Genomic DNA, 72,089 nt, shown 5'->3' with positions numbered 1-72,089 from the left:
AAAGACTTTGTGTGACCATAATAGTTGATTGACCTCCTGTGATCAAAGAATGATCTGACATTCCCAGGAGCATATGTTGGTGAAAGTATATCATCTATAGCCAGGTCTAGTGATGCGTGGATAAATCGAGCCCTGGAACCTTTATTGCAGGCAATGTAAATTGCCAAGTCTATACTCTCTTCTTTTTTTAGTGTTGCAAGACGACCCGCTAATGGATAGAAATGAACAAGGGTAAGACAAAAAGATTCCTTGATCTTCTGCACAAGCTCTCCAAGTTGGTTCATGTCAAATCCTAGTGGCTTTGCAAAAAGAAGGAACTTCTGCATATATTATGTAAAGACCAATCAAGTCGCATGTTGACAAGAACATTGGTTGTTTTGACCCTTCTAGCGTGTACTTTAGTTTGATAAAACATTCAGATACATATTGGACAGCCGCAGACTCCATTCTTATTACACCTCTTTGGTCCTAAGCTGGAGCAATTGGTTGTTTATTCCCTTTATATGTTTTTAACAACTACGAATGGCCAATCCCTTTGGATAGTGATCTTCTAGACAAGCAAAATAACTGCAGCTAAACGTTGATTGTTCATGAAGCCAATCTTAAGATTAAAGGCAACTTAAGATAAGGCCATGGTTCGTGGAGCATCCAATGAAGATCCCATCTATCAACTCAGTGACTTGAATGGTCAGCAAAGGTTTTGTGTGACCATTGTTGGTGCAATATTTACAACTTATTGGCAACATTTATTTAAAACCAATTAATAACCGGCATCATGGTTGATATTCACCCGGTATTGATTAATCGTAATCGGCTAATAGGAACTTGTCGGTAGCATCTTTTTGAAGTTGATCAGTAATTGGTATGATGGCTGATATTCATACATCTATCGGCATGCACGAAGATATGCTGATATGTGTAAGTAGAAAATGGAGAAAGGAAGCCGATTATGCTAGGGAATCTATGTAGGGTCGACAGGTCATCAATAATCACCGTGGAGACAATCGCCTGTATCACAAGGAGCTCATCAATTGTGGCATATAAAGGTCACATGGAGGCTTGATTGATAACTGGTCTTCAAAAATTAGTAGTTAGGAATGTATTGTTAGCGACACCAGTTCAAGGCTGATAGGTGTGAGTAATAAAGGTTCCATGGGAAATCGCTAACGATGGCCAATATTTACATATTCAACGATGTATGCAAAGGTGTACTGCCAATATTAATTGATAAGGGTGCCAATACAAACGGAGCTGATACAGTAGATCAAGTATAGATAAAAGTAGAGCTGATCGTGGCAATTGGCTGGGAAAAGACGGGTGCATCAGCTCATGTTCCTATAAATTAGAGCTGAGGTAGTTACATGATCCCCAAAATTTGGGAATGGGCAGTTAACACTACCCTTGTTTGGAGACCATTATGGCTGACATGGAGTATAACATGGGCATTAAGGGGGTTAAGTTGCTAAATTTGAGGGAAAAATACACATCTATAAACAGATTGAGACGCGACTTTCACTCCACAAAAATGTCAAATCTGGTGCTTCTTTCACTTTAAAACAGCTTTTCTTAGAAATCATAGGCTAGAATTAGGATTTTCATAGCTTTCTTAGAAGATTTAGGCTAATTTCTAGGATTTCTAAATTTTCATGCAATCAGTTCATTTCTATTCCAAATTTTTATCTGTTTCACGTTTATCTTTGTACAAACAGGCAAGTTTAATTTGAGAATTCTTTCCAATTTCAAGTAATCCTAATGAGTTTTCCAGCACATTTTATGTTTCATAGTTCATCAGCTTTAGTTTTCAGTTCTTGTTTCATTACTCTTTCCTTGTGACCAGTTACTCTTAGCACGAATTTTAAGTCCTTGAGATTGCTCATGGCAGGACGAGCAGCAGTCGTCTTAGAAGTCAGTAAAATCGGTGCATTCTCACTCCTACCAAATCAATTCTTTCATAAGGTATTCCTAGTTTTTCTCGCACAAACTAGGTGGCACGCTAACAACCATCACTTTATCGGCAATTGTTTGTAGATTAGTAAAAATCAGCACAAACAACTATCATAGTTGATTGATCTCTTGTGATCAAACAATGATCTCACAATCCCAAGAACATATGTTGGTGAAAGTACATCATGAATAAATCGAGCCCCGAATCCTTATTGCAGTCAATTTAAATTGCCAAGTCAGTACTTTGTTCTTTTTTTAGTGTTACAAGACGACCTGCTAATGGATAGAAATGAACAAGGGTGAGAGAAAAAGATTCATTGATCTTTTGCACAAGTTCTCAAATTTGGTTCGTGTCAAATCCCGGTGGCTTTGCAAAAAAGGGCCCTTCTGCATATATTGTGCAAAGACCAATATCAATTCATATGGTGGCAAGAACATTGGTTGTTTTGATCCTTCTGTAGTGTACTTGGGTTTGATAAAACATTGAGATACATATTGGACAGCCACAGACTCCATTCCTATTACACCTCTTTGGACCTAAGCTAGCTGATAAGTAATTATTTTACTAGTTTTTATGTAGTCATTTGATTTATTTTTAAGTGTGTTTTTAATTAAAAATGATTAAATTAAGCTCTTTTTAGTTAACATGCATTTAGCATGAGGAATTGAATTGGAAAATGCTTTTGAGCAAAATTAATGCACTTTTTGATAATTTTTGTAGGGAATTGAAGCACGTGAAAATTGCAAAAATTCAAATTGAGATGATTGCAATGAAATTGAATTACAAAGGAAGCAAGTGATTAAAAGTTGGAGAATTTAAAGCTTCAAAATTGCAATGAAAAATTCAACTTTTGCACGTCCGGACATGATTCACTAATCAGAAACGTTAGGCGGTAGCAAAGGAAGTGATCATCTCGCATTTCTCTCTCAGTGGAGACAGGGGAGCCCAATCTGCAAGGCAATCTGCGGGTTGTGACTTACGGATCCCTGATAAAGACAGGCCCACTTGCAGTTCGATTTCCAACTTTTTTTCAACTCAATTTATTAGAGAATAGCTGTATGATTAAGACTTGAAGAATCAAAAAATAGCTTTATGTCTTTTCATTTGTGACTTTTTCTCCCAAAAATCTTCTATAAATACTCCATGTATTCCATTCATTTTGAGGAGAGGAGAGTAGGGTAGATATATTAAAAATCATAGATGATAAATAGAGTAGAGAAACTAGTTAAGTTAGCTTTAGCATCAAGCGAGAAGTTCTCTTTTGAGAAAATATTGATGTGAACTTGTAATTGAACTACAAAGTTGTGAAGAGAAGATTAAGGAACTTGTTTCATCATTTGAAGAAGTCTTCTTAATCCCTTACTCTTTATTTCTTTAAGTTCCTTCATGTCTTACAATACAAGTTTCGTGTGTAACACATATGAGTAATTAAACTCTTTCTTCTTAGAGAGAAAGATGAACTTATAGCTTCTTAGCTTGTGTTCACTTGAGTTGATTCAAGGGTGATTTGTGAACTTGTTAGTTCATATATTTGAATCTCACATTTATGGTTATTGATCACTAATTATAAATCATCCAAGCATGTGTTTGTGTTTGAAATTGCCTTGCATGTGTAGTTCATGATATATGAACCTTAGTTTGCATTTTCATGTCAGTAGGAGACGCGTCTAAGTGAATTCAAGCTTGCAATTTCTTTGAGTTTCATGAACTTGTGCTAAATTAATTCATCATGTCAATAGGTGAAGATTTAGTATAAGTATCTTTGTTTATTTGTGAAAGCAATATACATACAATTCCGGAAATTACTTCCTTAACAAGCCGCAAATCAATAATCCTAATCATCCAAGTTAAGTACTTGCTTTGAGTTATAAGGGATTCTAATCTTTAGCATTTCTCTTTATTTGAATCTTAAGCTACCTTAATCTAACTTGTTCTTTGCTTTTGATTTAATTCTTGTTATCTACCGCCTACATGGTTGGTTGTACCACCCTACGGCCAGTATTATATTATGTTCTATGGCCGATTGTACTGCCTAATCCTTTATATTTCTTGTTTATTTACTTAATCGGTGTTTAGACAACAAAATAAGTTAAAAATCAATAGTACTTAATCAAGCCCTTGTGGGATCGACCCCTAATTATCACTATACTCAATACACGATCTGTATACTTGCAAAAAATTGGGGTATAAAGGCAAAAATTGATTGATAATTGGGAGAATTTAACTTTAAAGCGTAGACCACGTCAAGTTTTGGGTGCCGTTGCCAAGGATTTTAGATAATATTAGGACAAAAACAAGCTTTATTAATCTAAACTTTTTTCAATTTTAATTTTCCTTGTGTAAACGTGCCAATTTACTAGTTTATATTAAGTAGTAGAATTTGTACTAATTCTTTTTTTTTTTTTTTTTCCGAAACGATATTAGTCATATATTAAACTTCAACTAAACTTTACACTTGGAGCAAAGGCCCCTAATTCTATACAAAAGTGCTCAATAGCACAGAGGATTGATCCATTCCTCATCATGTAAGATGCCTAAGGCATACTCCCCAACTGTAGTACTAACATGATTATCATTTTTAGATAAAACACCAAAAGAGCACATTTGAAACAAAACTCTCAAGCTAAGAATATCCTCAACTAGAGTATGCAGCTTGATATTTGATGCACTCCCTGCACTAATTTGCTGATGTAGGTGTTTGTTGCAGCTCTGGATGTTGACTCTCCTCCAGCCTTTGACAGCCAATTTACTCATAGCTATCTTGATAGCCTCGGCCTCGTCCAATTGTGGACAATTGTAGCTTCTTTCATGAATCGCCCAAGCTGCAACAATAACATTTCCTTCAGTCATAGCAGTCACACCTATGCCAACCTTTTTGCTGTTTAGTTCGCTCAGTGCAGCAACCTTAACCTGGATCACCTCTGCATTCTCTGCTTCTATCCTTTGCATTTGGTAAGTAGCTGTTTCTGCTGTGCTCGCTTGCTCCTGCTGTTTGTAGGCTTCGCTGAACTCCATCCATTCCTCTTGAGCTTTCTGAATAGTTGCCATTGCATGCCTTTGTTTGTTGTTGAATTCCCATTCATTTCTGCTTTTCCATACTTGCCACAAAATGTTAACTGTTAGAGCAAGGTGTTCTTCACCATCCTGCCTCGATTTGGCTCCTGTAATTTCAGTCCACCAGGCCTTAAAACAGCCTTGTTTGTCCTTCGCACCCCCCCATTGTATTGGAGCAATCTGCCAAACCTGCTTAGCCTGTCTGCAGTTCAGCAGCACATGTTCCACCGTCTCTTCCCCTTCACCACATGCTTTACAGATGGGATCTCCTTTCTTAGACCTACTAAAGATTACTTCCTTGACTGGGAGTGCATTATTGATGCATTTCCACATGAAGGTCTTTAGTTTCTGTTTGATGTTTAGTTTCCATAGGCAGGACCACATCTGTTTTGCTGCATTCTGTGTACTAGGACCAACACCCTTATAGCCGATCCTTTCTTGTGTCACCTTCTCTTTCATGAGTACCTTGTAACCTGTGCTCACTGTGTACTGTCCCGTAGGAGAGTGCATCCAGAAATTACGGTCCTCATTTCCTGCTAAGCTTATAGGAATATTTAGGATTCTTTCAGCATCCTCACTATTAAAAGTTCTGAACACTTCCACTCTATTCCACCTCTTCTGAATGATTAAGTCTTGAACTCTCTGCACTTTGCATTCTGGAGGTTTGGGTGTTGAGGGCCTTCCTTCCTTGTTCCCAACAATCCACTTGTCCTCCCAAACATCTGTACTACAACCATTTCCAACTTTCCTCCAGGTGCCATCCTCTACCAACTGTTTAGCTCCCATTAGGCTCTGCCAGATCCATGAAGCATTCTGTGGGCACTTGCAATTGAAGATGGATCCTGTAGGGTAGTATTTCGCTTTCATAACCTTGGAGATAAGCAAGTTTGGATTTACAAGCAACCTCCAAATCTGCTTACCAAGCAATGCTCTGTTAAAATTGACCAGGTCTTTGAACCCAAGTCCTCCCTGGTTCTTGTTTTGGGACATTCTCTTCCAGGAGCAAAGATGCATCTTATCCTTTCCATTAGTATCTCCCCACCAGTAGCTTGCCATTAGTGCACTGATCTCTTTACACAGTTTCAGAGGTAGTTTAAAGCATGACATAGCATAAGTTGGCATTGCTAGAGTCACTGCTTTTAACAAGATCTCCTTCCCTGCTTGATTCAGCAATTTCTGTTTCCAGCTTCCAAACTTCTTTTGAATGTTATCTCTGATGAAACCAAAGATTTGGTCCTTAGTCCTCGTTATCACCATAGGCAGCCCCAGGTATTTGCCTTGGCTGACCATCTGGATATTCCCCAGCTTGCAGCATATTTCCAGCTTTTTGTCCTGCTCCATATTTTTACTGAAGAAAATAGAGGACTTCTCCATATTGATCGACTGTCCAGAGCTTGTTTCATATGTCACCAGTATCCTCTTCAGCTCCTCAGCTTGGTTGGTGTCTGCTTTACAGAAAATTAATGAGTCATCTGCAAAAAATAAGTGAGTTAGTCTAGGTCCATTTCTGCTGATTTTGAGTCCAGAAATCTTCATTTCCTCTTCAGCTCTTGTCAGCAGATTTGAGAAGCCTTCTGAGCACATTAGGAAGAGATAGGGTTAGAGGGGGTCACCCTGTCTGATTCTTCTCTCAGGTACAATGTATTCCTTCACCTCACCATTAATATTGAAAGAATAAGAGACAGTTTCAACACATTTCATAATCCAGTTAATCCACCTGCTACAAAAATCCATTTTTTGCATCATTGCTCTCAAAAAATGCCATTTCACTCTATCGTAAGCTTTAGACATATCTAGCTTAACAGCCATGTACCCCTTTTCCCCTTGCCTTTTATTTTTCAGGAAGTGCATGTATTCATGAGCAAGGATAACATTGTCTAGAGTCTGTCTACCAGGAATGAAGGCAGATTGGATTTTACTAATACAGATATTTAACATAGCTTTGAGCCTACTAGCCAGAATTTTAGAAATCACTTTATAAAGCACATTACACAAGCTAATAGGCCTATAATGCTTCAGATTGACAGGATCTATAATTTTAGGAATGAGGGAGATTAGGGTGTGATTCAAGGCTCTTGGCATGGAATTGGAATGAAAAAAGCTCTGGACAGCCTGGACTATCTCATTTTTAATAATAAACCAGAATTTCTGGAAAAAAATGGGGGTCATACCATCCATCCCAGGAGCTGTATCAGGAGACATAGAGAAAATAGTTGTTCTGATTTCTTCTTTATCAACACCTCTAGCCAGTTGCTCATTCATGCTAGCCGTGATGGTGGATGGAATACCTCTAAGGATCTCCTCTGAGCTGCCATTCCAACTACTAGTAAAAAGCTGCCTGTAGTAATCTGCCACTTCTTTCCCTACCTCATGCTCATTCTCAGTCCAAGATCCATCTTCCTTTTGCAGATTCAACATTCTGTTTCTCCACCTCCTTCCCTTGACTTGAGCATGGAAGAAATTAGTATTCTTATCCTCCTCCTTTATCCAGTTTATTCGAGCTTTTTGGTGCCAGTACAGTTCCTCCTCCTTGTAGGCCTCCTTCAATTGCTCTTTTAGAAACACTGTCTCTTTTTTGTTGCCCGACTGAGTGCTAGACTGAAGCTTCTCCAGCTGACTTTTGATCTGAATGATCTTCTTTTTAGCATTGCAGTTGGAGTTATTCTTCCATTTTAATATCTCAACTCTGCAGTTTCTGATTTTGCATTTGACCCTAAACATTCTGGACCCCTCATAATCTTTTTCCCATGCTTTTCTAATCACATCCTGGATCCCTTCTTTCTTGAGCCATCTTTTGTCAAAATGAAACCTTTTTTTCCTCTTCCTAGTATCCGGATTAGTGTCTATCATTAACATGCTGTGGTCAGAAGCAAAAGTGTCAACATGTTCGCACTTGGCTTTATCAAAAGCAAGTGACCAATTTAAGCTACACAGGCCCCTGTCGAGTCTTTCTCTGACTTCCCCTTCATCCTCCCAATTGTTACTCCATGTCCAGGGGTTCCCCTCAAATCCAATGTCAATCAAATGGTTATCATTTATAAAGTTGTTAAAATCTGTGAAACTCTTCTCTTCTCTCCATCTGCCTCCCCACTTCTCCTCATTTGATAGAATGTCATTGAAGTCCCCAGCTATTATCCATTTTTCTCCCCACAGTTTTTTTCTTGCTTCCACTACCTTCCACTGACTCTTCCTGATCAGGTTGTCACAGCTTGCATATATTCCAACGAACCACCATGTAGTCTTTGCCTCCCTGTCTTCCACATGAGCTTCTATAGTAAAGGCCGTTTTGATTATCTCTTTTATTTTTACTTCCTCTTTCCACATCAGGGCCAAGCCCCCAGATCTATTCATAGATTCCACCACACAGCTACTGTCGAAATTCAGCTTTTGTCTCACTCGGTCCATATAATTACTCCTATTTTTAGTTTCACTAAAAAACAGCATACTTGGGGAGAGAAAGTTGGAAACCTCCCTCAGATGGGGAATTGTCAAGGTGCTCCCAACACCTTGGCAATTCCACACCAGAACCTTCATTGAAGTTTGGGGGCCCAGAGTAGGCTGGTCCCCTCCCCCTCTTGAACCTGAACATCATAGTAACCTTCAGGACACCCTTTGTTTCTTTTACCCCCTATCTCTCTGTCATCTGCCTCTTCCATTTCCTCATCACGTAATTGAAACTTCCTTTTACCTTGCACTCCTGATTCTTTGGAATTGATGCAAATTTCCTTCAGGGGTGTTCTCTTGGTAGGAGTTCTCAGCTGCTTCTTTATCCTCCTATTCTGTCTTGTTACAGCTACCTTTTTTTTTTCCTCGACCATTAAGTCCATTATAGTAACCTCACCTGACATGTTCTCAGTTATGCCTCCTTCCTCTTGATTTGCTGTTACTTTAGTCAACTCCTGCTCACTCATTTGTACATCTGCCTGAATCGCATCTTGGTAGGATTCCCCCATAACCACGCTGGTGGGGGCCTCTTCCCTGACAGAGAGCATCCTCGCTGCCCTTCCTTCTGCCTTCTCAGATTCCATGTTCAATTTGTCAAGAGAAGCTACAATGGTGGCTTCCTTACTCTGTCTATCAGCCATAGCTTTCGGGCCTGATTTTGGATTGTTATTCGTAGCACTTTCCCCTTTATCTTTTCCGATATCCTGATTCTGTAGCTCTACTGCATTGCTTAATGCATCCCCTTGATTTGTACCTGGAACGCTGCTACCCTGGCCAGGGTCCATCTGTTTATTTTTTACCACTTCCACCCAATTTCCATTATGTAACCTCCAATGATGCTTATCACTGGGAGTTCTCCTGACCAGAGGTTCTTTTTGAGGAGAGTTTCTACCATTACCATTGCCAGCTCTCATCCACGTTCCATACTGGTTTTCTAAATGCCCTCTATCTACCAGGACCAGTCTCTTGCAGTTTCTCTCACTGTGCCCGACAATTCCACAATTGTAGCAGAAGTCTGGGCACCTCTCGTATTTGAAACTCACCCATTTTGTAGCCCCTTCACTATTGATCCCCTTAGCAAGGGTTGGGATATATCAGCTACCACCAAGAGCTTAATATGCCTTCCTTCTTTGCTACCCGTCTGGGGGATAATAACCTCCTTCACCCCGTTGAACACTACTCCAATTTTTCTCCCAACCTCCTTGGACATCCAATGTACTGGAAGATTCCAGACTTGAGCCCATAGGAGGGCCTCATTAAAAGCACTTTCATCCTCTTCTATACCTTCAAACCACCTGTTCAAGACAAGAATCTGATTATCCATAATCCATGGTCCTCCCTCCACGATCCTTTCCCTTTCCTGCTCCCCACGAATGAAGAACTGAAAGAAATTGGGGCCTAGTTCAACTACTTTCATGTCTTTTGGATAACTCCACGCTGATGAAACAAAGCTCTTCACACCAGTGTAGTTCACTATTTTTTCTCCTTTAAACTTCCCTATCAAGCTCGACTGACATTCTTTAACCCCTAAGTTAATTTCAGTTCTGTCCAAATCAGCCCCTCCTAGTTCCTTACTGGAGAGCGCAAACCTCCCTAAAATTTCCGCTAAGTCCTCTGCCATGAGTTCACCCAGAGATCCTTAAGTACTCCACCAACCAAAACCTGACTGTCACAAAGTCACTGGCTGGAGCTGTAAACGACAGCAGAAAACACAAGACTACCAGAGCCTAACAGTTAAATGAAACAGAAACAAAAGAAAGATACAAGAAGGAAAAGAAAAGGCCGAAAGTTTAATGCACATGAAAATTAAAAAGCAGGGAATGACAGATCCATCCTGTTAAGGCCAATAAAACTAAAGCTTACACCACTCATCAGAGGCTACTAGCACATCTGCCCCCCTCTTGCGGTCATTAACTTCTTTTGAGCCAGCAGCAACACTGGGGACCCAGGAGTATCCTCCCTGTCGTAGAATTGCGTTCTTGCCTACGCCTTTTCGCTGCGTATTGATCCGGAACATGAGTTTGGATCAGATTAGTGCTTTGTTTCTTACATTAAAGGTTAGCATTTTGAAGTTTTGGAAATTGAAGTTTGAAAGTTTGAAAAAGTTCTCACTTTTAGACGCTCCCACCAAAAGGGAGGGCAGCTCTCAATGAAGAGAGAGAAAGGCTCTCAATGAAGAGAGATGACCTACTAATTCTTCTTAACTTTGGTGTTTTGTAGTGCATGCACCAATCTCTCTGTAACATACTACCATTTGATCCAGAAATTGAGAAAACGGCAAATTAGGAGAGAGCGTTTAGCTTGACAACAAGCTCAACAACAAGAAGTGGAAAGTGAAGGTGAAATTGTCATTGAATTGCCTCATTTAGAAGAAATGACGGAGGAATGTGCAAATCACAATCAACAAGTCTTGAGAGATTTTGCTTTGCCATCTACGAAAGGATCTCAAACAAATATAGCACGATCAGCAGTCAATGCAAATAACTTTGAGATTAAGCCGACATTGATTCAAATTCTCCAACAAGAACAATTTGGAGGTAATATAACGGAGGATCCTAATGCTCATTTAGCTAATATTTTGGAGTAGGTGATGATACTATAAAGGTTCAATTGTTTTCTTTCTCTTTAAGAGATAAGGCTAAGGTAAGGCTTAATTCACATGCACAAAACACTTTCACTACTTGGGCCCATTAATCTAAGGCTTTCTTGAATAAGTACTTTCCACCTGAAAAAACTGCTAAACTATGCATGGAAATAACAAGTTTTGCTCTGTAGGATGGTGAATCATTATATGAGGCTTGGGAGAGATACAAAGAGTTACAACGGAGATGTCCACAAAATGGACTTCTCCAGTGGCTAATTGGTTAGATCTTCTACAATGGTTTAATAGATCCTATGAAAACTTATATTGATGTAGCTGCAAGTGGAGTACTTATGGAAAAGTCGGCCGATGAGGTTCAACAATTAATTGAAGAAATGGTGGACAATAACTACCAATGGGTTAATGAGAGAGGTAACAGTAAAAACCATGCACATATGAATGAATTGGACACTTTAAACATGTTAAGTGCAAAAATGGACAATGTGGTGAAAATGCAAAATAGACAAGGTAAGGTTGGTCCAACTTCTAATAGTAATGTAGCACGTTGTACTCTTTGTGGAGAAAATCATGAAAGTACTAATTGTGTTACTATTGCACAGGAACAATATGTGAACAATTTCAACTGGCTAAATCAAAAGAATCCTTATTCTAACACTTACAATCAACAGTGGAGGAATCATCCAAATTTCGGGAGGAGAGACCAAGGAAATCAACAAAGATCAATCAATCCACCAGATTTTCAATCAAAACAAGCACTCATTGAATCCAAACTCTCATGAGAGATGGCCATTGAAAAATTAGCTAACACTACCAATAGCAATATGGATAGATTTGCTAAAGCAACCCTGGAGAGATTTGAAAGACTAGAGGGAAGAATGGATTAATTAACCTCAATGTATAGAAATGTAGAAGTCCAATTTGGTCAAATTGCCAATGCCGTAAACCCTAGAATACCAAGCAAAACCAAAGTCAATCCAAGGGAGCATCACATGACAATTACTTTTCGGAGTGGTAGACAATATGATGGTTCTTCTAATGTTGGGCTTAAGAGATAAAAAAAAAAAGGAAGAACAAGAGGAAAATATTTCGAATAATACCCTATCCAAAAATACTTTTAAATTTTTTACTCTTTTGGCTATAAAAAAATGTACCAACTCATTCTAAACTGTAATGAATAATTAAGAAAAAACTATGCAAAAGATGTCACTAACCTATGCCTCATTAAAAGAATATAAAAATTTTGGTATGCTACATTAAGGGAAATATTTTCTTTGCTATTTTGATAATAATTTAGGTAAAAACAATTGGAAAAGAAAATATAAAAATTCATTTAAAAAAAGCTATTGTAACAACTATTTTTTCACATAAGCACCTCTCTCCCTTAATTTTTTTTTTTTTTTTGGTTTTATGTTACCCCGGGTATTTTAACAATTATTTATCCACAAGAATTGGGAAAATAAAAAGTTGAAATAAAAAATGATTATTCTAGTAAGAGTTAATCCTATATACTTGAACAGTTTATATATTATCATGATTAAATGCATGATACATATGCATAGTTGGTATTACTATTAAAAGTTAAGATTTACTAACTAACTTGAAAAGTAAAATAATTAGATTTACATATTAGCTTGTATATATGCCCATTGTTTAAAACAAATATGTACTTACATAGTTGTGTTATTAAATTTCTACATTAAGGAAAATATTTGCTAGGTGTTATGAGATGATAGATAAAATGAGATATTGGCAGTGGTTGTTATTTGGCTTGATGATACAGATCCAGTATAACAAAAAATCCTTATTTGCCTTGATTATCGTATTTGTTTAATGAATGCTTTCTTATTCGTACTACGTATGTTACTCTATCTAAATGATTCGTTTCTTCCTAGCATCATGTATTTTTCTTTAACGAAATACCCTTTCTTGTATCAAACAAGTATTCACGTATAATCATGTGCCTCTGCATTGTTTTGATATAGCCAATGTAGTACTATTATCAAATTTTATATTTCATTTGCCACAATGTTTTCTACAAAACTATTGACAAAGTGATTTCAACCTTCGTGTGACTTTTTTATTTTCTATTCCTCATTATTTTTTCATCTTTCATACCAAATATCGTATTATTGATTCTCTTAATCGCGAAACGATACTTAAAGAAATAATGTTAACGACCATGCACTATCACAATGCTACTTACATCTTCATTATGTACCTTATATACATAATTTAGAAAATTTTGTATTTATTCCATAAAAACAAGAAATTATTTCCATAACTACGTGAGATCTTTTAGCCACAAGCGAGTTAATTATAAATTAACCACATTTCATTTTCATCTGTAAAGCATATGTGTTCAACTTCTAACCGATTACTTAAACTTAATTTCACTTCTATACTTTCACACAGGCCATTCCTATCATAAAAGACTGTCACACTCATTCAGAGGAGTCCTCCAAAATGCAAGTTGTTTTCGTAATTTGTCAGCCTGCATTAGAACTAGTTAAGGGGCCAAATTGTATAAGTGTCACTTTGTGTGGTAAATTATGACTATCCCCAACTTCGTGTCCATCAAATTATCAGGTGTGGCCCAAGAGGTTTTTTTATTTTTTATTTTTATTTTTTTATATCAATTACTTCCATAGAGCTTGATAGTTCTTTGATGGAGACTTGGAAGCATGTTCTTAATTCAAGCAAAAAATAGTTAGATTTTGGTGATTTTGAGGTCATTCATGTTTTTCTTTTAAAAAATTAGATGCATCGGCAACTTCACCTGCATCGGCCATGCATCTCCTCCACAGTATTGCTTTGGTGCTTGTCGGGAAAGAAAGAAGAATGGGCATCATGTGCGTGGTCTTAGCTGATACTCTTTGTTAGTTGTCGGGTGCCTTCCGGAATTCAAATACGTGTCTCATAATTTTATATATGGTTGAAACTATAATAAACTATGTCATAATAAATGCTCAGTTAGTCTAATTTATTATAGAATAATTAATTCTTATCAGAATTAAAGTATTAACAACCTAAATTTAATTAGTAATCCACCAAATTTCAGGTATAAAATTTTATCTTTGTAATTATCTAGTTTATTTATGAATTTTAAGTGCAAAAGTTTATTAAGAACGATATTTATCTTTAAAATGAATTGTGTAATATATTATTTTTTAAGTCCATTTCATAACTTATAGAGTTTGGGGAATAATAAAATGTTATTAAAAGATTCTAAATAAATTTTGTTTTGGAGAAATAAAATAAGAATAAAAATATAATATATAATATAAGAAGAACAAAACTACTAACAAATGAATTGTTGGCCCAGTGGTGATTGCTCTCTACTTCTATGCATAAAGTTCCATGTTTGAACATTCATTGAATCATCTACACAAAATTTTTCCTATAACAACATATGAACCGGATTCCTTGAAAAATCGGCGAGTTCATTGGGTTTATTGGTTGAACCGTCGGTCCATTGACAAGTCAATGATCTAATTGCTTGAACAGTCCAATGAATGACCCAGCTCGACTTAGTTACTGGTTCATCTAGTTGATCGGTTGAACCGTTGGATCGAATCAAGTTTAATAACACTGGGGTATGTAAGTTGCCTATCATGTTTCTATTTAATTTCTCCATTTAGTCATTTACTCCTCAGACACTTCGTAAAAGTGCAATGGCTCACAGACTATTATCAAGGAAACAAAACAATAACTTTTGTAGCATGTAACAGTTACCCAGAAACTAAAACAACAATAATCTAAGATTTGGTAAAATTTTGAAAACTATTGATAAAACTTTCAAATATCTAAAGATTTTGAACAAAACCCCGGATTGAACAAGTATCATGGCCCCACAATGCTTTATGTGCAGGTACAACACTTAGCTTTTCACGAAATAAGAAATGACACATCAAGTTTCAAATTCTATTCGCTGTAAATAAAAATTACAATTCGTGAAGTGCGACAAACTTTACCGGATGGAAAGAGTAATACTTACTGCACATATATATGCAGTAAATATAAATTTATATATATTGTTTCTTGAAACTGCAACAATATATATATATATATATATACGTATATATTGTTTCTTGGCTTGATTTGTACTCATAAATAAAATCATTGCATTGATTTAGTGAAGAAAAACAATTAGTCCAAGCTCAAACTGCAGCTAGTATAAAATCTTCAACCATTAGAGAAGAGGAAAGCAACTAAAAAGGAAAAAGGACAACGCTCTCCGTAGTTTCAAGAAAGACGCCAGCTAAAATGTTGTTTATTAGGCACTTACAATATTACAATGTACTACAAGCCAAAGTAGTAAGCAAACTAATTAATTTTGCAACCAACAGTAAATTACTACATCACAAATACGCTTCTGAAAGGTAAATTCACTGGAGAACTGCCCTGCTGAAAATCTATTTGTTCTTGGAAATCTCAATAGGCAATCCCTTGGGGAATTGGATACCAGTAGGTGTCCGGATTCTCTCAGCTCCAGGAAGAACTCTCCAGCTGAAATTTCAAATTATACAAGCTTTTTTTGATGAGTTATCATTTTCTTCTTGCAATCATGCATATTAAAAAACGGAAGAAGTTATGTTGACATCAATTTATAATATATTAGAATTAGCTTCTATATGTATTTAAGCGAAGATGAAGGGAATTGTGATTTAGAAATCCTTACGTGTATTGTGTGACCAAGTAATGCAGAAAAAGTGACATCTGCACCTTTGCATAGTCAGCACCAACACAAAGCCTCGTACCACCAGCAAATGCCATGAAACTTTTTGATCCCACGTGTAATTCTTTGCCCTTTTGATTGAAATGAAAGCAGAAAAAACCTGAATTATTTTTACTTGATTTTGTTTAACTTTTGTTCCGTAAGTTTATCCTTCTTGTGTGTAAATTACTCGAATCTGCCGATGATCAAATTACCTCCCATCGCCATGGGTTAAATTCAAGGGGGTTTTCATATAGATTAGGATCCAAATGAACAGCTGGTGCACAAACCATTATCGTCCAGCCAGCAGGAATTGTATACCCTGCAAATCATTCGCACTTATTAGTCGGAACTGTAAGTTATAATGGAGGAAAGGAAGAACAATGGAAACAAATCATTTATTTCCTATATTTTTACTCCCATGAAAAAATGCCCAACCCAAGTAGTTATCAAAGAGAATTTTTCTTTCTCTTTTTTCTGCAGGAGAAAGGAACCATGGGTCTAAAACAAGGAAAGTGCGACAAATGATTTTCAAGAAGATGCCAAATGACAGATTGAAGTATACCTTTTACATCAACTTCCTTGACAACTTTGCGCAAAATCCCAGGGGCAATATTTGCAAGTCTAACCGTTTCATTGATAACCTACAGTAGACAACAAAACTTAAGATGTAGATGGTGTAGCTCGCTCACTATATGATTCAAATGATGGATACAATGAAATGTCTGGTTAATTGAAACATACCATATGTGTGAAAGTCATAGATTTGTACTCTTTCCATGAAACACCGGAATCTTTTGCTTCTCGCTTTTCAAGAATATTTTCGTGCTCTCTCTACAAAAATGATTGGCTATTTAAGTATGGAACATTCTTACATACTCTGTTAGTGTAAACATCCAATCATAACAATGTACACTATCAGTCAGTATATATAAATATATATATATATAAAAGTTGACCTTTGACCAAAAAAAAAATCTATCAATATATATAGAATATTAATCCTTTTAAGTATTGAACCTGGACAAGAATTGGAGAATTGAAGGGTAAATACAGATAACAACGGGAGAAATTGTTTCGGAAAGTCATGGACCTTTAGTTCAGCCATAACTCGTGGATGGGTATTTAGATACCTCAAGGCCACAGTCAAAGATGTTGAAGTCGTTTCATGGGCAGCAAATAAAAACAAAAATACCAAGTCCCTCGCAATTTCTTCATTCAAAAAAGTGTCTTCTTTCTTTATTTCCTCGAGTAAATGGTCCGCAAAGTCATAGTCATTCGTAGCGCCATTATTGCCTGAGCGCTTCTTCTCAAAGATGTCGTGGATGACCTTCATTGCTTTCTTACGTCCCTGGAAAATGAAAATCATATAGTTCGTTCAAGCTGATACAGCATATATGAAAGCATAAATATTTTACTTAGTCAAATATTTATAATGAATATCTTTTTGTTTTTTTTAGGTATAATGAACATCGATCTTTCAATATAAAAAGAATTCCAAATGACGAACAACGACAACAACAATTGATTACTTGTAAGCAAGCATGGAACGGTGTTCCCGGGATGTTGAGGGGAAATGAGATCAAGCCATCCATGAATGCCTTATAACTGTCTCTCAATTTTTGCCGATCCCTGCTTTCGTCATAGCCAAGCATCTTCTTGGCAGCATATTTAAATACCAACTGTAGAAAATGAGATTGTTCATTACTACTTTTCATGCAACGCTCTGTACGTATTGTCCGAATTCATCCTGATTAATATAATCAACTAGTAGGATGCTAATTAATTTACCTCTGCAGTTCCATCTCTAGCATCTAATTTTCCAAGTTTACTCCAAGAACTTAGAGATTCTTGAGTGCTGTCATCCATTTCATATATTAGCCTCTCTCTTAAGGCTTCGGGGCTAACAAACTTGAACGTTAAGCTCTTGAGGTACTTGTGGAAGTCTCCATGATGGGCAACTACACTTTGTTTCCCAATTATCTGGAAGAGACTCTCAGTATACCAAATTTGGAAAGCATTACCTTCTTGCTGGAAGACACGGTAGTTAACATCAGCATCAGTTGATACAACGATTGGCTGCCCAACTATACTCGTGCGAAAAATTGGCCCGTACCTGAAAATTCCCAAAGGAAAAAAAAAAAAAGAAACAAAGAAAAGGCAAAACAATGCACAAATAAAATGTGAAAGAATACTAGAGTTGACAAAAATGGTAACATAATATAGCTTACAGCTGAAGATATTATGTTACAAATGACATGATAATATGTTACAAAGACAAACATCATCTCTTAATTTATAACTATTACTGCTGTAATATTGTTAAAATATATATGTGATAGCCAGTTAAGAAATGGTTAGATGACCACTGGAGTACTGAGGTTGGCCAAATAACTAGGAGAGAGTGTTAGAGTTTTCTCTACTGTCTAGTTCAAGATTTGAATTCTGGATCGGATAGTTGGGGGAAAAAAGGGTATGAAGAAAAACAGGCGACGAAAGAAAAAGAGGGATTAGATATACCTGGCCACTCTTTTTTGTACGAACGGTGGAACATCATCTGATGCATAAGGGGTGAAGTACTGAATTGTTTCTCCTATAATTGGTAATCCCATCGAACCTGGTGGTAATACCCCGTTACACTTGGGGTTTCTCCACCTATATACCCAGTGGCTGAAAAGTATAACAATAAGAGCAATGATAGCACAAGCAAACAACATGGTCCGTGGTTGTTGCACCAGAAATGCAAGGAAAGAAAGGAAAAGAGAGTAGCTAAATTGTTACTGTTTGCTGTATAAGGAATTTGGGAAGTTGGAGCTGCTTAAATAGATGGAGAGCGCAAGCTTTGGTAACGACGCGCTGTAAGACTATTGGCGATAGACATATTACCTGATGATCCAAATTTCACAGGAAATTGATGGATCCGAGGCCTCACAATTTGTGTTTCGTATAATTTCGTATAAGTTGACCTCTTTTGTAAATTAGTAGCATTTGGTGCAAATCAAAACCAGTTTGATATAAATCAGGTGCAGTTTAGTATATGTTAACTTGTTATTAATTGGTGTAAATCAGATACACTTTGGTATAAGTTGATTATTATCATTTAATATAAGTTGATTATTGTCATTCAGTATAAGCTGAAGGCAATTTGGTGTAGATTGAGAATAAATTGTTATTATACACTTGTGCGAAATGGAACTTGTGAGGCTCCATTTCTGAAATTGATAAAGAGGCAAAGGAAAAATCGGCTATAGTGGAAAGTCAATGTGAAGACCAACAGTGCTTGGTCACAGCGGATAGAGAGGGATCCGAGCCTTACAATTTGTGTTTCGTACAAATTGACCTCCGGTGTAAATAAATAGGATTTCAGTGTGAATCAAATCCAGTTTGATGTGAATTGACAGGTGCTCAGATGCCTGTATAATAATAAAAATAAACCTAATTGTCAGTTAAAGTAGCCAAAACTCGATTCCAAGTACTGGAGCAGGGACTCTAGGTGTGCAATGGGTTACTTGATTCATCATGTTTCCGAAGAGTTTGCTTGATCCGATATACCCGAATGGGATGGTTTTTTCACAAATAATTATGAATTTATAGACAGGGTAAGTAGGGTCGTATTCTCAGGGATTGGAAATATTTGTCTCTTAAGAAGTCCAAAGTAACACAGGGGGTGATTTTGTAGAAACGATGACAATCAAAGAAATTCAAATAAAAAAATAAAAATAAATAACTAACTAGAAATTAAATAGCAATTCACTAAACTTAAAGTAACAATAATTAAAGGTCCAAAACAATTAAAAATAAAATAAAATAGGTAACTAAAAATCAAATGGCAATTCCCTAAAATCAAGGTAATAAAATTAAAGATTTAGCCAAGAAATAACTTCAACAATGGTTCACCTAATTGATCATCGATGCACAAGCAATTCCAATTATTTATTAATAAATAGGTTATAACTGCCAAACAAGTGATGATAGTCAACCCCTCCTTACTGTGTCGGTGATTAAGGTACGCTCGTTAATCACTGCTCTAATTGAGAAATAATCCTAGGTACGCTCATAAGATTTAATTCCCCAATTGCCTTACGTATTAGAGGAGCCCTATTCTAACCAAATAACGCACTATTAGGATTATTTCAGATTAGCCCACATATCCCCCTGACACAAACCTAATCGTGCCAGTTGTCACTATTTCAAAACAATTAAACAATTACGGATTTAAATGCCCTAATTGACAATAGATTACCAAATTAACTAATTATCCAGATCCAAAACAATCAATTAATTAAATAACCATAAGTATAGTAATCAAGAAATATGCGAATACCAATAAATAAAAGAAAAAAATTAAATTAAATTGATCTTACAATTTTTAGGTGACCCAGAGCCCCCGTTGTCTCTTGACTAGAGGGAAAAACTTAGTTCATATTTGATGAACAAAACTCACTGGAAATTGAAGCAAGAGCTGCGGCCATCAATTGGAAAATTGGCCGAATTAAATTCGTTCTATTCAATAAGGAAAGAAAGCTACTGGAGGCAATTCATTGTTTTTGCTTCCTCTGGCATACGGAGGAAAAGATACTACTCAAAGCTGAAAAAGCGTAGTCAAGTCCCCAAGCTACGCTACAAGACGAAAAACTAAAGAAGACAAGAAGATAGTGCTCATCCCAATCTCAATTCCTAATCTATCCAAGAAGATAGTGCTCATCCCAAGAAGATAGTTCTCATCCCAATCTCAATTCCTATTCTATCCACTAACTGATGCCTCTTTCCGTGCGGCGGCTCCCATTTTTTTAAGAGGAAGACTTCGGCCAAATGACCAAAAAGGGCTTGTATCTCTTTGTTCCAAAAATGCCCTGCATGCCTTCTATTTGAATTCTTTTTCGATGACTGTCAAATTGGCATTAGTTGTGGTATTTTCGATCTACTCTTTGAAATAAATGCAAATTATGAAAAGTGAGTAGAATCTAATAATTAATCCACATCAGGTCATGTAATAATGGAAATTAATAACAAAATAACTGATAAAATTGCAACCTATCATGAATCAGATCCAGTTTAGTATATGTTAATTTGTTATTATTTGGTGCAAATCAGATACACTTTGGTATGAGTTGATTATTACTCCCTCTGTCTTGAAATATTTGTCGCACTTTGGGTCTCACACTTATTTTCAACAGTGCCAAGATTTCAAATGTTTTGGTCTACGATTCCGGCAATACCTTTATTTAGTTTCTATGCATTATAACTTGTCAAATGGTAGAAAGATAATGGAATGGTGACAAGACGCGTGGGATCCATGCCTCAAGAATGTCTCTTGCCGTTTTGGGAAAGTATCTTGCACGACCCTTGTTTGCACTTGCTCTGGGCCTCACACCCATCAAGTGCACTTCTTTGTAGTTTTCTGGGGTCCATTGAAAGATTAAAAGAATCTGATATATTTAAGGGCATAAAATGGAAATGAGGGAAAGTTTTCATTGCCAATTGTGATAAGTGACATTAATTTTAGAACAGACGAAAAAGGAAAATATGACACTTTTAATATGACGGAGAGAGTATCATTTAGTGTAAATTGAGGGTAATTTGGTTTAGATTGAGAATAAATTATTAATTTACACCAACTTGTACGAAATGGAACTTGTGAGGCCCTATGTTTGAGAGGGAGAGGCAGCAAAAAATCTATCTTGGATGGGGTCAAAGCCGGTTGCAAATTCAAGCTACTCAATTCTTTATTCATTTCTCATAATACACATCTGTATACATGACATGTGTCAAATTTAAAATGATCATGTCCCTTCTTAGTAAATGAAGATACATGCCATTCATTCAAATGTGTATTGTAAAAAATGGAGAGAGAATTCATTGGAGAAAAACCAAATCCTTCCATGTTGCCTAAACATCCCGTGCCCCCGCACCTACTCCGTCCCGCCCACCCATGGGGGAAAAGTTTATAGTGAATAAAAAATATATATAATTAGTAAAAAAATATAAGTAATAATTTAGTATAAATATTTAATTAGTAAAAGGTATATAATTAATAAAAAGTGTATAATAGAATAAATGTATAATTAATAAAAATTGTAATTGCTAATTTAGTATAAATGTATTAATATAACTAATCAATAATTTATATTAGTATAAATATATAATTATTAGTATGACTGATAAAATTAATTATATTACATCTACATAATTTCATATCTATAACTAATAATATAATTATGATAATTAGCAATATTAAATATATTATACATGTAATTATAATATATTCTTATGGTTTTTTCTTAATGCTTCATTTTCTTTTCTTTTTTTCCTCTTTTGTGGGATGGAAAGAAACAACATTTGTTGGGTTTGGAGAAAAAGTTTGATTTTAGTTTACTTAGAAAATGATAATGTGCGTTAAATCTTTAAATAGTGATGATTGGCCTCTTATTCGTAGACATTCTTCAACGCCTTTTTTTTTTAAGTTGGTTGTTTTTAATTTCCATTTCTAGAAATAGTTTAAATGACAAAGATGATGCCTTATGGTGAACTTTGTCCAAGATATAGTGGTATTCATATGCTGCTATTCACGATGATGACGATGGCAACTTCTTATGGTCAAGTTTCTTGTAGTTTTGCCTGCACCTAATAATGAAGTCGATGATAGGTGTGAAGAATTGGGAGCTGCTTGGACATTCTAAACCTCTTTTTATTTTTTATTTTTTTTGTTACAAGGGAGGACCAATGGCCCTTAGCATAAAAGTTAAACATGGGGCAGTATCCCTCATATTATCTACACCAGCAGTCTTTAAACCCGTTCGAGGACTCTCTCAGAAAATTCTAAATATACTTTTCTACACTTTATGTGAGCTTTTGAATTTTTCTTTTTTGTTTTGGATATATTAAAATCATTGAATCGAGATTAAATTGCATAAACCAGTTGAATCACGACCTTGGACACTTGATTGATTCACTTGCTGATTTGAATTTAAAAATATTGTCACAAACATTTCAAATAAATCTTAAAAAGTAATTGAAAAATAACTGAAAAAGATTTAAAGTCTAAAACACTCTAAAATACATTATTGTATAGTAAAGCTTTTAAAATACAATATTACAATGGATTTGTTTCGATTACAAGGTTTTAAAAAAAAAATTTAAATTTTGTTTTGCTTGCATCATACACACAATTTTCAACCATTTTTTTATCTTACATATATCACATCACAAAAAGTACTACAGTAATTATTTCAAATAAATATTTTAAATAACCTCCTATCCAAACAAACCCAATTTTTTTTTGAAAGGCACCTTGAGGAATATTTAATCCACGGAACCCATTTTTCTGTACTCCTCAATGTCCTCCTCCATCCTTCAACATCATGATGGATGATGGCTCAAAACATCAAATCCACGTACATGAGAGGCATGACAATGGAGACAAGTTACCTGAGTAATTTAACAAAAGACCGAACGCATTAAGAAAGACTGATCCCAAAATTCGGTAGGTGGACAATAATTTAGCATGGAGCGGTTCTCAAATTCTGCGAAAGGACAAGAGTGGTCACATTCGCGGTGTACGATATGTTAGTGTCAATCAATTTCAATATTAAAAGAAAGAAAGAAGAAAGCGATCTGGCGTGAAAAAAATAGGCATTGGACAAGGGGCCCAACGGTTATTAGAAAAACCGTTCGGAGGAATTTTGTACAAAATACACGTGATGTAATTCTGTCTATATATGGCGGCTAATTGCTTAAAATATATGTAAAAAAAAGAAATATCGCACAAATGTATCTCTGACACATATCATTTCTCATTTTATACCTGTCGTGCTGACTGGGCACGGCCGCAGAACGAATTCTCAGAAACTCTATAAAAATGTCAGTGGATAGCGGCCCACAATTTTTTTTTAATTAGCCTGTCCCCAGCCGTGCTGGACAGGCGGCGGCAAAAAAAAAAGGGCCAGCAAATGGGATGTATTTGGGGACATGAATTTTGTAGCAAAAGTGAAACGAAAGGCCATACAAATTCACTCCACTAGCTGCCCTCTTTCTTTCTTTCACTCTTTTCTTTGCTCTTTATTTCTTGGAAGAGATATCTAAACGATTTTATTGCACTAATCCTAATCAAAGATTTTGGTTTTATAACTTAAAGATTTTGCTGTGGAGTCTTATAACACTTAAGTTAGGAAGATCAAATTTTCAAAGTGGAAATGGAAGATTATTATATTTTTCAAACTGCAAATTAGTATAATTCTATGTACAATGAAAATTCAATGCTTGCTCAAATTTTTTGACGAACAACATGTGTAAGCTAATATATGAATATTTATATGTAAATTAAATGAAGTTTATACGCGACAAAATTCATGAATAAGAATCCATATATGTAAAATTAATATACATTTTTAAAATTTTTGCTAGTAATTAGATACATTTGTGACTAACTCGTATTCAAAGCTACATTTTAATCACTGATTTTGTCATTTATCGGATACATTAAGTACATGTTTGACATTCATATACGTACAAAAATATCTAAAGAATAAAATCGTTAAAATGGATTTTAGTTTAAAAAAAAAAAAGAGTTTCCATCTAAAAATTAATTGAAATATATGAGGATCCAAGATCTTATATGTAAAGTAGGCATAGTCTGTCTACCTATACGTAAACCTTGAGATTTTCCCCCTTCCCTCCTTCCTTCTCTCCCTCTCCTTCAACCTTTTTCCCCTGTCCTCCATCCTAAAATCGTTAAAATGGATTTTAGTTTAAAAAAAAAAAAGAGTTTCCATCTAAAAATTAATTGAAATATATGAGGATCCAAGATCTTATATGTAAAGTAGGCATAGTCTGTCTACCTATACGTAAACCTTGAGATTTTCCCCCTTCCCTCCTTCCTTCTCTCCCTCTCCCCCTCCCCCCCCCCCACCCCTGCTCCTCCTCCTTCTTATGACTAGGTTTGTGCTTGAGGTGCCTGATCAGGCTGGGCAGGAGTGGGGTTGGGGGGTAAAGAGGGGAGGAGGAGGCAGTGTAGGGAAAGAGGACGCAGTGATGGATGATGGCTAATAAGCTCAAATCCACGTAGGACAAATGATTTTTTTTATTATTTTTTTTGAAAAAGACAAATGATGATTGGATATCATAAATAGGAGGCATAACAATGGAAAACAAGCAGAGGAAATAAAAACCTGAGTAATAATTCAAAACATAGAACGCATAGGAAGGACTGGCCCCAAAAATCTGTCACTTTCAGGCTGTATGAGGTGTTAGCGTCAATCCACGTCAATATTAAAATCTGTATTTACATGTTCCACCCTGCTGGCACAAAAATATTATATTAGTAAGCAAAATGAAAATTTTTTTAAGCATTTAATAAGTTATCGCCACGTCAAACTTTTTATCATTAATCAAGGCTCTACCTATTCAATCATCAAATCTCCACCTAATTTCTCTATTTTGATGACGAGAGTAATTCAATCATCTATTCGCTTGTCAATTATTGGACTTCATAAATTGTAATCAATTCAGGTTTAATAGTAAACTTACTTTTGTTTAACTAATTATTTAATCCGTAGGGGACTCCAGTTTCTTCCAAACCTCGGAATCCTCATCCATCTTGCGGTGGAAATTAAAACCTGAGTAATTTACGCACATGAAGGGCTGGTCCCAAACTTCCGTGGAAGAACAATTTGGGTGATGACTAATAAGTTGAGTAAATTAATAGGTGGAAGGACAATAATTCAATTGATGGATGATGACTAATAAGCTGAGTAAATTAAAACTGAATAATTTACGCACAGGAAGGACGGGTCCCAAAATTCTCTGCAAGGACAATAATTCACACTCAATTGTCTCTTTGGACAATTTTTACGCACAGTTGATGGATGATGGCTCCCGATTTTGAGGAGCCCAGCCCTTAAGCAGGCCTCGTTCTAGAAGGAGCCCAGTCGTTGAGCGACACTCTCTATTAGAGATGTACGCGAGCTGAGTCATAATCGAGTAACTCGCGAGTAACTCGATCAACGGCTTGGCTCGAACTCGGTCAAACTGAGTTCGAACCGAATCTCAAGCTACTCTATTGTCATTCGAGTCGAGTTTCGAGCCAATATTTCGAGGCTCGAGACTTGTTGAGCTACTCGTCGAGGCGGGGGTATTTAAATAATATATTTATAATTTAAATAATATATATGTATTATAAGTATAAAATGACCATTATGGGTATAAGTTTTACGGATTTTACAATAAACTCTTCTTTATAATAAAATTTCATAATGGCAAAAAAGTAATAACATTATTGTAAAAAGACCTAAAAAGAAAAAATGTCTAAAAAAGGGAAGAAAAGACAAAAGTGTATCAAAAAGCTTGATTAGACTCGACTTGATAAGGCTTGACTAAAGGTCGAGCCTTATCGAGTCGAGTCGAGTCGAGTCTCGAGTTTAAAGTTAGTTCCTCGAGTCAAGTTTCAAGTATCGATTTTTTGTATTCGGTCGAGCTCGAACCTAAGTATATATGAGTCGAGTCGAGCTCAAGTTTAACAATACTCGAGCTTGACTTGATTCGATTACATCCCTACTCTCTATTACGACATGCAGGAGTTAAATCAAAGTTTCATGTTATTTACTAGTTTCCTAAATTGTTTGGCAACAATCTTTATGGTGAGTTGGTGATTAGTGGTTTAAATTCGAATTGTATTCGATTTCCTTTACCAACTTGGTTGGAACTCGTGTCTAGCTATTTAGGAAACTAGCTAGTCTATAAATACTGATGATTTGTGCGTGTCAAGAATTGGAAAAATAAAGAATTAGAGAATTTGGCTCCCGAAGCTTTCCCTTGCTTCATTTCTTTCTTCCTTGTGCCGTTCCGATTGTTTATATTTTCCGCTGCCAAGACTATTGATTGTTTGATTCGTTTGTATTAGTTATCCTGTGGGTAAATTTCCTACAAAGTGGTACTGAGAAATTGAAATATGCATTCAAATTATTTACAAAATTGTCCCGTTTTTATCTTTGATGGTAAAAATTATTTTGAGATGTGGAGGCCAATGATGGAGATTTTTTTTTTCAAAGTTATTGGAATTTGGGATATTGTCGAAACAGGATAGACAGAACCGGTTGTAGGTACGAAATCATCAAGCGATGCAGTTAAAGAATTAGAGAGGAGTAGGCGGTTGAAACTCTTCTAAGAATTGGTGGAATTATAATTTAAACGGGCTCCTAAGAATGTCAATTACCGGCACTACTAAAACTTTTCTATTATTTAGACAATCAACAAATTAAAAAAAAAACAAAACTAAGTTAAATTTTATATAAAAAAAAAGCAAATGAAAACTACTTAGGTCATGGTATCCCTCATTACTCATGCAAGTGTAATTTTTAAATAATTGAGTACTGCTATCTTGACTAGTTATAGCGTAATTTCCTTACACATATAAAACCTACTCTCATAGTGAATCAACTATATTTATAACTAACCACACCTACTCTCATGGTTGTGAAATTAGTTACAAGTTAATTACCTCTATCAAATTACATGAAATGAATCACTAAAATCACAAAGGTGCACCTTTACTTTCGTGAGTGTACTCTCTAGATTTAGCACTTTTTGAACAAGTGTAAAATTTCGATTTTTATTGAAAAAACAACACCTTTAGATAATCGCAATTAATGGTACCAAGTTAATCATGATTTAGAGGAACAAAAGTGTTAAATAACTTATCAAAATAATTTCATCAAATAACCAAGAAATCAACATAATACAACATAGAAAATTGAATCAAAATCCAAGGCATAAACCTTAGAAACACATATGGAAATACAAATCCAAAACTTGCATTTTAACCATATTTAAGAATCCAATACAAAAGATAAAGAGTTGGAGAAGAGATAATCCTTGTCACATGAGGTTCAACCCCTCAAACAAGCTCTCCAAAGACCCTATTTATAGAGGAATTAAAGATCGAGATGAGTTGTTTCTAGTTGGCAAAGTTGCCTCTTGAATATCCAAAGGTTGTTTCTACAAGTTTCTATACTTGCTTGCTCATATCTAGTTGGAATTCTTGCAGAAAAATGGATCAAAAAACTTGTATGAACAAAGCACAAGTTGCAGACTAAGTAGCAACCGCAATTGAAGAAAATGCAGGCTCATTTTTGCAGGTTTTCTCATTTCTGGTCAGTCTTTAATTTTGCTTTGTTTTTGTACCAACTTTAACTGATATTTTCTTGATGATAGAGGCTGAACTAGTTCTTGTATAAAACATAAAGGTTGTAGAGCTTTGTGTTAGCCTTCCAATGACTACAAATCATCTAATTTGGAGCTCTGTAGACTGCTAAATGACCAATATACCCTTAACTAGTCAATCTTCTGTTTTAGCTTTTAACAACAGAAATGACCGACTATATTTCTACATTTTGACTAGGAGATCTTATGAACTAGATTTCGATATCTTATAAGAAATATATAGTTATGTATTAGTTTCAAAATGGCTTAAGAATCACCTAAATCTAATGTATGTAACTCATGATATAGTTGAAATACGAATAAGTGTCAAACCTGTCAAACTCCCTTTTATTTATATTTAATTGCATTGCGTCTCTTGAATATTTTGCACTTCATATTCTTTTTAAATTATTTCAAATCATCAACAATCATCCAATTATCTTTTCAAGTTACTCCATTTGATGATTGAATCATTAAACATACAAAAATATAAAGTTTTAACCAATAAAATCCATATAAATGCAATTTTTTACACTAAAACTACAAAATATCAATTTTCACTAGAAACCTAGTTAATTAGCTACAAAAATAAGTAAAACACACCAAAACTAAATAATAAAAACACAAAATATGCACTTATCACTGCCCGCACATATAATAAAACAATCATGAAACAACATTATTATATTACTTCTGCTATAGAAATTGCATCCCACCCGATTAATTATTTTAATGAAACAACATTAAAAGTGAAAGTACTCACTGCTAAATAGAGTTTATAATGACCATTGCCATGAAGGATGGCTACTTTATCTTGACCATGGGAGAGAAATATTTGAGCAAAACATCATAAAAGAATTACAAAAGTACTGTAAGTACTTAGTATTGAAAAATTTTTATATTGGCCGTCCATATATTGGACGATGACTAATTTATCTTTTGGCTAATCTAGTTTCACAATGGATTGCAGTCAAGTAATTTAGGTTGGGTAACTTAGTCAAATGTTCAAGTCTTGGTTGCTAGTCACAAACAAACCCTCCCATTGCAAGAGTAGTTGTTTTGGGTCTTTTGAAATTAGTAAGGGATTATTCTGTGGAAAGATTGTAATAATGGCATCTCATTACTCTCCTATTAGACTTTCTAGCACTTAAAGATGATATGCTTTGAGAGTGAAAATTACTCAATATTATCGTAATAGATAACAAATTTAGGAAGAAATTAGGCTTAGGGGACAATTTCTCAATCAAAACAACGACTAAAGCTGCTAGACATTATGTATCCTAAGCATATCCAATTCAAACTTGATGTTGGAAAACTTAAGCAATTTAAATGTTAGTAATAGGTTATAAGATAGGTGTCCCTTTGGCGATGGTTTGACAATAATTAACATACCACAAAGAACGTCCTCAGTACGATGGTGTTAAAAGATTTACAATTCTTATGCCTCAATAAATTTTTGACTTAGTACCAGTCCGTCCGTCCTTCCACAGAATTTTGGTACCAGTCCGTCCTATGCGTTCCATGTTTTACAGAATTTTAGGACCAGTCCGTCCCAAAATATGTAACTAACTTGCAAGCATATGCTGAAAGTGTGTATATAGTATGCGAATTTATATTTACTAATTACTAATTTTGTTTAAGCATAAACAACTAAAACAATGTATATGAATTGCATCTCGACATATTACCGTATTATCTTTTATCATTGAAAGCAATCAAGTCATTTGGAGAATTTGGATCTTGGTCCAATAACTAGGAAAAGCCTTTTTAAGCTCTCTTGTGCACTAGATTAAAGATTCAAACCCCACCTAATACATTACAAGGAAGTGTGTAGCTTCCTTGTTTTTTTTTAAAAAAAAAATCAGAGAGTACAGTAGTGAGCTTATCTAATCTAGTGATTCATCCCACACCTCTGATATGTTTCTTTAGACTTTTCTTCTCCCATAATCTAGGTTGATGTAGAAGTAGATTAGAAGTTGCTTCTAATGACATAAAAAAAGAAAAAGAAAAAAAAAGACATTTGGAGGAGGGGGAAGGTATGGGTCAGGACGATTCGGGAAGAGAGAGTGCAAGTTTGGTCTGGTGATAATTTATATTAAATAGTTAAAATAATTTTCACTTTGCTTGATATTTTTGTGCCAACGGGTTGGAACACGTGAATCAAAATTGACGATAAGTAGGTCCGAATAAACCATCTCTCTTCATTTAAGGTTATCTCATACTTGAACATCCTAGTGTGAACTTTGGAAATGGGGCAGGGACGGTCAGCAGTTAATGACCATGATTTGATCAAAAAATTTTGTACGATCTAGATAACAAATTGTGTATCGATTTTCACATCGTGTGTGGAGCAGATAAAATTTTATACTAAAGTTACATGTTATGCAAACAAAGTTACGCCGTGTATAACTAAAGTTACGCGCTGTTGAAAATGATCAAAATCGTTGGGGATAGTTGCACCTGCAACCGTTCGTGTCCCTTGTCCGTGAACTTTTCTTAGGCTACAAAAAATGGTTTATGCAAATTTGATGAATAAAAAAGAGTTCACTTGTACATCCTTGGGGATGCACAATTTTGGAGTAAATATATTGAGCCCCACAGATCTTTGTACGTTTCCATCACGGGTGCGTGAAGATTGCATTCTTTTTCTTGTTTTATTAGTGTCGTTGAGTGACACTTGCACTCTGATGCGACAATTCTTGTCCTTTTATCACCTGATCTCTTTGTCACATCTGCATGGGTACAGGGAACTATTCATTCTTCTCATTTTGAGTTCCGGCTTTGATAGCAATGGAAATTTTTGTTACTCTAGTATAGGGCTGCAAACGAGCCGAGCCGAGTCGAGTTTTGAGCTAATCGAGCCGAGCCTCGACTAAATTTTACCAAGCTCGAGCTCGAGCTCGAGCTCGACGAGCCGGCAAATTTCGAGCTCGAGCTCGAGCTCGAGCTCGAGCTCGAGTTCGAAAAAAAATAAAAAATAATTATTTTATTTTTAAAAAAATAAATAAAATAATATTTTTTTCTTAATAAATAATAAAATATTAAGGATATATACGTAATTTTACTATGAAAATAAAAAATAAAAAATATATATATATAATATACGTAATTTTATTATTAAATAAAAAAAAAATATATATATATACCCAAGCTCGCGAGCTAACGAGCTTAATATTCTGAGCTCGAGCTCTAGTTCGAGTTTGACTCGAGCCGGCTCGAGCTCGACTCGAGCTTGACTCGAGCCGCTCGCGAGCGGCTCGATTCGTTTGCAGCCCTACTCTAGTATATCTACGAATTGAAGGTGAGAAGAGAAGTTGGCTCCGTTTGGATTAGGTGATTTTAGGAATCTTTTTAAAAAAATTTATTATAACAGAGTTTTTAGAGTATATTTTGAAATATTTTTAAAAAATATTTTGAAATATTTAAAAGTAGTAGAGTTTTTAAAATATAATTTGAAAATTTTTTGAATATTAAAAAAAAATTAGGCTGTGAAGTTGTATTAGTACTATAATTTTTTTGGCCATGCCAATGCCCAATGGGTTGTGTCAAAAAAATAGAAAAGTTTCTTGTTACTTTCATTTTTATATATAGTTACAATTTTATCTAGGTTGTCTAAAGTCTGTAATTCAAGATACCTAAATTGCAAAGGGGCAATAAAAGTTCATGTCTAGAGGAATATAATGCTCTTGGATGATTCTTAAACACAAATATGTACTATATTCTCTTTCCTAAGTATTTTTGGCATCAAGAAATAAAATATGCAGCTAATTGAGACAACAAACTTGACAAACTGCAATCTCAAGGATAGTGTATCACATTACTTTAGAATGTAGCGGTGCACCATGTTTTTGCACACATTTTTTGGTGTTGAATTCTTGTACTTGATGGAATATACATCCAATGAAAGTCCTCAGCTTGATGTACATCGTTTCTAGCTTTTGTTGAAGCTTTAGTCTGCCTTTCCTCTTTTCAGGTTCCATTTTTTTCCCTTGTTTATTTACCATGAAACAAAGGTCAACACTCGTAATAACATAGCCGGCCAGTTGAGTAACATTATAGATTCATGTAAAACATTCACTTAATACAGAATCAGCAGTCTTCATCAGCTCATTTGGACCCGTATCTTTGCTAATATATTGCATAGAGGCCATTTGGACACCTTGTTGGAACCGATGAGCTGATATAATAGATGTGAATCCACTTCTGCGCAGACCCTTTGTTCTCCTCCGTCAATACACAGCTGCAAACCCGTTGCCAAAGCATTTGCTTCTGCCTCTTATACTTCAATGTCACCAAACTTCATTTAAGAAGCTGCTTCCTTGGCTGTTGTTTACCTCGGAAGAATGAAGCTAGAAGCGAGTCTTCATCCCCCTCCATCCAGGAGCGATTTTTTGACAACAGTCGCAGCTCCAAATAAAGCAAGGAACCTGTTAATTCTGAAGATTACTTTGGCTAGAACCATGGGACACGCTTGAAACCTGTGCTCATTCCTTGCGCGCCATAGACACCACACAATAATGAGTCCCATAAAACAAAACCCACTGCATTATAATTGAAGATAAACAAGTATGAGTAGCTAAAGAAATTGCAAAGGCACGAGCATAATGCAGCCATACATGATGGTCCACTTGCACCTCAAAAAACAAGTGCCTGTTGCTTTCCTAGGACTGGCAGGCGACATTTCTGGAGCAACACATCCACCGGCAGCAAACCATTCATCACCCTCCATCCCAGGAATGACATTTTCAGTGGCAAGGAAGAATTCCATATTACACGGACACATCAGAAGTATTCCGCCGCTTTCTCACCAATTCATAAGCTGATTTAGTCATGAAACAGCCATTAGCGGAAGCATTCCACACCATGATATCGTTCATATCAGGTTGTACAACCAAATGCAAGATGAAAGGTATCAGGAATCTATAAAATCTATAAAATTTTCAGGTGTAAAGAAAACCAGTGAGGCAATTAATCTGTTAATTAAAGCAAACCTGCAAACAGCAAATTAAGCAATTCTGACAAATCTAATGCAACAAATAAAAAATTGCTTAGGAAAAGATGGACAACAACACTGATATTCCTGGTGCATACGCTCCAAATGAGCCAAAAAAATTCATGCCAAACACAGAGAATATTAATTCTACAAGAATCACTAACAGTCATCTATACAAGCAGGCATAAAATTTATGTCTGATAAATCCACAAAAATTCTAACCACTGATTAGAGACAAAAATAGGAATAGGATGCAGGGTAGAAAACCCCGTTCGTCCTACACCATTTGAGACTCAAATTCTCAATCCATTTCTCGCATATGAATCAAAATTTTGTTTTCCTCACTTGATGCTCCTTGGGAGATTGCTCAATGAATATAAAAGCCATAATGGCGAAGTCCCAAGAGGTAAAAGTATGGTGTCAAGTTGCAGCCCAGTCAATACCAGGAGGAAAGAGCAATGCCATGGCTACCACCTGGTTGTATACAAGTGAAGGAAAATCGTTAAATTTGTTACCCCAACAGCTGCCATCCAGGTTGCCCTGCCAAGGTATGGGTCCGCAGCTCCATCCCGAATTCAGTCCAATTGTGGAACATACAACAACTGAAGTCAAAGTACACAAACAAATCACTGGACACCGAGAAAAAATTTACATTTAGATTATCAAAATCACTGGACACCCACAATTAGCGACTAAAATACAGAGTCATTTGTTCACAAACAAACACAGAAATTAAACATTTGAACTAAAGTAAAAGTAAAAGAACCAATAACTGAAAAAGCATGACTAACAAGGAAGTGGAAAACTGGAATGTTGATCATGAACATGCAATCACAAAGGACAGCAATGTGGTTATCAAAATATGAGGACGAAGCACAACAAAACTAGTCACAAAAATCTGCGTATATAGTGAAGGAATAAAAGGAACCGATCTCCATTTCAAGCAAATTGTTCAGTGCCCTTATGAACCCTAAGAAAAGCCATAAAAAAAGTTTTCAATGAAAGTAATACCCAGAAGGAAATTACCAATTGGGCCAAAAGTATACAAATTATCCAATTTGTCTACTACTGATAGGAAAAAAATTAGACTTAAAAAAAAGAGGAGTTATTAGTCTTACCAGGAAAGACTGCAGAGAAAAAGATAGAAAGACCGCAGAACTCGTTGTCGATGCTATCTCCTTGCAATGGAAGAACTCAGACTGTGAGACCCAAAAAGTAGATTTTATGGGCTGATGGACGGTTCTTTTTCGCCTTTGATTTCCCATTTCCCTTCTCTTGAAAATGGTTAACCCGTTATCATTACCATTTTCAAATTTTTTTAATAAGAAACATACAAAATGTTACTACTAAATTTGTTGGAAATCATTCAACACAAATTGTTTTACAAAGTTTGGAGATAATTTCCAAATGGAATCAATTAAAGAGCCCGATTTAGCAGTGTGCTAAAGTGTCTGCATCTTTATTACAATACCTCGGAGCCCAATTGAGATCAATAATCTGAGTGTCTAGCACTGCCTCCTTAACATCATCTATTATAGGACCTACCTCTAGCAAACCATTTCTGAATTTAATTTGGAAGTGAAATGAAATTGGTTACCCCCGATTCGAAATTGAAATCGCCAAATAGGTTTAAAGATTTACCAATCAAATAACCGAATTTAACAAATTCATTGCACCGAATTTACCAAATTTGCACCATTGCTCGCCCTACTGTCTACCTTTCCATATGAAATTTTACAACTTATTATGCGCTGCCAATTACTCAACCACGAACCAAACAATCCATTTACACTCATTGTCCTGTGTCCGCCTATTTCCTAATCGATGTGCTCCGATCGGTTGATCATTACGGATTTCTCATTTTATTTTTACTTCTTAAAAATTATTTCATTCTAGCACAATACTAGAGGAAACATGTTGTGCAATGCACAGCCTTGGCCCTCCCAAAAATATAGTCATTGGATAAGCATGTACAACAATTCTAGTTGGAAAAACAGGTACACAATGGCTATAAAGATAGCCTAATAACACCCTAACTATCATTCATATGTAGCTGTCAAGCTATTTTAGTTGCAATTACACATCTTCCAGCAGAATTAGGTCCCAAGTAGAGATACATTGGCATGCTAATTGTCTAATTTAAAGTTTATTTTAATTACTTAATATCATATATTAGGATCCATTAACTTCTAGTGATGGAGAGAATGTTAATGAATTCTAATATGATGACAAAAAATAGCAACCAAGAATTTCAAGAATATATATGATGAACAAAAGAGGATATGAAGTTGTATAGTTTGCTTCACATGGTTTCTTGAGGAAGTCATATGAGCAGATTTTGGAGAGGCTGGTTTGTTGTATTTAGCGCGGTTTTTTCGCAGCAATCAAGGAACAACTCGCAACGGATCTTCTGTCACACACTCTGTGCCACTTTTTATTATATTGCTATTTCTCTTCTATAAACATCATGTTTTAGTTCTTTTTTGTTTCCTTAAGATCCAATAACTATTAATTAAGTAATACACAAAATTTAACAAACTCAAAAAATCAAAATGCATAAAAAATGAGATTTTTTATGAATTTCCTGCTATATTTTTTAATTTTCTATTATATATTGGTTTTTTGAAGCTACTGTATTTATTTTTTACTCAATTAATAGTTATTGGATCTTAAGAAAATAAAAAAGAACTAAAACATGATGTTTATGTAGGAGAAATAGCAATACAATAAAAAGTGGGACAGAGAGTAGCAACGGGTGTGGGACAGAAGATCCGTTGCGGGAACAACCTTAGTCCAAATGATGGACAAAGTACAGGACTGGACGGTTATTAATTGCACAACTTCAGGAAAAAAAAGTCAATACCCTATATTTTGCAAATAAACTACTTAATTGTAATTCTATGAACTACATATATCTGACATATTGTAAAGTTTGAGAAATGTCATCATGTTTTATATTATGTAAAGGTCCCTGTTGATGGTAATAAAGCATATTTTTCTGATTTTGGTTAACTGGTTAAATGGTTTCATTATAGGCTGAATTAAAGGGTCACTATGTGAAATACAACTGATAAAAATAAGAGTGCATCGTCAAACAGTACATGATTGTAGAACACATTTGCTAATCTCTAATTTTTATCAAGTATGAATTTCCATCCAAAATGCTTTTGTGCAGGTGGATTTAGATATATTAAATAAAACTCTAGCAAAGAAACATAAGGAGCAACATGAACAAATTTAAAAACTAAAAGCAGTTTTCTATTTCACGTGAGAATAGTATTTTCCTTGGATTTGGTTCCTTGCTAAATATCAACAAGTAAACAAAGTTGCACTCTCTTGCTATGTCCAGGTAACATAAAAACTTTATTGGTTGGAGGTGAACCATGAAAAAATGTGATTGTATTGGCTAAAAGTTATGTAAAGCATGTCATGTCAGCATACACTTTCTCCTTAAGAAAATGTTCATAAAAGATTTTTCTCATTACACAGTATAAATGTGCAAGATAATCTGACAAATACTACAGGTAAATTACAGATGTTACTTGTCATTTTTTACTTAAAAAAGTTGATATTGATTCATACCAAAAGTTGAAGCAATGAACCATCTATCATATTACAAGTGGCGAAGGAGATGCAATACCAGGAGGCAAAGTTTCTAGGCTATGAGGCTTATTGCTCTATCTAATCATTTTTTTTTCTATCTAAGAACTGCATCTTTTGTACAATCGTTTTTCCTCATGATTTGACCCAGATCAAATTGAGGAATCACAGTAGGAATACTATTAGAATTTTCTTTGATCACATAATCCATGGCAAAAACAGAAGACTATTATCCAAAGGTTTCTAGATAACCAACATTCATGCTTATCATATCAAGGCTTTTACTTTTCTAACAGAAAGAAAACTATCAATTACATCATGTAGCTCTATTCTACTATTTATACACTTTTTTGTTAGGTGCTATATTTTTTTTTTCTTTTCTTATCAGCAATAGAGAAATAGACTAAATAATCATGCAAAAAGCAAATACATGGCAATTAAGATGATCAATGCTTGAAACTTTTTAAAGTGAGACATGGATCTTGTAGTATAATCGACAACAGAACAAAATCAAAATCCTTGTGACAAAAAAAAGGGCAACACAGAATTCGGTTTCTTAGACAAACTTAAGAATAGAAGATACCAACTTCTTGGAGCAAAAGATACACACCAAACAGAGAAGCCAGCTTCAATTGAAGAAACAGGTTGACGTTTTGTAAGCACATGCAAAAGAAATGGAAAATAGTATATGAAAAGGTAAAAAAAAGCTGTACAATAAAAAGGAAAAACTGAAGAATGAGAGTAGCAGTGCCAAACATAGGCCCCATTTGGAAGGTGAGTTTTGTGGGTTTTTGTCTAAAACTTTACTGTAACTTGCTGTAGAAGTTTTTTAAAAAAAATTTTGAAGTGTGTTTTTTTTTTTGAATATTTTGAAATGTATAGTTTAAAAATTTTGAAAAGTTTTTTGAAATTACTGTAGCTAAAGTTTTTAAAAAACTTGTAACAAACAAACTTGGCAAAAAACTTGGCAAAATCCATAAAACTTATTATTTAATTATCATCTAGAAGTATAAAGATACCCTTCAAGTAAAGTAAGTACATTGTGAGATCAATGATAAGTGACTAATTTACGTAATAATTGTATGACATTTTATATTATTTTTAGTCACTTTGGTTATATTATTGGAAGAATATGAATCATTTTGGCTATAATTGGTGAATAAATGTTTTTAAGTGATTAAATGAGGTTTTTATCACTTTTTACTTGGATTTTGTGTATTTTGACAGTTTTGACACATTTTCGTATTTCGGCTATAACTTGAGTTACAATGATCGGATTGGGATGATTCTTGAACCCATTTGAAGATAAGAGATAGATCTACAACTTTGGTGAAGACATCTAAATCCAGTTTGAAGGTTTTCCAGGTCAAAATGCCGAATTACAATAGCAAATTTCTACTGGTCGAAGCTGGAACAGGGCAATGAGCAGGCAAGGGTATTTCAGTCATATCTCAGCCTACACAGATCCAAATGAGGTGATTCTTGATGCATTAGAAAGATAACTCAAAAGGCTACAACTTTCGTGTTTTAGACATGAGCTGGTTCAGCCTCTAACATCAAGAAAAGATTGGTTGAAGTTGGGCCAAAAACAGAGCAAGTGATCCACACTCGGATCCACTATTCATCCGAACCCTCGGTTGTTTCTGGGTTAGTGGAACCGAGCTCGGATCCATACGGATCCGAGGTACTGTAGCAGCTCGGATCGCTGGCCGGATTGTGGTCAGAAAAGGCTGCTCTGTACGCGTAAAACTCAATTTCACCTCCACCAACTCACATTGGATGCTAGACATGTGAGAAACATTCCCAGCTGTAAAAGGGGGATGTAATCCTCATTTCTTGACCACCTTTCATCATTAAAGAGCCAAATTCATTGCAAGAAGAAGAAGATTGGGAGTTCATAGCAGAAAAATAGAGAGTGAGCTACGGGAGAGCTTGAAACTGCAGAAATGTAGCTCTTTCATCTCCCTAGTGTTAGTTTAGCTTAGTATAGAGTAGGATAGTTCATCCATTCTTGTTATTAGCTAGATGAAGAAGAAGATGGAGGATGAAGAAGGCAAGGAAGAAAGCTCATGTGACAAGGGTTGTATTCCTTCCAAATCTTTATCTTTTGTATTTGATTCCAATTTTAGTTAATATACAAGTTCTGGATTTTGTGTTTAATATGTATTTCTAAAGTTTATTGATAGGTTGCAATTTATTCATTTATTTTATTATTAATTCCTCCTATTACCTGACTTGATGCGGACTTATTTGCTGGATTCTACTCACTTTTAGTATTTGACGTTTATTTCAGGGAGTAGAATATAAATATGATGACAGGTGCCAAATTGGCAGGAAAAGAATTGAGATGATTAAGCTTGTTCCAGGGGTATTTTTGGAAAAGAAGATGATGCCCATTTTTGTAATTTCCGCAAGAAAGGACGGACGGGGGGCTTGTCCCTCCGGGTGAGCCGCCGCAATAAAAAGGAAGAAAAAGGGATCAAAAGGGGAGAGCTGAGTGGGGAAGTTTTTCGGTCTGGAGCTTAAGGAGAATTGTTGACTTTTCTTTGAAGTTTCTACTTTTTGCTTTTGGGACTCCTGCGCATGGCAGGGGAGCTTAGCTCCAATTCTTGACTTTTCCTTGTTAGTTTATTGTAGTCTTGCATTGGCTTGTCTCCACGCATGTCAGGAGCAAGGAATTAAGGCCCACTTTCTTTGACTTTTCCTTATTGTACTTCTGGAGTGAATTTGCTTTACGAATGCTAGGAACAATTAGAAAGCTTCAGTTGTTACCCGTGCCTTACATTCGCCTTCTAAGTGCTTGACGAATTGCGGCTCTTGAAATACACACAATGTCCGTGACTTTTGCTGAAATTTCCCACGGGCTTAGTTCATCCAATATGAGCTAATCCCCTCGTTCTAGTCAAGAAACGACGGATGCTTTGGGGCACCTGAAAATTGTGAGATCGATTTAATTTAATCTTTCCCTTTTATTTATTGGTATTCGTGTATTCCCTGATTGTTATGCTTATAGTTATTTAATTAATTGATTGTCTTGGATCCGGATAATTAGTTGATTTGGTAATCTATTGTCAATTGGGGTATTAAATCCGTAATTGTTTAATTACCTCAAAATAGTGACAACTGGCACCATTAGATTCGTGTCAGGGGGATACGCGGGCTAATCTAAAATAACCCTGGTAGTGTGTTATTTGGTTAGAATAGGGCTCCTCTAATACGTAAGGCAATTGGGGAATTAAATTCTACGGGCGTACCTAGGATTATTTCTCAATTAGAGCAGTGATTAACGGGCGTACCTTGATCACCGACACAGTAAGGAGGGGTTGACTGCCATCGCTTGTTTGGTAGTTATAACCTATTTATTGGTAAATAATTGGGATTGCCTTTGCTTCGATGATCAATTAGGTGAACCATTGCTGAAGTTATTTCTTGGCTAGATTCTTTAATTAACATTACTTTGGTTTTAGTGAATTGCCATTTGATTTTTAGTTGCCTACTGGATTTTATTCTTAATTGTTTAAATTGTCACCCCTGAGAAAAGAACATCCCCCTTTGTCACTGTGAATTTAGAAAAGAAACAATTACTCCCAGTCCCTGTGGATTCGACCCTGCTTACCGCTATCTACAGAAATCACTTTTAGTTTGAGCAGGTTTTATTATTGCACAGGCTGACGACCTGTCAATTTTTGGCGCCGTTGCCCGGGACTGGCGTTATTATTTGTTTTTTTTTTAAATTCATATTTGTTTTTGTCCTAATTTGCTGGTTTTCTTCTAGTGTATGCCTCGATCTTCTCGCACAGGTGATCTGATTTTTGACCCTGAGGTAGAGAAGACCGCGCGTAGAACGAGAAAGGAAACTAGACAGCTCAGAGAAGAGCACTCTAGTGCTACATCTCAAAGACCCGAGTCAGAAGTTGAACCAACAGATTCGTTTGGTAACACTTCGAGTGACTCTGACCAGGAGGAGTTCACCATGGCTAATGCACAAACATTAAGGGAGTTGGCTGCTCCTGATTTGACTCAGCAGCCTTTGTGCATTATTTTCCCCGCTTTAAATGACAATATTCTATTTGAACTAAAATCTGGTCTGATTCAGCTTTTACCCTCTTTTCATGGTTTACCAGGTGAAGAGCCGTATAAGCATCTGCAGGAGTTTGATGTCGTTTGCAACAGTATGAAACCCCCGGGAATCACAGAAGAGCAGATAAAAATGAGGGCATTCCCCTTCTCCTTGAAAGATTCTGCGAAGGACTGGTTGTACTACCTGTCACCAGGTAGCATCACCACGTGGGGTCAATTGAAGAAAAAATTTCTGGATAAATATTTTCCTGCGTCCAGGGCTGCGAGTCTAAGGAAAGAAATTTGTGGGATCAAGCAGCATCCTGGGGAGTCACTTTACGAGTATTGGGAACGGTATAAGAGCTTGTTGCGCAGGTGCCCCCATCACCAAATAAGTGAGCAGTTGATCATACAATATTTCTATGAGGGGCTCATTTTTAGAGACAGGAGCATCATTGATGCTGCAAGTGGAGGGGCACTGGTGAACAAAACCCCTCAGGAAGCACGGGAGTTAATAGAGGGGATGGCAGAGAATTCACAGCAATTCAGTACAAGAGAGGATGTCCCAATACGTAGGGTGAATGAGATAGAGACACCCTCTGTGCAGCAGCAGCTAAATGAGTTGACTGCGTTCGTTAGGCAACAGGCTGTGAGAAATGCATCACAAGCCAGGGTATGCGGGATTTGCACTGGTATAGGTCACTCTGCAGACATGTGCCCAATGATTCAGGAAGAAACTGCGGAACAGGTGAACATGGCTGACCACGCGCCCGCGCCAAGGAAGCAGTATGACCCTTACTCAAGCACCTACAACCCCGGGTGGAGAGATCATCCCAACCTCAGTTATGGTGGGAATAGGCAATCCAACTTCACGCCGAACAGGCAGTCTAACTTTGTGCCGAATAAGCCACCAGGGTACCAGCAGCAATACCAACCCCGACCACCTCCGCCCCCTCAATCTGGTTCATCTACGGATGAGATGCTGAAACAAATGATGACAACCATGGCGCAGAATCAGCAAAGGACGGAGGCAGCTATTATGCAAAATCAGCAGAAGATGGACTCCGAGATGCAGGACATAAGGAATCAGATAGGTCAATTGGCCACCAGAATGAACCGTTTGGAGTCCCAGAACCAAGGGAAGCTGCCATCTCAACCGGAGTTGAATCCGAAGAACGTGAGCGCAATGATCCTAAGGAGTGGGAAAGAAATTCAGGGGCCTGAACCTATGATTCCCAAGGACAAGGATGAGGAGAAGATCGAAAATGAGCTCGAAAGGGAGGACAGCAATGGTGCAGATCCAAAGGTACTTCCTGACCCAATAATTACAGTTAAAACTAACCCGCCTCCTTTTCCTAGCAGGTTGGAAAAATCAAAGAAACAGGATAAGGAGAAGGAGATTTTGGAGGTTTTTCGCAAGGTTGAGATAAATATCCCCCTCTTAGACGCCATCAAACAAGTACCAAAATATGCCAAGTTCCTAAGGGACTTGTGTGTCAACCGAAGGCGATTGAGGGGAGATGAACGGGTCATAGTTGGGGAAAATGTGTCTGCGGTCCTGCAGAGAAAGCTCCCACCAAAGTGCGGGGACCCAGGTATGTTTACTATTCCTTGTAAGATAGGTAATACTGTGATCAGAAGGGCCATGTTGGATCTGGGAGCATCAATAAATGTCATGCCTAAGTCTATCTATGCTTCTCTAAAATTAGGTCCATTAAAAGAAACTGAAATAATCATTCAATTAGCTGACCGAACTAATGCGTATCCTGATGGGTTGGTTGAAGATGTGTTGGTAAAAGTTAATGATTTGGTGTTTCCAGCTGATTTTTATGTACTTGATATGGATGATGATCACTCCCCTGATCCCTCACCTCTGTTATTGGGTAGACCTTTTATGAGCACAGCACAGACGAAAATTGATGTTAATAAGGGTATTCTGTCCATGGAGTTTGATGGGGAAATTGTGCATTTTAATATTTTTGATACTATGAAATAACCCTCGAACTCCAACTTTAGCTCAGTTTTTTCTGTGAGTGCTATTGACCCTGTAGTGCAGGAAGTGTTTGAAACTGATGGCAGGGATGAGCTGGAGGTGGCTTTAACCAAACACCTCGAGTTGGAGACAACTCATCAGGTGGAGTGGAGTGAGGATTTAAAATGCACAATAGGTGCATTACACTCGTTGCAGACCACCACGAAAAGGTATGAAATTTTACCTATTTTTACTCCCGAGCCTCACCAGAGGGTATTGCCATCTGTGGTGCAGGCACCTGTACTGGAGTTGAAACCTCTACCAGAGCACCTGAAATATGCATATCTAGGTGATAATGAGACGCTCCCGGTGATTATCTCATCGGCACTGTCAAAAATCCAGGAGGAGAAATTGATCCGGGTCCTTCGGGAGCATAAAGAGGCGATAGGCTGGACAATCGCAGACATTAGGGGGATCAACCCGACCATCTGTATGCACCGGATTAGGTTAGAAGACGATGCCAAACCTGTTAGGCAGGCTCAAAGAAAGCTCAATCCCCTCATGATGGAAGATGTAAAGAAAGAAATTCTAAAATTGCTAGATGTAGGGATCATCTTTGCAATATCTGATAGCCCTTGGGTGAGTCCGGTCCAGGTAGTCCCAAAGAAGGCAGGAGTGACGGTGGAGGCCAACCAGACGGGTGAACTCGTGCCAGTGCGAAAACCCACTGGATGGAGGCAATGTATAGACTACCGTAGGCTAAACGCCGTCACAAAAAAGGACCATTTCCCTCTCCCTTTCATTGACCAAATGGTGGAACGTTTAGCTGGTAGAGCTTATTATTGCTTTTTGGATGGATTTTCAGGATACTTTCAGATAGCAATTGCTCCGGAGGATCAAGAGAAGACAACCTTCACGTGCCCGTTCGGGACCTTTGCCTACAGACGAATGCCATTTGGGTTATGCAATGCACCTGCGACTTTCCAAAGATGTATGGTAAGCATCTTTTCTGAGTATGTTGAGAAAATTATTGAAGTTTTCATGGATGATTTCAGTGTGTATGGTGATAGCTTTGATACGTGTTTAGATAACCTGAAATTGATTCTGATAAGGTGTATAGAGACTAATCTTGTGCTTAATTGGGAAAAATGTCATTTTATGGTTGAGCACGGGATAGTCCTGGGTCATATTGTATCGTCTAAGGGCATAGAAGTTGACAAGGCTAAAGTAGACATTATTTCTGCATTACCTTACCCCGCGAGTGTGCGGGAGGTGCGCTCTTTTCTTGGACATGGAGGTTTTTATCGAAGGTTCATCAAGGATTTTTCAAAAATTGGGGCCCCGCTGTTCCAACTTCTACAAAAGGATGTGACCTTCGAATTCGATGACAAGTGTGAGAGAGCCTTTGACAAGCTGAAGGAATTGTTGACTTCACCCCCAATCATACAGCCCCCTGATTGGAGTCTACCATTTGAGATTATGTGCGATGCCAGTGATCATGCTGTAGGGGCTGTGTTGGGGCAAAGAGTAGGGAAGGCAGCTCACGTCATCTATTATGCATCCCGAGCATTGAATGGAGCCCAGTTGAATTATTCCACCACTGAGAAGGAGCTTCTTGCGGTTATTTTTGCTTTGGAAAAATTTAGGTCATACCTTGGGTTTATACCTTGGGTTTGGTTGAACTTTCTATAATTGTTAGTGTTTATTATTTGGTTATTTGACTGCTATGATTTGAGAAAGTTATTTAGCACTTTGGCTCTTTAAATCATGATTAATCTGGTACCATTAATTGTGATTATCTAAGGTGTTGTTTCTGCAATGAAAATTGAGATTTAACACTAGTTCAAGAAGTGCTAAACATAGGGAGTACACTTACGAAAGTAGAGGTGCATCTATGTGGTTTTTAGTGATTCATTTCATGTAATTTCATTGAAGAAATGAACTTGTAGCTAATTTCATAACCATGAGAATAGGTATGGATTAGTTATAAGTATAATTGATTCACTACGAAAGTAGGATTCAAATGCATAAGGAAATTACACCATAACTAGCCTAGATGTAGTAATTCATGATCCAAATATAGCACTTGCATGAGTAGTTACGGATACCACAACCTAAGGAGCTTTCATTTGCTATTTTCTTGCATAATTTCAGTAGGTTTTAATTTGTTATAATTCATTGATAGTCTAAATAATAGAGAAGCTTTAGTAATACCGGTAATTGTTCACTCTTCCCTGTGGGATCGACCCGATATATACCCTAAACTACTAGTTGATCTGTATACTTACAGTGAACGGGTGTAATTCGGTATTTTTTAGCTTGCACGTATGTAAAATACCCGTCAATCAAAATCAACCAAATTAATAGATGATGGTCTTATAAACCTCATTATGCTGAAGTTGAATTTTATTTCGATAATGTCCATTTGAGAGTTGAATTAAGTAATTATCAACCAGTTGTAACCTTCCATTCACAAAAAGTAAAAAAAAAAAGAAAAAAAGACACTATATCGGAAAGAAAAACCAAAGACAATCGTGACAAGTAAGATGAGTAGAATGACTTAATTCTAAAGCTGAGAAGCTACTTCAGAAGTAATTATCTTGTTTATCTTTCAGATTCATGAATGAAATCCATTGTTTATACTAATGTCAGTACTTACGTATTACCCATGATGTCAAGGATGTTTTCTCTGCTCCTTCATTTTCACCAATTTTAATTCTTTACTAAGTTGGAGTAAACACAGAAAGCAACAACCCAGAACAAAGGTTTCAAAGATATTGGTTCTAATGAAGAACTTCCGGTCACAAATATTGCGGATCTAGACATAATTCACAATTAGCTCTTCCATTACTGCAGGGCCATTCATAACCAAAATGATACTTAGCCAAATCTAGAAATCTCTTATCTGATTTTCTTTCCTATATCAGGAACCAATTGTTATGAAGCATATCTGTGCATTGAACAATGCCAATCAGCCAAAACAGATAAAGAAGAAAATCTGAGACATTTTTTATGCATATTTATCTGAACATTGATACCAAGTGTTAACTCTTTATTTCCCCAAATTTTCTTGCTTCGATTAGATGCAATCGTTTTGCACCACATGGAACTTAAAAATCTTCTTTGTCAATGTAATACATAATGTCTTTCACGTGGGATAATTGGTAAAGTATCGTCACTTACTCCATAATAATAATTTTTCACATGGGACAATTTAACTTGAAAGTCTAGACCACATCAAGTTTTTGGCGCGATTGCCTTGGATTTCGGATAATATTAGGGCAAAAACAAGCTTATTAATCTAAACTTGTTTTAGTTTTTTAATTTTCCTTGTATGATAGGTGCCAATTTACTAGTTTATATTAAGTAGTCGAAATTGTACTAACTCTTCTTAAATTTGGTGTTTTGTAGTGCATGCACCAATCTCTCCATAACATACTACCGTTTGATCCTGAAATCGAGAAAATGACAAATAGGAGAAGGCATTTAGCATGACAGCAAGCTCAACAAGAAGAAGTGGAGAGTGAAAGTGGAATTGTCATTGAATTGCCTCATTTAGAAGAAATGGCGGAGGAACGTGCAAATCGCAATCAACAAGTCTTGAGAGATTTTGCTTTGCCATCTACGGAAGGATCTCAAACAAGTATTGCTTGACTGGCAGTCAATGCAAATAACTTTGAGATTAAGCCGGCATTGATTCAAATGCTCTCACAAGAACAATTTGAAGGTAATACAACAAAGGATCCAAATGCTTATTTAGCTAATTTCTTGGAGATTTGTAACACAATCAAGTTTAATGGAGTAAGTGACGATACTATAAAGTTTTGATTGTTTCCTTTCTCTTTAAGAGATAAGGCTAAGGTATGGCTTAATTCACATGCACCAAACATTTTCATTACTTGAACTGATTTATCTAAGGCTTTCTTGAATAAGTACTTTCCACTTGGAAAAACTGTTAAACTACGCCTGGAAATAACAAGTTTTGCTCAATAGGACAGTAAATCATTATATGAGACTTGGGAGAGGTACAAAGAATTGCAATGGAGATGTCCACACCTTAGACTTCTTGAGTGGCTAACTGTACAAACCTTCTATAATGGTTTAACATATGCTATAAAAACTCATGTTGATGCAGTTGCAAGTGGAGCACTTATGGGGAAGTCAGCCAATAAGACTTAACAATTAATTGAAAAAATTGTAGCTAATAACTACCAATGAGCTAACGAGAGAGGTAATATTAAAGACATGCAAGTATGTATGAACTAGATGCTTTCAACATGTTAAGTGCAAAAATGGACAATGTGATAACAGTGCTAAATAGACATGGTGAGGTCGGTCCAACTTCTAAGGGTAATGTAGCATGTTGTACTCTTTGTGGAGGAAATCATGAAAGTACTAATTGTGCTACTATTGAACAGGTACAATATGTGAACAATTTCAACTGGCCAAATCAAAACAATCCTTATTCCAACACTTACAATCAAGGGTGGAAGAATCATCCAAACTTTGGGTGGAGAGACCAAGAAAATCAACAAAGACCAACCAATCCACGGGCTTTTCAATCAAAACAAGCACCAATTGAATCCAAACCCTCATGGGAGATGGCCATTGAAAAATTAGCCAATACTACCAATAGTAATATGGATAGATTAGCTAAAACAACCTTGGAGAGATTTGAATGACTAGAGGGAAGAATGGATCAATTAACCTCAATGTATAGAAATGTAGGAGTCCAACTCGATCAAATTGCCAATGCCGTGAACCATAGAAACTAAGGGGAGTTACCAAGCAAAACCGAAATCAATCCATGGGAGCATTGTAAGGCAATTACTCTCCGGAGTGGTAGACAATGTGATGGTCCTTTTAATGTTGGGCTTAAGAGAGAAGAAAAAAAAGGAAGAATAAGAGAGTTTGATTAATGACAAGAGAGAAATATTTCAAATAATACCCTATCCAAAAACATTCTTTAATTTTTTTACTCTTTTGGCTATAAAAAATATGTATCAGCTCATTCTAAACTGTAATGAATAATTAAGAAAAAACTATGTAGATGATGTCACTAACCTATGCCTCATTAAAGAATATAAAAATTTTGGTATGCTACATTAAGGGAAATATTTTCTTTGCTGTTTTGATAATAATTTAGGTAAAAACAATTGGAAGAGAAAGTATAAAAATTCATAAAAAAGACTATTATTACAACTATTTTTTCACTTGAGCACTCCTCTCTCTTAACCTTATTTAGTTTTATGTTACCCTAGGTATTTTAGCAATTATTTATGCACAAGAATTTGGAAAATAAAAAAGTTGAAATAAAAAATGATTATTCTAATAAGAGTTAATCTTATATACTTGAACAATATATATATTATCATGATTAGATGCATGACACATACACATAATTGGTATTACTATTAAAAGTTAAGATTTACTTAAAAACTTGAAAAGTAAAATAATTAGATTTAGATATTAGCTTGTATGCCCATTGTTTAAAACAAACATGTACTTACATATTTATAATATTAAATTTCTACATTAAGGAAAGTACTTTGTTAGGTGTTATGAGAAGATAGATAAAATGAGATATTGATAGTGGTTGTTATTTGCCTTGATTATATAGATCCACTATTATAAAAAAAAAAAAATCCTTATTTACCTTGATTATCGTATTTGTTTAATGAATGCTTTCTTATTCGTACTACGCATATTACTCTATCTAAATGGTTCGTTTCTTACTGGTATCATGTATTTTTCTCTAACGAAATACCCTTTCTTGCGTCAAACAAGTATTCACGTATAATCATGTGCCTCTGCATTGTTTTGATATAACCACCGTAGTACTATTACCAAATTTTATATTTCATTTGCCACTATGTTTTCTACAAAACTATTGACAAAGTGATTTCAACCTTTGTGTGACTTTTTTCTCTTCTATTCCTCATTTATTTTTTCTTCTTTCATACCAAATGTCGTCTGATTGATTCTCTTAATTGCGGAACGACACTTAAAGAAATAAATTGACATCGGCGACTGCTACTTACATCTTCATTATGTACCTTATATACATAGTTTAGAAAAATTTGTGTTTATTCCATAAAAACATGAATTTATTTCCATAAACTATGTGAGATCTTTTAACCACAAGTGAGTTATAAATTAACCACATTTAATTTCACTTCTATACTTTCACACAAGCCATTCCTATCATAAAAGACTGTCACACTCATTCAGAGGAGTCCTCCAAAATGCAAGTTGTTTTCGTAATTTGTCAGCCTGCATTAGAACTACGAAAGGGGCCAAATTGTATAAGTTTCAACTTGTGTGGTAAATTATAACTATCCCCAACTTCGTGTCCATCAAATTATGAGGTGTGGCCGAAGAGGTTTTTTATTTTTTATTTTTATTTTTTTATATCAATTACTTCTATAGAGCTTGATAGTTCTTTGATGGAGACTTGGAAGCATGTTCTTAATTCAAGCCAAAAATAGTTAGATTTTGGTGATTTTGAGGTCATTGATGTTTTTCTTTTAAAAAATTAGATGCATCCGCAACTTCACCTGCATCGGCAATGCATCAACTTGCCGAAGACCTCCTACACGATATTGCTTTGGTGTTTGTGGGGAAAGAGAGAAGAAAAAATAATGTCAGAGTTTTGGGGGCAATATGTGCGTGGTCTTAGGTGATGCTCTGTGTTAGTCGTGGAGTGCCTTCCAGAATTCAACTACGTGTCGTGCTTAAATGCCATTAGATTGACGTTTTATGGTGGGAAAGTCCATTCCATTCCTACTATATCCAGTTACAGCTATGTTTTTAGATTCGGATCAAGAATCGACTCAGCCGAATTCAAAGGTTAGGGTCAATGGATTCAATCAGAATCAATAAGAGGTCGAATCAAATGACGTCATAAACACGTCTTATATATATTAATAATATATAAAAATACTAATGTATAAAATTTATCCATAAATTGGTGGTTTACAACTTCATTTACATATTTGATAAGTTTAGATTTAGTTCAAAAAGATTTAATTTAAAAAAATTTAAAAATTATAGATAAAAATGTAACTTGGAAAATAGATTAGATTATCCTACACTTTGTTAAAATAATGAAGGGCCAAAATGCAATTAACATAAATTTTTAGGGTATTCATCAATGCTAACAAATATCAAATCTAATCCATCTTCCTTATTCTTTCTTTGCCAATTCCTCCTCTCTCTCTCTCTCTCTCTCTCTCTCTCTCATTTTCTTCTTCTTTCTCTATATCAGAACTCTACTTTTTTTCTTTCATCACACACAATAAATAAACATGAAAGCTTTCTATTTTCTTCATTCTTTTCTTTTCCCCTCCTCTCTCTTCTCTTTTCTTTTTTCTATTTTTCCTATTTAATATGAAATCTTTCGAGAACTTAAAGAATTTAGAGAATGGAATTTTTCTCTTGAGTTGGGTTCTTAATGAAACATTTCAGATTCAATAAAAAGAACAATTACCTAAGCCATGAATTAATCTCAGATTCAAGCAAAGAAGAGGCATAAATGACAGTAGAGTTGAAGAAAATTATACGTGTCTATGGCATAAATCATGCTACAATCTCCAAGTGAATTAGTTGACATTCACCATTTTATTTGGATTTTTTAGTTGTTGGAAAGTTGCAAAGATATGAAACTCTCTACATGGTCAAAGAGTCAAAGGAAAAAAAACCATCAAGATAGAAAAATGGAAAAACCAGGTTCTAGCCGGTTTTTGGTCAAACTCGAGTTTTTACTGGGTTTGGCTGAGCTTTTGACAACTGGCTTTTGAGGAAGACTTGGACCAAACACTTGGCCGATTTGCGGTTTGACCAATCGGTCTGATCTAAATTTGAAAACATGGATTCCAGGATAAAGAGAGTCAGGCCACAGAGAAATTCCCTCTATGCCATTGATATTGTCATACTTTCTTAGTTTGACTGTTCCAAATTATTTGTCACCTCTGTAAATTGGCTAACATATTTGTATTTAATTTCTTCATTTAGTCATTTACTCCTTAGACACTCCGTAAATGTTCAATGCATGTGCCATTTTATGGGCCTACAGATTATTATCAAGGAAACTAAAACAACTTTTGTAGTATGTAACAGTTACCCAGAAACTAAAACCACAATGATCTAAGATTTGGTAAAATTTTGAAAACTATTGGTAAAACTTTCAATATCTAGGGTTTGAATAAAATATCTAGGGTTTGAATAAAACACGGGATTGAACAAGTATCATGCCCCACAATTCTTTACGTGCTAGTACAGCACTTAGCTTTTCATGAAACGAGAAATGGCACATCAAGTTTCAAATTCTATTCTCTGTTAATACAAATTGCAATTCATGAAGTGCGACAAACTTTACAAGATGGAAAGAGTAATACTTACTACATATTTTTTTTGTTCTTGGCTTGATTTATCCTCATAAATAAAATCATTGTATTGATTTAGTGAAGAAAAACAATTACTCCAAGCTCAAACTGCAACTATTATACAATCTTCAACAATTAGATAAGTGGAAAGCAACTAAAAAAGAGAAAGGACAACACTCTCTATAGTTTCAAGAAAGAAACCAGCTAGAATGTTGTTTATTAGGCACTTACAACATTACAATGTAATACAGCCCAAAGTAGTAAGCAAACTAATTAATTTTGCAAAACACAGTATATTATTACATCACAAATACGCTTCTGAAAGGTAAATTCACTGGAGAACTGCCCTGCTGACAATCTATTCGTTCTCCGAAATCTCAATACGCAATCCCTTGCGGAAACGAACACCAATAGGTATCCGGATTTTGTCTCCTTCATCGATAACTCTCCAGCTGAAAATTCAAATTATACAAGCTTTTTGATCAGTTATCATTTTCTTCTTGCAATCGTACATATTAAAAAACCGAAGAAGTTAAGTTGACATCAATTTATAATATATTAGAATTAGCTTCTATATATATTTAAGCAAAGATGGCGGGAATTGTGATTTAGAAACCCTTACGTATATTTTGTGGCCATGTAATGCAGAAAAATTGACATCTGCAACTTTGCAAAGTCAGCACCAACACAAAGCCTCACACCTCCACCAAATGCCATGAAATTTTTTGATCCCGTATGCAATTCTTGGCCCTTTTGATTGAAATAACAGCAGGGAAAACCTAAATTATTTTTGCTTGATTTTGTATAACTTTTGTTCTGCAATTTTATATTTCTTGTGTGTAAATTACTTGAATCTGTCAATAATTAAATTACCTCCCATCGCCATGGGTTAAATTCATAGGGGTTGTCGTATCGATTAGGATCCAAATGAATTAATGCTGGACAAACCATTATCTTCCAACCAGCAGGAATTGTATACCCTACAAATCATTCGTACTTATTAGTCAAAACTATAAGTTATAATGGAGGAAAGGAAGAACAAAGGAAACAAATTGTTTATTTTCTATAGTTTTACTACCATGAAAAAGATGCCCAACCCAAGTTACTAAAGAGAGTTTTTATTTTCTTTTTCTTTTTCTTTTTTCTTTTTTTCTGTAGGAGAAAGGCATCATGGGTTCAAAATAAAGAAAGTGTGATAAATGATTTTCAAGAAGATGCCAAATGACAGATTGAAGTATACCTTTTATTTCAACATCCTTGAGAACTTTGCGAAAAATCCCAGGGGCAACATTTATAACCCTAACTACTTCATTTATAACCTACAGCAGACAACAAAACTTAATATGTAAATGGTGTAGCTCACTATATGATTCAAATGCTAGATACAATGAAATGTCTGGTTAATTGAAACATACCATGTGCGTGAAAGCCATAGACTTGTACTCTTTCCATGAAACACGAGAATCTTTAGTTTCTCGCATTTTAAGAATTTTTTCATGCTCTCTCTGCAAAAATGATTAGCTATTTAAGTGTGAAGTAATCTTATATACTCTGTTAACGTAAACATCCAATGATAGTAATGTATACTGTCAATGTATAGAGAATATTAATCCTTTAAGTATTGAACTTGGACAAGAATTGGAGAATTAGAGGGTTGATACAGATAACAACGGGAGTAATTGTTTTGGAAAGTCATGGACCTTTAGTTCAGCCATAACATTTGGATGGTCATTTAGAAGCCTCAGGGTCAAAGTCATAACTGTTGCAGTTGTTTCATGGGCAGCAAACAGAAACAAGAATATTAAGTCCATCGCAATTTCTTCATTCAAAAAGGTGTCTTCTTTCTCTATTTGCTCAAGTAAATGATCCACAAGGACCCTCTTAGTGTGATTGCCTGAGCGCCTCATCTCAAAGATGTCCTTGATGACCTTCATTGCTTTCTTACGTCCCTGGAAAATGAAAATCATATGGTTCGTTCAATCTGATACAGCATATATGAAAGCATTTATATTTTACATATATTTATAATGAAAATCTTTTTTTTTTTAGGAATAATGGACATCGATCTTTCAATATAAAAAGAATTCCAAATGACGAACAACCACTACAATTGATTACTTGTAAGCAAGCATAGAATGCTGTTCCAGGGAAGTTGAGAGGAATTGAGATCATGCCATCCATGAATGTCGAATAACATTCTCTCAATTTTTTCCGAGCCTTGCTTTCTTCATAGCCAAGCATCTTCTCGGCAGCAAGTTTAAATAACATCTGTACAAAATGAGAATGTTAATTACTACTTTTCATGCAATGCTCTGTACGTATAGTCCAAATTCATCCTGATTAATATAATCAAATAGTAGGATGCAAATTAATTTACCTCATCAGTTCCATCTTTAGCATCTACTTTTCCAAGTTTACTCCAAGAACTTAGATGCTCTCGAGTGTTGTCAACCATGTCGTTTATCAGCTTCTCTCTTAAGGCTTCAGGGCTAACAAGCTTCAACATTAAGCTCCTGAGGTACTTGTGGAAGTCTCCATGATAGCCAGCTAAACCTTGTTTCCCAGTTACCCGGGTGAAACTCTCACTATAGCAGAGCTCGAAACCATTATTTTCTTGCTGGAAGACACGGTAGTTGACTTCAGCATCAGTTGATATAACGACCGACTGCCCAAGTATATTCGTGCGAAAAATTGGCCCGTACCTGAAAATTCTCAAAGAAACAAAGAAAAGGCAAGACAAAAGCACAAATAAAATGCAAAAGAATATTAGAGGAGTCGACAAAAAGGGTAATACAATATATCTTACTGCTGATGATGTTATGTTACAAATGACATGATGATATGTTACAAAGGCAAATATCTGGGTTTGTTTGGATAGTAAATTTATCCTAAATAATATTTCGCTTGCATCATAAACACATTTTCTAATTTATCTTTTTATATTTCCAACCACCTTTTTATCTCACATACATCAAATTACAAAAAATGCTACAGTAATTATTCCAAATAATATTTCAAATAATATTCTATCCAAATAAACCCGTCTCTTAATTTATTACTACTACTGCTGTAATATTGTTAAAATATATATGTGATAGCTAGTCAAGAAGTGGTTAGATAACTAGGAGTATTGAGATTGGTCCAATAGTTAGAAGAGGGCTATTAGAATTTTTTTCATTGTCTAATTCAAGATTTGAATTCTGTATCTGATAGATTGGAATGAGAAGGGTGTAGAGAGGGGGTAGGAGGTAAAAAAAAAAGGGTTACGTATACCTTGAGATTCTTTTTTGTAGGAATGGTGGGGGATCATCTGTTGCATAAGGGGTCAAGTACTCAATTGTTTCTCCTATAATTGGTAGCCCCATCGAACCTGGTGGTAATACCCCGTTACACTTGGGGTTTCTCCACCTATACACCCAGCGGCTGAATAGTATAACAATAAGAGCAATGATAGCACAAGCAAACAACATGGTCCTTGGTTGTTGCACCCGAAACGCAAGGAAAGAAAGGAAAAGAGAGTAGCTAAAATTGTTACTGTTTTAGATAAAGAGTCGTTGTATAAGGAAATTTGGAAGTTGGAGCTGCTTAAATAGATGGAGAGCGCAAAGCTTTGATAACGACGCGCTGTAAGACTATTGGCTGTAGACATATTACCTGGTGATCCGAATTTCACAGGAAATTGATGGATCCGAGGCCTCACAATTTGTGTTTCGTACAATTTCGTATAAGTAGACCTCTAGTATAAATTAGTAGGATTTGGTGCAAATCAAATCCAGTTTGATGTAAATCAAGTGCAGTTTAGTATATGTTACCTTATTATTTGATGTAAATCAGATACACTTTGCTATAAGTTGATTATTGTCATTTAGTATAAGTTAAAGGCAATTTGGTATAGATTGAAAATAAATTGTTAATATTACATCAACATGTACGAAATGGAACTTGTGAAGCCCCATTTCCAAAATTGATAAAGAGGCAAAGGAAAAATTAGCTACAGTAGAAGGTCAATGTGAAGACCAATAGTGCTTGGTCAAGGTGGATAGAGAGGGATCCGGGGCCTCACAATTTGTGTTTCGTATAATTTTGTACAAGTTGACCTTTGGTGTAAATAAATAGGATTTCAGTGTGAATCAAATCCAATTTAATGTAAATCAAGTGCAGTTTAGTGTATGTTAATTTATCAATATTTGGTGATTTTCAGGGTGAATTAGATCCAGTTTGATGTAAATCAGGTGCAATTTAGTGTATATTAATTTATTAATATTTGGTGTAAATCATATATACTTTGGTATGAGTTGATTATTATCATTTAGTATAAATTGAGGGTAATTTGAGATAAATTGACAGTAAATTATTAATATATACTAACTTGTGCAAAATGAAACTTGTGAGGCCCCATTTTCGAGAGGAGAGGCAGCAAAAAATCTATCTTGGACGGGGTCAAAGCCGGTTGCAAATTCAAGCCACACGTGCAAGCTAGAAACCTTCTAGAAGTAAAAGGTAAAGCTCCCTCCTGGAAATTTGATCACTATAAAGGACAAGGACTTCTCCTCTCCACTATTCTTTCTTCATTTCTTACAATACACATATATACATATGACATGTATCTTTAATTATTAACAAGGATTAAAATTAGTCAAATTTAAAAGAGATAATTTTAGAAACCTCCCTTAAGGTTTCTACTAATTTTAGACAGCTTCTCTCATGTTTTGAAAATTACACATACTTCCCCTAGAACATAGATTTGAGTTTTACCTTGATGATGTAAGACCAAAAAAGTATATGAAAGTCCAAAATTGCCCTCATCTAAATTTCCTTACTATGAATAATCATTAAAATTTTTTAAAAGTTAAGAATACACTTGTATAATACCAAAATTATGAGTTTTATTGCTTAGCTAATGTCTTGATATTTTCCATCCCCATAATTTTCTATATCCACCCAAATTTTCAAACTTTTTTCACTTCTTCTTCCGAACAAACTCTTTGTCTTAGATGTCAAAATCCACCATTGCAATTCTTAATTTACCATCTTTATTTCTCTATAGATTTCTTCCATATATTGCTCACCAAACCGTTGGTTATACAACTCACAATCCTTATCTTTTTTCCACTCAAACATCCAAGTTCTCAATTTCCAAAATTCTTGTAACCTCTGCTCTCAACATTTGGGTTGGTCATCCTAAATCAACCCACATTTTTTTTTCTGAATTGACACAATTTTGTTGAGAGCAAGTTTGATGTCTATTAAGATGATCCAGGCAAAATATCAACAAAGTGCAAGTTTGGAGTAGTAATTTTAATACAGTCTATCAAATTATACTTTCCCGTAATCCAATAGATTTTTTATATTCAATGATATGAACAATTGGGTTGTTGATAGTGATGATTGCTTCCATCATCATCAACAGCAGTGACATATTTGAGTGATAGAAGAAAGGAGGCATCTTTCTTGATTATCATATTTGAGTAATAAAAGGTTATTATTTAATGGTCAAGGCTAAAATAATTTGGCCACAATATATAGCCTGGTTAAGAATAATTGTTTTCCTTTCTTCATTTTCTTTTTTTCTGTTATCTTTTCTCTTTTTTTTATCAATGGTTTATCTTTTGAAAAATTATGAATGTTATTATAACATTGTCTATCATCAAGGGAGGTAAGTGTAATATTGAAAATTTCAAGGGAGCTCAGTGAAATTGTCAGAAACCTCAGGGGAGGTTTCTGAAATTATCTCAATTTAAAATGATCTTGTTACTTCTTAGTAAATAAAGACACGTGTCATTCATCCAAATGTACATTGTAGGAAATTGAGAGAGAATTCATTGGAGAGAAACCAAATCCTTCCCTGTTGCCTAAACATCCACTGCCCCGCACGTAATCCGCCCAACGCACCTAAGGGAAAAAAGTTTATAATGAATAAAAATATATATAATTAGTAAAAAATATAATTAATAATTTAGTATAAATATATAATTAGTAAAAGGTATATCATTAATAAAAAGTGTATAATAGAATAAATGTATCATTAATAAAAAGTGTAATTAGTAATTTAGTATAAACGTATTAGTATAACTAATCAATAATTTATATTAGTATAAATATATAATTATTAGTATGATTGATAATATTAATTATATTACATCTACATAATTTGATATCTATAACTAATAATATAATTACTATAATTAAAATATTAAATATGTTATACATGTAATTATAATATATTCTTATGATTTTTCTTAATGCTTGATTTTCATCTTTTTTTGTCTTTTGTGGGATGAAAAGAAACAACATTTGTTGGGTTTTGTAGAAATAGTTTGATTTTAGTTAATTTAGAAAATGATAATGTGCGTTAAATCATTAAATAGTGATGATTGGCCTCTTATTTGTAGACATTCTTCATCGTCTTTTTTTTTTTAAGTTGGTTGTTTTTAATTTTCATTTCTAGAAATAGTTTAAATGACAAAGGTGATGCCTTATGGTGAACTTTGTCCAAGATATAGTGGTATTCATATGCTGCTATTCACGATGATGACGATGGCAACTTCTTATGGTCAAGTTTCTTGAAGTTTTGCCAGCACCTAATAATGAAGTAGATGAGCTTTTGAATTTTGAATTTTGAATTTTTCTTTTTTGTTTTGGATATATTAAAGTCATTCAATCGAGGTTGAATTGCATAGACCAATTGAATCGCGACCTGGACACTGGACTAGTTCACTTATGGTTTGAATTTAAAAATATTGTCAAAAACATTTCAAATAATCTTGGAAATTAGGTGCACAAGTTCTCCCACTCATTCTCCTGCGTTCCAGATTCCAGAGCTTTCCAACAATTAATCTTTGGCACGTGCTACGTGTTTAGAAAAGTTGTGCAGATTTTTTTTTATTTTTTTTTATTTTTTATTTTTTGTTGACGAAGTTAGGTGCACAAGTTGAAAATAATTGCAAGGACTTCTGCATGCCTCCTTCTAGAAACTCTATTTAATTTAGGCACGCGAATAAAATTACGAAGAGCCCAGCCATTCATCTGCCGCGGATGCGACACGCTATTACGATAGCTTCTATTAGGTATTAGGATTGCAAATGAATCCAACTGCTCGCTAATAGTTTGAATCCAAGCTCAAGTTGAGTTCGAGTTGATCAAATCGAACTCAGAGACACGAGTTTGAGTTGATCAAGCCAAATTTAAACTCGAATTCGCGCTTACAGACACTTAGTTCATTAGTTCGCGAGCCGAATCGATTATATATATGTATACATTTTTTTATTTTAATAGTAAAATTACATACATACCCCTATTATTTTATTATTTGTTAAAAAATAATTATTTTATTTATTTTCTAAAACTACAATAATTATTTTTATTTTTTTAAGCTCGAGCTCAACTCGAATTTAAGTCGAACTCGCCCTCGAGCTTTACATTGAAAACTCATCGAATTCGAACTCGAGTTCGAGTTTCATAAAATTAAATTGATATTAGATTCAATTAGGCCAAAATTCAACTCTACTCGATTCATTTGCACCCTGTCTCCTACCATGTAACGATCCCTTTATCACGAACAGTGGTTGTCAAATTAGTCAGGCTCATCCCTTTATTATTGATAGAATGGCAATTGGAACAGGTGTCCTGCAGAGTCCAGTCCCCAGAATTTTGGTACTAGTTCGTCTTATGCGTTCCCTGTTTTATAGAATTTTGGGACCAGTCAGTCCCAAAATATGTAACTAACTTGAAAGCATATGCTAAAATTGCACGTATAATAACATGTGAATTTATATTCACTGATTACTAATTTTGTTTAAACATAAACAACTAAAACAATATATATGATTTGCATGTTAGCGTATTAGTGTATTAATCATTCACCATAGAAAGCAATCAAGTCATCTGGGGGAACCATTGGATCTTGGTCCAATGGTATTGAAGGCGGTCACTTCGGATCGCCTTATCCGAAGTGGTGCCATAGCCGTGGTTCTTCCTGTCACCTCGGATAGATCTCGGCTAGGTCTCTGCGACCTCTTATGGGCCTCGGCCTTTATGACCCAAATGGCCGTCGTATCTCGGCCGCACGCGAGTGATGTCAGCTGGTCTGACATGTCATTGAGAGCCACCACTTTAACTGAAGACCCTAGAACCCTTTATTGGAAATATGCGGAACCACCTGACAAAGTGCCTGAGCTACTGTCCCCTGTCAGGAACAGAGGCCGCAGGTGCAGAGCGAAGCCGTAATCCTTAGAAAGCGGGACCCAGTGGCTTAAACCCATGGTCCTTCCCTCCACTTTCACACTCTATAAATACCTCCTGTTCACTACTCACAAGTAAGACTACTGTTGCACTCGTACTGTTCATTACTTTTTATTCTCTTTCTATACTGACTTGACCGTCGGAGTGATCTCAGGAAACAAAACCCCGCCTCTCACTTCAAGACAGCACTCCTGCCTCTTACTTTCACTTCACCGAAAGAGTAAGCTGAATTAGGTCAGCTCGGCTACCTAACCAGAAATCACCTCTTCAGGTATGATTAGGAAAAACCTCTTTAAACTTTCTTGTGTATTAGATTAAAGATTCAAACCCCGCCTAATGCATTATAAGGAAGTGTGTAGCTTCTTTGTTCTTAAAAAAAAATTCAGAGTATGGAACCACTTTTTCAAGTTGACCCTTAATTGGAAAAGAGAGTTTAGTTCTTTATTGTTGAGAAAAATTCCAACGCAAATTTACGGTGAAATCCCGATGGACATGCGGCCACCAAAAACCCACACTGCGTTTCTTATTTGGAAGCACTAAATATAAGAGCCAGCCGTCCTTTGCTTTTGGTTACCTGGCACTACTCTAATTATTCTAGAAAAAGGCACCCTCAAAGTAAAATAAGACAAATTGATGTAAATTCCTAATATGAGTGGAAGACTAATCATCCGCGGAAAAATGGAATTCAATTCCAACAATGGCAACTCGGACTCGGCGACTTCCATGCATGCGAATCCCAAGTTTCGCGGACTTGACAGGAAATTTTGACCGTACCCCATGTCAAATTTGTTCATAACCTTCTAAAAATCGCCCTTTTATTCACTTTTTGTTTCATTTTTCTATAATTAATATCAAATATCAAATATAAGTAAAATCTATCAATTAATGCAATATTTGACTGAAATCAAGGAAAAAACAATCATAAATTTAATAACAAAAGTATAACCTATCAGAGTGCGGCAGTGCACTTGTTTGACCTGGTAATTCATCCTGCACCTCCCATACAAGTCACTTTAGGCTCCTCCTCCCCTACAGTAAATAATTTTAAAAATAACTTAAAAAAGGTTTAAATTCTAAAACACTCTAAAATACATTGTATAGTAAATCTTTTAAAATACAATATTACAATTTTTTTTGAAAGGCACCCTGAGGAATATTTAATCCACGGAACCCTGTTTTCTCTACTCCTCAATGTCCTCCTCCATCCTTCAACATCATGATGGATGATGGCTAACAACCTCAAATCCTCGTACGAATAATGGCTGGATATCATAAATGAGAGGCGTGACAATGGAGAACAAGTTACCTGAGTGATTTTACAAAAGACGGAACTCATAAGAAAGACTGGTCCCAAAATTCTGTAGGAGGACAATAATTTAGTATGGACTGGTTCTAAAATTCTGCCGAAGGACAAGAATGGTCACATTCGGGGTGTATGATATGTTAGTGCCAATCAATGTCAATATTAAAAGAAGAAAGAAGAATGCGATCTAGCGTGAAGAACATGGGCATTAATCTGTATTTACAGGTTCCAACGTGGTGGCACAAAAATGTCAAGCAAAGTGAAAATTACTTTAACTATTTAATATAGTCGCCACACCAAACTTTTCACCATTAATCAAACCTCTACATATTAGATAAATAGAATAAAAAACTAATTTGTCTATTTTGATGACAAAAATATTTCACAAGAAGGAAGGGCACTAATTAAAACTTGACAGATTTCGTATCGACATAATAAACATGGAATGGTCCAATAACAATATGGAAACACAACAGTTTGGAAGGGCTGATCGTTGTGACACTTTTTTTTTTCTAAATGTTCCATTTTTATGTAGTTAATAAAAATAAAAAATTTTATAAATCGACAAATTTTTACACACGCTCATACTTCAATGCTAATTCAAGTTAAAACTACATCGTTTTATGTATAATTGACACAAGTGGTGAAATGTATTATAACCTGTGTTGATTTTATAAGTTTATAGCACTTAAGATATTAAACAAATGGAGAGATCGATGGAAAAAATTCTAACGAAAAGGAGAATCTCATTTTCGATCTATATTAAATTTATTTGATAAACTGTTTAAAGTTAAATCATTGATATCATGACATGCAAGACCCTTCACTTGTCCCGATGGACACAAAGCTAAAGGGCAAAATATGTTGGCTATGATTGATTAAATAGATGAGCATGCAAGAGACCCCATATAATTAAGTAGATATATAAACTTGGGGTTGCAAAGCTTCTCTCTCTCTCTGTAAGTGAGTTTAAAATTTTTTAACGGTAAATTACACATAACACTCTTGTAGTTTCGCACATTATCATATGATTCTCTAACATTTCAAAATATTGACTTTATGTCCTTGTAGTTCCATGTAAATAAGAAACTTGATAGAAAATAGCCTCCATAATATCGTTAATTGAAATATAAATATTGTCCTTATTTAAACACTAAATTGAACCACGGCCTTATCACCTTGAACAAAACTCTAGGGGTTTCTGTAGATAAAGGCAAAAACTGCAGGAGTAAAGTATATATCCATACAGATTATAGTCAAATTAAGTAAATGTTATGATTTTATCACACGTATTTTTGGAGGGCATTTGATTCAATCGCAGTGATCGGTAGTGCTTTCTATCTATTTTTCAGTTTGCATAAAATCATAGGAAATGATGTGGATATATTAAAACTTTAGGGGATCATATGGCAAAATGTAAATCTTTTGGGAGGTTATATGTAATGTACCATTTTCTTTTCTAATGACCTATAGAAAATATTCACTTCTCTAGGAAAAATTACTGTTGACCAAAGGTGTATTTAGACTTATACGCTAATTTTTCAACTTACGTCTTATGCATACAGGTTACTTTCTTGCCTGGTTACACATTCTTCTTCTTGTTCTCTTTCTCTTCATCTCTTGCTCCATTTCTTTCTCCATCACTTCTAATTCCAGACCTAATTAGGAAAATTGAACCCTAGAACCTGACATTTGGTATCAGAGCTATCGATCCTTGGCTACTGGTGATATCGACCATGGCAGAGAATACTCGATATCGGTCTCTGGAAGATCAACTCAAGAAATAAGAAAGTAGACTCCAAGAGATAGTGTAATCCATGGCCACATTTCAAGTTGCTTGTCAGAATGAGTTGCAGCAGAAGTTCCACAATGAGATGGAACACAATAGCTCTAGATTGGAGGCAATTGTGGGCAATCTAGATCAGAAGTTCAACAAGATGGAGCAAAAGTTCAACACCCTATTAAAGGTGATGATGAAGGAAAAAGGGCTTCAGGACGATGACGTAAGAGCATCAGAACCAATTCTACCAACTCCACTAGTACATTTGAAATTGATGACTCCAAATGGGGTGTCAGGATCCCAACATGAACCAAGAGGTAAACCATTTGTACCCAATTTTCCTAGAATAGAGTTGCCAATGTTCTCCTCAAGTAACCCTAGGGAATGATTAACAAAATGTCAGAAATATTTCTTGAATTATCAAATACTAGAGAATTAGAAAATAGATATGGTTGAGATGTTTTTGGAAGGAAAAGCTGACAATTGGTTTCAAGGGGTGAAGAGAGCAAGGCCTCGGTTATCTTGGGGGGAATTCAGTGAATTGTTATGTGAGAGGTTTTCTAGAAAAAGGTCCCTTGATATAGCGGAGGAGTTTAATAAATTGCAACAGAGAGGGACAGTTGAGGAGTATGGGGAAAATTTTGAAGAACTAAAGACTTTGATGTTAACCAGGAATCCAAAATTCGACAAGTCATATTTTGTTTCCAATTTTATCAGTGGCTTAAAAGATGAGATCAAACCCATGGTAAAGATGTTCAAACCACAGACACTATTAAAAGCCTTTGAAGTTGCTAAGTTGCAAGAATGCTTCTTGGAAATTCAGTCCAAACAATCTAAGTCTTCTGGGAAGATTGCATTAGAGCCTAAATTTGGGATGTATAAGAATCATGCAAGTGGTCAGAGCCATCCTAGCTCATAAAGACTTAACGTAACTGCTCCAACTTCCAAGAAAACTGATTCTGCACACAGAGAGTTCAGTAAAATTTCAGTCGAGGAAATATAGTATAGGCGCAAACATAACTTGTGTTACAGATGTGGGAAGAAGTTTGGAGTTGGCCATCAATGTAAACCAAGGAGTTTGAACTGCATAGGCATTAATGAGGAAGAAGAACCGACTTTGAGGATGCAGAAGGAGAGCAAGATGAACACACAGGTAGAATGGGTAAACTTGCTGAGGTATCCTAAAATGCCTTATCTAGAGCCATAAAGAGAAAGTCAATAATGCTGATAGGTAATCTAGGAGGTTTGCCAGTCAAGATTTTGGTAGATACAGGAAGCTTTGATAGCTTCATTCGTCATAGGATTGTCAACCTGTTGCATTTGTCCAGTCAAGCAGTTAATCCTTTCATTGTGATCCTGGCAGATGGGACTAACATAACTAGTGGAGCAATCTATCCCAACGTGGCCTGGTTAATACAAGAATACCAATTCCAGTTTGATCTAAAAGATAATGAAGCTGGGAGAATGGGATATCATCCTTGGAGTAGACTGGATGTGTTAATTCAATCCTATCACATCCAACTTCCATACTCTCAGCACTGCTCTTAGCAGCAGGGGAGATTTACTGCACCTTCAAGGCTTCATAAACCAACCTGCAATAGAGCTGGTGAGAGGCAAGGACCTCAGATCATTTATACAGGAAACGCAGAGAAGTTGTGCAGCCTTGCAGGCAAAACTAAAAGGGAATCAAGAGGAGATTCTCCCGGAAACAATAGAAAGAGTCCTGCAACAATACCCCAAGTGTTTGCTACTCCAAAGGGGCTATCTCCAGAAAGAGAGTTGGACCACCGGATCATTCTTAAACCAGGAGCTGAACCGTTCAAGCTCAAACCATACAGGTACCCCCATTCCCAAAAAACAGAAATTGAAAAATAGGTTACTGACATGCTCTCAAATAGGATTATTATACACAGCACTAGTCCTTTTGCTTCCCCTATACTGCTAGTTAAAAAGAAGGACAATTCTTGGAGGTTGTGCATAGATTGCAGGAAGCTGAATGAGTTAACTGTAAAGAATAGGTTCCCCATCCTAAACATAAATGAATTATTAGATGAGTTGCATGGCACAAAGTACATATCCAAACTAGACCTTAGAGCTGGTTATCACCAACTGGTGGTTAAAGCGGTTGACACCCCTAAGACTGCCTTTCAAACACATCACGGCCATTTTGAATTCTTGGTGATGCCCTTTGGATTGATAAATGCTCTAGCTACTTTCCAAGCTTTGGTGAATAGGATATTTCAGCCATATTTGAGGAAATTTGTGTTATTTTGATGATATCCTGATTTGCAGTCCAACTTTGGAGTTGCATGCACAACACTTGCAAACTGTGCTAAGAGTTTTGGTTGATAACCAGCTATACTATAAGAGATCCAAATGCTCATTTGCTCAGACTTCAATAAAATACCGAGGACATGTGATCTCTAAAGCTGGAGTAAGTATGGCTTCAACTAAGATAGAATGTATAAAAACCTGACCTATTCCCAGTACAGTCAAAGAATTGAGAGGATTTTTTGGGTTAACTGGATATTACAATAGATTCATTAAGGGCTATAAGGTGAGCTGTAAGCCTCTAACTCAACTATTAAATAAAGAGAGGTTTGTATGGAACCATAATGCTCAAATAGCTTCTGAAGATCTCAAAAAAGCTATGACTACTTCACCAGTATTGAGCATGCCAAACTTTGAACTTCCTTTTGTAATAGAAATTGATGCGTGTGGAGTAGGCATTGGGGCAGTATTGATGCAGCAGGGACATCTTGTAGCCTTCCTTAGCAAGGCCCTATCAACCCAGAACCTGCGACTGTTAGTATATGAAAAGGAGCTATTTGCTTTAGTTCTGGCTGTAACCAAATAGAAGCACTACTTGGTTGGCCATCACTTTGTCATTAGGAAAAATCACCAAGCCCTCAAACACCTATTGGAACAGACGCTTACACATCTATTACAACACAAATGGCTCACCAAATTGTTAGGCTTGGATTATAAGATACAGTACAAAAGGGGTTCAGACAATGGAGCGGCTGATGCTCTTTCTAGGAGAAAGGTGGAGGGAACTAGTGACAGTAATGTAGCTATACATCGGATATGTGCCATTTCCACAGTACAACCATCTTGGATGTAAGAGTTGCTTGAGAGCTATGATGGGGATACATAAGCTCAATAGAAAATATCTGAGTTCCTGTTAGACCCGAATGCAATTTCAGATTATCATCTGGAAAATGCGGTGCTAAAGTTCAAAGGTATGTGGGATCTGCTAATAATGTCAAAATCAACTTAATTAGAGCTCTACATGATTCAGCTATTAGGGACATTCTGGTCAGAGGGGGTGTTTATATAGGGTACAAACTCTATTCTACTAGCTTGGGATTAAGAGAGATGTCATCTGGTATGTCAGATCTTGTGATGTTTGCTAGAGAAGCAAACATGAAAATGTCCTTTACCCCAAACTGCTACAACCTATACCAGTACCCCAACAGGCTTGGTCATACCTGTCCATGGATTTTATTGAACAACTTCCTCTATCTCATAGATTTGATACTATTTTAGTAGTGGTGGATCGATTAACCAAGTTCAATCATTTCATTAAGCTTACTCATCCATATTCAGCACAACAAATAGCTTAGGTTTTTCTTGACAATGTATATAAATTACATGTCTGCCAGAATCAATAATTTCTGACGGAGACAGAATCTTCATTAGCAGATTTTGGCAGGAGTTGTTTAGCATGCTAGGAATAAATCTACATTATAGTTTATCCTATCATCCTCTGTCTAATAGTCAAAGTGAAACGGTGAACCAGTGCTTAGAGAATTATCTCAGGTGTATGTACAGTAAACATCCTTCACACTAGAGTAGTTGGTTACTTACAGCTGAACTTTGGTACAACACTAATTTCCATACAAGCTTGTAGGTAACGCCATTTGAAGCATTATATGGGTACAAACCAAACCATATTCCTCTGGGACCTTTCGATTAGAGTATCATACCTACTACAACTAACATGGTATAGGAAAGGTTCCAAGTTATATCCCTCGTCAAGGAGAACCTAGCCAAAGCTCAAAATCGTATGAAACATTTCACTGACATACACATGACTGAAAGAGTTTTTCAGGAAAGTGATTGGGTGTTCCTCATCTTACAATCTTATAGGCAGCAGACAGTAGTCAGTCGTAGGAATCTGAAGTTGACTGCTAAGTATTTTGGGCCTTTCCAAGTTATTGCGAAAATGGGAGCAGTAGCCTACAAACTAAAATTGCTAGAGGGAGCTCGAATCCATCCAGTAGTCCATGTTTCTTTACTGAAAAAGAAGGTTGGGATTACTCAAACTATTGCATCTACTCTGCCAGAACTGGATGTAGCAGATCATTGTTTTTTGAAACCTGAGAAGGTTCTTAAAAGGCGGGTTATCATGTGAAATTTGCAGCCAATTATTCATTACTTGGTGAAGTGGAGTGATTTGCCAGAGTTAGAATCATCTTGGGAGGACAGGAGCTTCATTGACAAACAATTTCTAGAAATCCAAGGTTAAGGACAAGCTTCTTTTAAGGGGAAGGGATTGTCAAGAACTTCACAAATTAAGAGGATGTCGTTTTATTCAAGAAGATATGCATTTGGGTCAAGGAGGATTATCTTACTTGAATACTACATCGTTAGACTTAAGCTGATAGTTATTTCCTTACTGCAGTTAGTTAGGAATAATTGCATAAATAACCCTCCCTTGTAACAGAAAAATGGTTCAGGAACTTAATACAAAAATTACTTTCTCTCTCTATTCTGTTATGCTTTCTTCTTCTTCTCTTTCTCTTCGTCTCTTACTCCATTTCTTTCTCCATCTCCTCTGATTCTAGACCTAATTAGGAAAATTAAACTCTAGAACCTGACATCCTTCCACAGAAGTTTGGGACTAATCCATTCTGTGCGTTCCTTGTTTTGCAGAACTTTGGGACCAGTCCGTCCCAAAATATCTAACTTGGAAGCATGTGCTAAAGTACATATGGGATAACTGTAGAAACCTCCCTTGAGGTTTTTGACAGTTGCATTCACCTTTCCTAAGATTTTGAAAATAGCACTAACGTCCCCTGAACTTAAAGTTTTGATAGCAAATTCAACCAATGTCAGAGAAAGTACCATTAAGAAAGTCTTTTAAGAAGTGAGATATTAATTTTGTTTCATTTGTACCCTTTTTGCCTCTCGTGAAGTTGCATTAGTAAAAAAATGTAAAACTTGTGATATATATTGGACAGCTACAGACTCCATTCCTATTAACCTCTTTGGACTTAAGCTAGAGCAATTTTTTGTTTCTTCCCTTTTTTGTGTTTTTATTGACTACGAACAACTAATCCTTTTGGATATTGGTCTTCCAGACAAGCAAGACAATTACAGTTAAACATTATTGTTCATGAAGTGTAAAACTCAAAAAAATTCACCAAAAAGTCATAGGAGAAACATTTAATGAAACCAATATAGATGGGAAGACAATTTACACACATGCAGGTATATGTGTAGGAGAAAAAGTATAAATATCAACAATAATATATTAATCACACACCATAATAACAAGACTCTCAAATTTCATTCTTCTCAACTGACAATAATATTAACACTCCCTATGTATAGATTAGAAGACTTAGCAAAACAAGCCCTATGACTACAAGAAATTTTCTAATAAAATATTAATTCCTAAACAATAAAGCTATCATAATTTGAATCAAATAGAATTACAAAGATCTGAACATGACTAAAATACTACTGAATAATAATATGAAAATTTCTAAATTTGAGTCTTGATTTAATATACCAACATGAAGTTTTGCGTGTTTAATACATATGAGTAGTTAAACTCTTTCTTCCTAGGGAGAAAGACGAGTATATAGCTTCTTAGCTTGTGTTCACTTGAGTTGATTCAAGGTGATTTGTGAACTTGGCAGTTCATTTATTTGAATCTCGCATTTACGGTTATTGATCCCAAACTATAAATCATCCAATCATGTGTTTTTGCATGAAATTGCCTTACAGGTGTAGTTCATGATATATGAACCTTAGTTTGCATTTTCACATTAGTAGAAGGTGCATCTAAGTGAATTCAAGCTTGCAATTTTTTTTGAGTTTCATGAACTTGTGCTAAATTAATTCATCATGTCAATAGGTGAAGATTTAGTATAAGTATGTTTGTTTATTTGTGAAAGCAATATACAAACAATTGTGGAAATTACTTCCTTAACAAGCCACAAATCAATAACCCTAATCATCCAAGTTAAGCACTTGTTTTGAGTTATAAGGGATTCTAATCCTTAGGATTTCTCTTTATTTGAATCTTAAGCTAACTTAATCTAACTTGTTCTTTGCTTTTGATTTAATTCTTGTTCTCTACTGCCTACATGGTTGGTTGTACCAACTTACGATCGATTTTATGTTACTTTCTATGGCCGGTTGTACCACTTAATCCTTTATATTTCTTGTTTATTTACTTAATCGGTGTTTAGATAATAAAGCAAGTTAAAAAGCCATAGTATTTAATCAAGTCCTTGGGGGATCGACCCTTAATTATCACTATACTCAATACACGATCCGTATACTTGCGAAAAATCAGAGTATAAAGGCAAAAATTGATTGATAATTGGGAGAATTTAACTTGAAAGCTTAGATCACATCAAGTTTTTGGCTCATTGTCGGGGATTTCAAATAATATTAGGGCAAAAACAAGCTTTATTAATCTAAACCTGTTTTAGTTTTAATTTTCCTTGTATAAACGGTGCCAATTTACTAGTTTATATTAAATAGTAGAATTTGTACTAACTCGTCTTAACTTTGGTGTTTTGTAGTGCATGCACCGATCTCTCCGTAACATACTACCATTTAATCCTAAAATTGAGAAAATGGCAAATAGGAGAAGGCGTTTGGCATGACGGCAAGCTCAACAACAAGAAGTGAAGAGTGAAGGTGAAATTGTCATTGAATTGCCTCATTTAGAAGAAATGGCAGAGGAACACTCAAATCGCAATCAACAAGTCTTAAGAGATTTTGCTTTGCCATCTATGAAAGGATCTCAAACAAGTATTGCACGACCGGCGGTCAATGCAAATAACTTTGAGATTAAGCCAGCATTGATTCAAATTCTCTGACAAGAACAATTTGGAGGCACTACAACGAAGGATCTAAATGGTCATTTAGCTAATTTTGTGGAGATTTGTGACACAATCAAGTTTAATGGAGTTAGTGAAGATGCTATAAAGTTTCAATTGTTTCTTTTCTCTTTAAGAAATAAGGCTAAGGTGTGGCTTCATTCACATGCACCAAACACTTTCACTATTTGGGCCGATTTATCGAAGGCTTTCTTGAATAAATACTTTTCACCTAGAAAAACTACTAAGCTACGCATGGAAATATCAAGTTTTGCTTAGTAGGATGGTGAATCATCATATGAGCCTTGGGAGAGGTACAAAGAGTTGTAATGGAAATGGTCACATCATGGACTTCTCGAGTGGCTAATTGTACAAATTTTCTATAATGGTTTAATATACCCTTTGAAAACTCATATTGATGCTGCTACAGTGGAGCACTTATGGGAAAGTCGGCCAATGAGTCTCAACAATTAATTGAAGAAATGGCGGCCAATAACTACCAATGAACTAACGATAGAGGTAACACTAAAAGACATGCAGGAATGAATGAATTGAACGTTTTAAACATGTTAAGTACAAAAATGGACAATGTGATGAAAGTGCTAAATAGATAAGGTGAGGTTGATCCAACGTCTAATGGTAATGTAGCATGTTGTACTCTTTTTGGAAAAAAATCATGAAAGTACTAATTGTGTTACTATTGCACAGGTACAATATATGAAGTGTATCAACTGACCGAATCAAAACAATCCTTATTCCAACACTTACAATCATGGATGGAGAAATCATCCAAATTTCGAGTAGAGAGACCAAGGAAATTAACAATGACCAACCAATCCACCGGATTTTCAATCAAAACAAGCACCTATTGAATCCAAACCCTCGTAGGAGATGGCCATTACAAAATTAGCTAATACTACAATTAGTAATATGGATAGATTAGCTAAAACAACCTTGGAGAGATTTGAAAGACTAGAGAAAAGAATGGACCAATTAACCTCAATGTATAAAAATGTCGAAGTCCAACTCGGCCAAATTATCAACACCGTGAACCCTAGAAACCAAGGGGAGTTACCAAACAAAACCCAAGTCAATCCAAAGGAGCATTGCAAGACAAATTATTCTCCGAAGTGGTAAACAATATGATGGCTCTTCTAATGTTGGGCTTAAGAGAGAAGAAAAAATGGAAAAACAAGAGTTTGATTAATGACAAAAGGAAAATATTTCAAATAATATCCTATCCAAAAACATTTTTTAATTTTTTACTCTTTTGGCTAAAAAAAATGTATGACTGATAATACTAATCATATTAAATGTACATAATTTGATATCTATAACTAATAATATAATTATTATAATTAATAATATTAAATATGATATATCTATAATTATAATATATATATATATATGGAGCGAGGGATAGGGCGGGGAATTGGTGCGGTGTATACTCGCCCGTCCTACTGCCCTATATTTGAACGGTGGGTGAAAATTACCCCTTGCCCCATGAACACCGCCTCTCCTACAAGCACCCGCCCTAATATAAATATATATATATATATATATATATATTCTTACGTTTTTTTTCTTAATGCTTCATTTTGATCTTTTTTTCCTCTTTTGTGGGATGAACAGAAACAACATTTGTTGGGTTTTGTAGAAATAGTTTAATTTTAGTTAATTTAAAAAATGATAATGTGCGTTAAGTCTTTAAATAGTGATGATTGGCCTCTTCTTTGTAGACATTCTTCAACGACTTTTTTTTTTTTTTTTAAATTGATTGTTTTTAATTTCCATTTCTAGAAATAGTTTAAATGACAAAGGCGATGCCTTGTGGTGAACTTTGTTCAAGATACAGTGGTATGCATCTGGTATTCATCAATGATGATGATGGCGACTTCCTATGGTCAAGCTTCTTGATGTTTTGGCCGCACCTAAAAATGAAGAAGATGATAGGTGTGAAGAATTGGGAGCTGCCTGGACATTCTAAACCTCCTTTTTTCTGTTACAAGGGAGGACCAATGGCCCCTAACAAAAAAGTTAAACATGGGGTAGTATCTCTCATATTATCTACACCAGCAGTCTTTAAGTCCGTTCGAGGGCTCTCTCAGAAAATTCTAAATATTCTTCTCTCCACTTTATGTGAGCTTTTGAATTTTTCTTTTTTGATTTGGATATATTAAAGTCCTTGAATTGAGGTTGAATTGTAAAGATCAATTGAATCGTGACTTGGACATTTGACTGGTTCACTTATTGGTTCGAATTTAAAAATATTGTCAAAAACATTTCAATTAAATCTTAAAAAGTAACTGAAAAAGGTTTAAATTATAAAACACTCTAAAATACATTGTATTAGTAAAGCTTTTAAAATACAATATTACAATATTATTTTTTTGAAAGGCACCCTGAGGAATATTTAATCCATGGAACCCAATTTTCTCTACTCCTCAATGTCCTCCACCATCCTTCAACATCGTGATGGATGATGGCTAACAACCGCAAATCCTCGTACGAATGATGGCTGGATATCAAGACAATTACATTTAAAATAATTATAATTAAAAATTATATCTACTACTCTAGAAGATATAAAAGAAAAATTAAATGAGAGACGTGACAATGGAGAACAAGTTGCCTGAGTAATTTAACAACAGGCGGAACTCACAAGAAAGACTGGTCCCA

At 35.5% G+C, this 72,089-nt stretch overlaps 4 protein-coding genes and 2 non-coding genes across 6 annotated transcripts in view; all 6 read right to left on the bottom strand.

Annotated features, from left to right (window-relative positions):
• LOC113759412 (protein ENHANCED PSEUDOMONAS SUSCEPTIBILTY 1-like) overlaps positions 1-326 on the bottom strand; it is a 1,258-nt gene extending 932 nt beyond the window's left edge. Inside the window, exon 1 of the mRNA XM_027301986.1 lies at positions 1-326. This exon is cut by the window's left edge and continues 64 nt beyond it. Within this exon, the coding sequence (XP_027157787.1) occupies positions 1-326 (326 nt within the window).
• Positions 327-11,182: 10,856 nt separating this feature from the next.
• LOC113764241 lies at positions 11,183-11,289 on the bottom strand. Its single transcript, XR_003467524.1, has one exon. It is a non-coding gene; the product is annotated as a small nucleolar RNA R71 (small nucleolar RNA).
• A 4,030-nt stretch (positions 11,290-15,319) lies between these two features.
• Positions 15,320-32,722, bottom strand: LOC113759410 (cytochrome P450 87A3-like). Its single transcript, XM_027301982.1, has 11 exons — positions 32,605-32,722; positions 32,414-32,495; positions 18,280-18,429; positions 17,551-17,875; positions 17,292-17,441; positions 16,853-17,110; positions 16,504-16,593; positions 16,325-16,403; positions 15,975-16,081; positions 15,724-15,851; positions 15,320-15,551 (listed from the first exon to the last, which is right to left on the bottom strand). Exons 1-11 carry the CDS (start codon positions 32,720-32,722, stop codon positions 15,458-15,460), a joined length of 1,581 nt encoding a protein of 526 aa, XP_027157783.1. The 3' UTR covers positions 15,320-15,457.
• Positions 32,723-51,320: 18,598 nt separating this feature from the next.
• LOC113759409 (cytochrome P450 87A3-like) lies at positions 51,321-52,773 on the bottom strand. Its single transcript, XM_027301981.1, has 6 exons — positions 52,663-52,773; positions 52,378-52,467; positions 52,203-52,281; positions 51,836-51,942; positions 51,585-51,712; positions 51,321-51,414 (listed from the first exon to the last, which is right to left on the bottom strand). The coding sequence occupies exons 1-6, from the start codon at positions 52,771-52,773 to the stop codon at positions 51,321-51,323; spliced, it is 609 nt and encodes a 202-aa protein (XP_027157782.1).
• Positions 52,774-53,330: 557 nt separating this feature from the next.
• Positions 53,331-54,432, bottom strand: LOC113759408 (cytochrome P450 708A2-like). Its single transcript, XM_027301980.1, has 2 exons — positions 54,236-54,432; positions 53,331-53,664 (listed from the first exon to the last, which is right to left on the bottom strand). Exons 1-2 carry the CDS (start codon positions 54,430-54,432, stop codon positions 53,331-53,333), a joined length of 531 nt encoding a protein of 176 aa, XP_027157781.1.
• Positions 54,433-69,656: 15,224 nt separating this feature from the next.
• On the bottom strand, positions 69,657-69,763 carry LOC113764262. Its single transcript, XR_003467542.1, has one exon. It is a non-coding gene; the product is annotated as a small nucleolar RNA R71 (small nucleolar RNA).
• Between the last annotated feature and the right edge of the window lie 2,326 nt (positions 69,764-72,089).

The sequence above is a fragment of the Coffea eugenioides genome, chromosome 2, assembly GCF_003713205.1.
Source record: "Coffea eugenioides isolate CCC68of chromosome 2, Ceug_1.0, whole genome shotgun sequence".
Taxonomy (NCBI): domain Eukaryota; kingdom Viridiplantae; phylum Streptophyta; class Magnoliopsida; order Gentianales; family Rubiaceae; genus Coffea; species Coffea eugenioides.
Note: the sequence above shows the minus strand (reverse complement) of the source record. Positions and strands in the feature narration are given on the sequence as shown.

Coding starts and splice junctions, on each gene's coding strand:
- LOC113759409 (XM_027301981.1), bottom strand. CDS start 52,773: ATGGACTTAATATTCTTGTTTCTGTTTGCTGCCCATGAAACAACTGCA. Junction 52,468..52,662: donor ATGTTATGGCTGAACTAAAG/GTCCATGACTTT, acceptor TCATTTTTGCAG/AGAGAGCATGAAAAAATTCT. Junction 51,943..52,202: donor CAAGGATGTTGAAATAAAAG/GTATACTTCAAT, acceptor AATGATTTGTAG/GGTATACAATTCCTGCTGGT.
- LOC113759410 (XM_027301982.1), bottom strand. CDS start 32,722: ATGGAATTCTTCCTTGCCACTGAAAATGTCATTCCTGGGATGGAGGGT. Junction 16,594..16,852: donor GAGTTATGGCTGAACTAAAG/GTCCATGACTTT, acceptor TCATTTTTGTAG/AGAGAGCACGAAAATATTCT. Junction 15,852..15,974: donor TTAACCCATGGCGATGGGAG/GTAATTTGATCA, acceptor TTCAATCAAAAG/GGCAAAGAATTACACGTGGG.
- LOC113759408 (XM_027301980.1), bottom strand. CDS start 54,432: ATGTTGTTTGCTTGTGCTATCATTGCTCTTATTGTTATACTATTCAGC. Junction 53,665..54,235: donor CTACAAAAAAGAATCTCAAG/GTATACGTAACC, acceptor GAGAATTTTCAG/GTACGGGCCAATTTTTCGCA.